This window comes from Gobio gobio (assembly GCF_949357685.1).
Source record: "Gobio gobio genome assembly, chromosome: 9".
Taxonomy (NCBI): domain Eukaryota; kingdom Metazoa; phylum Chordata; class Actinopteri; order Cypriniformes; family Gobionidae; genus Gobio; species Gobio gobio.
In genome coordinates this window covers 26,017,440-26,089,528 of record NC_137115.1, presented here as the reverse complement: position 1 = coordinate 26,089,528, position 72,089 = coordinate 26,017,440, and the positions used below count along the sequence as shown (strand labels likewise).

At 43.4% G+C, this 72,089-nt stretch overlaps 1 protein-coding gene and 1 long non-coding RNA gene across 2 annotated transcripts; one reads left to right on the top strand and one right to left on the bottom strand.

Moving 5' to 3' along the window:
• Positions 1-23,525: 23,525 nt before the first annotated feature.
• Positions 23,526-24,606, top strand: LOC307131365. The gene is made up of 4 exons (XR_013817160.1): positions 23,526-23,592; positions 24,093-24,195; positions 24,368-24,417; positions 24,532-24,606. It is a non-coding gene; the product is annotated as an uncharacterized lncRNA (long non-coding RNA).
• A 21,815-nt stretch (positions 24,607-46,421) lies between these two features.
• Positions 46,422-53,866, bottom strand: LOC307131353 (extracellular calcium-sensing receptor-like; the record flags this gene model as incomplete). Its single annotated transcript, XM_079824952.1, has 6 exons — positions 46,422-47,335; positions 47,450-47,570; positions 52,132-52,359; positions 52,461-53,216; positions 53,298-53,586; positions 53,658-53,866. 6 exons carry the CDS (start codon positions 53,864-53,866, stop codon positions 46,422-46,424), a joined length of 2,517 nt encoding a protein of 838 aa, XP_079681078.1.
• Between the last annotated feature and the right edge of the window lie 18,223 nt (positions 53,867-72,089).

Genomic DNA, 72,089 nt, shown 5'->3' with positions numbered 1-72,089 from the left:
CGTAACATCACTAGTATTTTGTACCATAGAAACTGTAGATAAACAATACAGACAATTCCACAAGTTTATTTTAATCAAACTACACACTACGTCACCAGAACTCTACAACAAAACTACTAACGTAATATACTGTGTAAACCAAATGGTCGAGCAAACTCTCACACTCAGTGATTGCATTTTACAGGTAACGTTAGCTAAAGACAACAGCAGTGCTTTTTCAATCTGGTCGTTCAAGCTAACTAAAAATAATAATAATGTTATACTTACAGCCATGGGTAATGATACACTTGGTCCTGTCTGTCCTCTGAATATTGTTGGGATGGCCATATCCTTTAAGAAGCCGTACCGTGGTCCGGGTAACACTGTCCATGTTTTCCAAATACTCATCTGGTCCAAAATGCTTTGAGCAAACACGCACTTTCGTGATTGAATCTACTGGTGTTTTGATATCTATGTTTAGAGCAGCCAACCATTGATTCTTTCATTCCTTGTTTTTCGTTGGTACAAACTTAATGCCAGTCACATTGGAAGTTACCTAGTTGGGGACTACTTTCAGACACTGCATAATATCTTTGCACCGCTGCACTCGTGGTATGGCAGCACAGTTCCTTTATTATTATGCAGGAATGAGAGAATAGTTCCTAGCCATATCAGTCTAAAAAATTCCAACTTTTCTTTTTCTGTTGGTCTTAGTAAACAAATGTAACTACAGAAGAGTCAAGTTTTAAATAGGAAAAATATTGAAAGTCTTTGATCATTTTTGAACACGATGCTAATCCGATGCAATGATGTATGCTAAGCTATGCTAAAAGTGCTACCGCCAGATACAGAGATCAGCTGAATGGATTCAAAAACGGTAAAACTCAACTGTTTAACTCTAATGGACTGGATCCACTTTATATTAGGTGGCCTTAACTACTATGTGTTAGAGTTGAAGGATGATGGGAGACCAGGGAGAGGTGCAATTCACAGTCTTTAATAAACTTAGACAATCGTCCTTAATGGCAAAACAAAGTACAAACTGAGGGCAACAATCAGTGCCAGAAATGAAACTGCCGAATGGCAGGGAGAGGATAATGGAAGATCCCACAAGGACAATGGCCAGGATCCCCGAGACTCCTACGACCGGTCAGGGAAGTCCTTTGCGGCAGTGAGGGAGAACAGCCACAAGCAACAGCCGGTAAGAGAAGGCTGGTACTCTGCAAACCGGCAAAGCTGGATAATATGTAGTAGCGAAGCAGTCAGCTTACAAACAGTATACAGTCTGCAGATAGGACAGGACAAGACAGTGCGTAACACAAACGTGTCTCAGATGTAGAGAATGAATAATCCGACAACAAGACAAGAAAGTAAAGGGAATAAGAAGCTGAGGAAATCAAGGGAAAAGAGGGAACAGGTGGGGGAATCGGAGCGGGAAGGGGAAACAGCTGTAAGAGATAATAAGCAGTGAGGAGGATGAGTGAGCGTAATGTGTGAGTGAGTGCGTGAGTGACCACAAGAGGGAGACAGAGAGAAAGGGAAGAGAAGCCCAGGATCATAACACTATGTACTAACATTTTAATTAATCATTTGATACAATGCACTTATTGTGTGACTACATGTTTTTACATTGCACTTACGTTAAAAAAAATACCTGCATATAATTACGTCTGTAATTAATTTCTGTAGTTACATTTGTACACTGCATGAAAAGTGGGATTTTCGACCCCGTAAACGCCTGTAGACTCCCGGAAATCTCCCTAATTTTCGTCAGTTTTCGACAATTTAGAGGCAGCGAACGTCGCATTCGTCTGTGCCACAAATTTTCGTAAACGAACCATGACGTAGGTGGAGAGCCCCCCACGGAGAGACCGCGGAGGTGCGACACCTCGAATTAGCATATGAATAGCAGCGAAACCAGAGAGTCAACGGCCAGACTTGAATTTACTCACTCAGTATTGGCTGAAGCCACTACTTTTAAACAAGAAAAATCCCTCGTGATTGGTTGGCAGATCACTGCAAACCAATCATTATTGGTCACCCTGGCTCATTATAAATGTAAAGACCTATAATGCCCTATAATAATAATAATAAATATATAATTTATGTTGTAATAATTTTGTTTTATATTAATGTTATTGTGCTATGAACTACACTATTCATACCATCAAGGAATATATGGGAAAATTTGCCCGGACCGTGCCGTTTATTCAAAGAAAGAGCTTCATTTATAAACACACAGCTGTTTATTCAAAGAAAGAGCTTTATTGTCAAACACACAACTATGTACAGTGCAGCAGTAATGTCTCTTATGTTGTCCTCCAAAAACGTCAAAAAGAAGCGCCCAACACATTCGGGAAACACAGGCGTATATGGTGAGTTGCCCTGTATTTCGGTATCGCCTCTAATCTGGATTGCAAAGTGGCACAGAGTTCTGAGAGCTCCAGGCTGCGAGAGGGCGGTGGCCGCACAATCCATCCAGACACCCCGTCAACAATGCCGTCTTCCTCATCAGATAGGAGTTCAATGGTCGCAGACTTCCAAATGTCCATCTCATCCTCAGCCAGCACACTCTCGCTTCCAGCAACTGTAATACAATCCATATAGACAATAAGCAACCTGAAAAATACTAACATTGACAAAAAACGGATCTAATATAATAAATCTTACCCTTTTTCTTCTTGATCGACTCCGAGCTAAACTTCGCAGTTTCCGCCTGCGATGTAAGTTCAGGTTGTTTGTATCTGAATCTCCGGCGTATCGATTCATAATACGTCTTACAGGCAGCTGGAAAACAATTACATGAGACTGGTATTAATAAAAACAGTCACGGTAAAATTAAACAAGGAATGAGAAAAACATTATAAGTTATACTTACAGACAATTTCGTCGTGATCAGCGGTTAAATCTGGACTCACGGAAATCGCTCCAAGCAGATAAGAGGTCACGGCTTCGTTATGAGGCGAGGATAGTCTGTGTAAACAAAATGTGCAGTTTTAAGCTCGGATCTATTAACGCATTGTCACATGTCTGTCCTGTCTTGTGAAGCACATGTGGTGTGTTGTTGTTTTGGGCTGTGCTCGTGTCTTTGTCTGATCCCTCCCCCTTGTTATCTGATTAGTGTTTGATTTCTTCCACCTGTTCCCTCCTGATTTCTTCCCCTTTATATAGTTCCCATGTGCTCATAGTCTTTGTGGTTACGTTGTAATGTCTACGTCTCCCTTCCCTGTGTTCCGCTCCCTGACTTAGTTTGGTATGTTGTTTGGTTTATTTATGTTTTCCCCCTTGTGGGTTTTTGTTTTGTGTTTCTGTTATTTTGTTAAATAAAACCTTTATCTGCACTTGAGTCCTCGCACCTCAGTTTTCTTTCAGCGTAACGTGACACGCATCCATTTCCTTATACAGCTGAATAAAGGCATATTCTTTAAATCGTAACGTTTAGGGGTGTAACGATTCGTTTTAACAACGATTCGATTCGTATCACGATTTGAGGTTGTCGATACGATTCAAGGACGATTTTGGTTCATTTAGAACGATACGATCCGAAACGATTCAGTGACTTGAAATCGATTCAGTAACTTTTTAGCCAAAAATTGTGTGACTGAAATAAATATCTGGATACTGGTCAGTGCAGGTGAAGTTTCCTAGATTCCTGTTGTTTCTTGTAAGGGAATCCGGTATCAATTAATTATGGATATAAACAAACAAGTAAACAACAATTAATGGCAAATGCATTCAAATTTTATTTGAATAAAGTGCAACCAACAGTTTAGGTTGAATTAACAGGAAGTTAACCTTTTCTGCTCTCATTTTCAATATTCAATACATTTTCAATAAAAGCACAGTAAGTGCAACCAACATTTCAACAGTAGGTTAACCTGCTACTTCTGCTTTTGTTATCCAACATATTAATGTTACAATATTAATATCAAAAATAAAGAGCAACTAACTTCTCTTCAGGTTTAATTAATAGTAGGTGTACCTGTTACTTTTGCTGTTGTTTTTCAACATTAAAATAATACAAATACAATATTAATATCAAAAATAAAGTGCAACCAACATTTCTTCAGGTTGAATAAACTGGCGAAACCTGCTACTACTCTCAGTTTAATAAACAAACAATATTTAACAAAAGATAAAATGTAACCAACTACTCTTCAATGACTCTACATATTTCTTTTTCAAAAATATCAACATGATCTGACCGCAGAACACTTCTCTGTGCGTTCACTATGTTGCCAGCAGTACTACAAACTCGCTCTGCTGGCACACTGGTCCCAGGAATGCACAGGTAACATTTAGCAAGGGTTGAAAGTACAGGTAACGTTAGCTCTTTCTCCTGGTGGCTTGATAATTTCTCGCTGGTTGGCTTCTCCTCTGCCATCCGCCATGCTATGTTTTGTTTTCTTAGCGCTGCTGCTGGTGCGTGCGTTGCGATGATGTCACAGATAGGCAGACTGAATCGAGTAACGTTTAACGCCGTTATCATTAAAAGTGCTAAGAAAAAACATCCGTATAAAGTCTGTTGTGCTTAAATCCAATGCGTTATTTCCTATGATCGATACAATCGATTGATTACCTTTTAAAACGATGTTAGATCGATATATGTCGTCCGGAAGGCCAACTTGCCGAGCACAGATCGATGTAGTTAGATCGTAGGAAAATAAATCGATACATCGATGTAGTAGATGAATCGTTACACCCCTAGTAACGTTACATTACCCATGCTCTGGTTCATAGCGCCTGCAGTTTGCCTCAGAGTTGTGAAGACGCCAGAAAGCTGAAAAATAGTCGAAAAAGTTGGCCGCGTCCATGCAGAGGAGTTGAAGGGGAGCTGAAGGCGAGTCGGCGTCCTGTCATTGTTGATCACGAAAAAGTAAAGCAGCAAAAACACAGGAAATTTATAAAAAAAAAAAGAGTCCAAAACACGTCTGTTTAAAGCTCGTCTTCAAGTTTTGTACGCGTCATGGCCATGACCTCGCATGTGATTGGACGAGGGCGAGAAGCTCGTCGGGCTCCTCCAATCACATGCAAGGTCATTGTCATAAGGAGGTTTTCCAGAATTAATGAAAAAACTCTGTATTAATACATTTTCCTGGACAGAATGGAAAATGTATTTAGTACCACATGCATGTACAGACTACAGTTCTCGCTCACAAATTTGATGGGATTAGGATTGATTGTCTTGATATAGTCAGTTCTCTTACGAGAGGTTCTCTCGTATTGCGTAAGTTCCTTACGCTACGGGAAAGTATTCTTTCTTCGAGATTTCTGAAAAACCCAAAATTATCCTTAATTTTGTAACATTGTCAACGCAGTGCGGCAGCCTGGCAGACCATAGCAGGCTATTCCAGCGTGCTATTGGCTGCTCTGCTGGCAACTGCAGCAGCCTATCGGTGAGCCCGCGTGACGTGGCGACCAATGAGGGCGCTTCGCGCCCACCTGGCTTCATTTGCCTACAGGTGGGGCGTGGCCACGTGTATATAAGCAGGGCTCACGGGCTGCATATTCGATTTTCTTTTCTTCAGCGAAGCCCTTCGCATCGCTGGATCTGGAACCCGCCGCCGTGAACGCGCAGACAAGCAAGCAGAGGACAGCACCTGAGGAAGCCGGCAGCATCGCGCCACCTTCAGCCTTCCGTGCCTGCTCTGCTATCCGGCAGCCCCATATCCTTTTACGCTCAAAGTGTTGTCGCCGCTGCGTCACACTTTTCACAAAAAGAGCCGAGCGTTGATACAAATGTCTCGTTCCACCTGCGGCTCGTGTCACGCGCAGCTCAGCTCCGGGGACCGCCATGTGATCTGCGCTCTCTGCCTGGGCCGTGATCACGCCGCCGCCGCACTCCTCGCTGGCGGATGCCAAGAGTGCGAAGAACTGACGATGTCGACCCTGCGGGCTCGACTCGTCCTGTTCGAAGATGATATACCTCCAGTCCCTGCCACGCCGCGCAGAAAGAAGCGCCGCTCGCAGCGGACTCCGGAGTTCGCCGAGAGAAGCTCGCCGGAACCTTTCCCGCCCGCTTCACTCTCGCCTTCCCCGCCCCCACCCCAGGCCGCCATTTCTGTTGCCGCCTCCGGGGATGAGGCGGATGCGGCCGCGGAATGCGCCGACAGCTGCTCCATCATGGCTTCCGACAGCGAGGACTGGTCTTCCGCGACCTCTTCAGTCCGGGGCTCCGGACGCTCTCGATCGGGTGAAGACGCCGAACTTTTGCGCCTTCTCACCCGGGCTGTCGAGCAGCTAGGCCTCGAATGGGCCCCGCCCAAGGTGGCAGCGCCAAACCGACTTGACGGATGCTTCCTAAACAGTCGCCGCCGTGCGCCCACCTCCAGGACTGCACCCTTTCTGCCAGAGCTTCACGAGGAGCTCGCAAAGTCCTGGAACGCGCCATTCTCCGCGAGGGTCTCGTCTCAGGCTTCTTCGACGCTCTCACAAGTTGACGGCGCGGCTGAGAAAGGCTACAACGCTATCCCTCCGGTAGAAGAGGCGGTCGCAGCGCACCTTTGGCCGCCTTCTGGTTGGCGCTCAAAGGCTGCCCTCCCGTCTAAGGCCTGCAGAGTGACGTCATCGCTGATCGGCCGCGCTTTCGCTGCCTCCGGTCAAGCTGCGTCCGCTCTGCACTCTATGGCCGTGCTGCAAATCCTCCAAGCTAATCTCCTCCGCGACCTGGACGAGAAATGCTGTGACGCTGAGTTAATCACGGATTTGCGAAGCGCGACGGATCTCTCCCTTCGCGCTACCAAGACCGCAGCACAGGCCCTCGGACGCTCTATGGCCTCCCTCACGGTAGCTGAGCGCCACCTCTGGCTCACGCTCGCGGACATGCGAGAAACAGAGCGCGCGGCCTTCCTAAACGCCCCGCTCTCTCCGTCTGGGCTTTTCGGACCAGCGGTAAAGGGGATCGTCGACCGTTTCTCCGAAGTGCAGAAAACGACGCAGGCCATGAACCTTTTCCTGCCTCGACGCCCCGGCGCTAGCAATAGCTCCGCTGCTCGCCGTCCTCGTGACCAGCCAGCAACGAGCTCTGCGCAGCGCCCAGCGCGGCCCCCTTCGTCTCAGAGAAGACCAAGCGGCCGCCCCAGATCGCGCTCTTCCAGCCGTGGTAAGCCGCCTCCACCTCGGGGCCCCCGGCCTAGGATCACGCTGAAGCCAGAGCCTCCAAAGTCCTCCTAGCAAGAGGCGAGAAACGACGGTTAAGTCCCGCCGCGGCTGGACCACCGTCAAACACCCCTAGTAACGTTACATTACCCATGCTCTGGTTCATAGCGCCTGCAGTTTGCCTCAGAGTTGTGAAGACGCCAGAAAGCTGAAAAATAGTCGAAAAAGTTGGCCGCGTCCATGCAGAGGAGTTGAAGGGGAGCTGAAGGCGAGTCGGCGTCCTGTCATTGTTGATCACGAAAAAGTAAAGCAGCAAAAACACAGGAAATTTATAAAAAAAAAAGAGTCCAAAACACGTCTGTTTAAAGCTCGTCTTCAAGTTTTGTACGCGTCATGGCCATGACCTCGCATGTGATTGGACGAGGGCGAGAAGCTCGTCGGGCTCCTCCAATCACATGCAAGGTCATTGTTATAAGGAGGTTTTCCAGAATTAATGAAAAAACTCTGTATTAATACATTTTCCTGGACAGAATGGAAAATGTATTTAGTACCACATGCATGTACAGACTACAGTTCTCGCTCACAAATTTGATGGGATTAGGATTGATTGTCTTGATATAGTCAGTTCTCTTACGAGAGGTTCTCTCGTATTGCGTAAGTTCCTTACGCTACGGGAAAGTATTCTTTCTTCGAGATTTCTGAAAAACCCAAAATTATCCTTAATTTTGTAACATTGTCAACGCAGTGCGGCAGCCTGGCAGACCATAGCAGGCTATTCCAGCGTGCTATTGGCTGCTCTGCTGGCAACTGCAGCAGCCTATCGGTGAGCCCGCGTGACGTGGCGACCAATGAGGGCGCTTCGCGCCCACCTGGCTTCATTTGCCTACAGGTGGGGCGTGGCCACGTGTATATAAGCAGGGCTCACGGGCTGCATATTCGATTTTCTTTTCTTCAGCGAAGCCCTTCGCATCGCTGGATCTGGAACCCGCCGCCGTGAACGCGCAGACAAGCAAGCAGAGGACAGCGCCTGAGGAAGCCGGCAGCATCGCGCCACCTTCAGCCTTCCGTGCCTGCTCTGCTATCCGGCAGCCCCATATCCTTTTACGCTCAAAGTGTTGTCGCCGCTGCGTCACACTTTTCACAAAAAGAGCCGAGCGTTGATACAAATGTCTCGTTCCACCTGCGGCTCGTGTCACGCGCAGCTCAGCTCCGGGGACCGCCATGTGATCTGCGCTCTCTGCCTGGGCCTCGAATGGGCCCCGCCCAAGGTGGCAGCGCCGAACCGACTTGACGGATGCTTCCTAAACAGTCGCCGCCGTGCGCCCACCTCCAGGACTGCACCCTTTCTGCCAGAGCTTCACGAGGAGCTCGCAAAGTCCTGGAACGCGCCATTCTCCGCGAGGGTCTCGTCTCAGGCTTCTTCGACGCTCTCACAAGTTGACGGCGCGGCTGAGAAAGGCTACAACGCTATCCCTCCGGTGGAAGAGGCGGTCGCAGCGCACCTTTGCCCGCCTTCTGGTTGGCGCTCAAAGGCTGCCCTCCCGTCTAAGGCCTGCAGAGTGACGTCATCGCTGATCGGCCGCGCTTTCGCTGCCTCCGGTCAAGCTGCGTCCGCTCTGCACTCTATGGCCGTGCTGCAAATCCTCCAAGCTAATCTCCTCCGCGACCTGGACGAGAAATGCTGTGACGCTGAGTTAATCACGGATTTGCGAAGCGCGACGGATCTCTCCCTTCGCGCTACCAAGACCGCAGCACAGGCCCTCGGACGCTCTATGGCCTCCCTCACGGTAGCTGAGCGCCACCTCTGGCTCACGCTCCCGGACATGCGAGAAACAGAGCGCGCGGCCTTCCTAAACGCCCCGCTCTCTCCGTCTGGGCTTTTCGGACCAGCGGTCAAGGGGATCGTCGACCGTTTCTCCGAAGTGCAGAAAACGACGCAGGCCATGAACCTTTTCCTGCCTCGACGCCCCGGCGCTAGCAATAGCTCCGCTGCTCGCCGTCCTCGTGACCAGCCAGCAACGAGCTCTGCGCAGCGCCCAGCGCGGCCCCCTTCGTCTCAGAGAAGACCGAGCGGCCGCCCCAGATCGCGCTCTTCCAGCCGTGGTAAGCCGCCTCCACCTCGGGGCCCCCGGCCTAGGATCACGCTGAAGCCCGAGCCTCCAAAGTCCTCCTAGCAAGAGGCGAGAAACGACGGTTAAGTCCCGCCGCGGCCGGACCACCGTCAAAACTCTTTTTCCCGTCAGCCCCCACCACTGTGGCTGCTGCAGATGGATTTCACGCAGCCAACGAGCCGGCAAAAATGCCTTCTCGCCTGTCAATAACCGCCGTTTTTACGGCGAACCAGAGAAATCACAAAAGTTGCATTATTTCTGGTCGCACGGCTCGCGCCGTATGTGTTTCAAATGCAGTAAATGTGCCCACTTTTCTGTGTTCACCCCTGCACACAAGCACTATAAACCCTGTGTCCCCCACTCACATAAAGCGGCCACCGGCCGCTCGAGTGCTAGAGTTAGGTCACGTGTCCGCTTGTTTGCGTCCACGACTAACCACCACACGCGCTGTCACACAGCCACTCTTAACCGGTCATGTTCCACGCGTAAGAGTTGTGCCCGCTCAAACGCGCTCACACATTTTCGCGAACATTATGCCTCAGGCGCCACGCGCCGCGCCACACACCATTTGTTTTCCGCCCAGGGTGGCCGGAGCGATGAGTGTAGGGCCGCACACAAGCCACTCCCCGCTCGAAGCGGCAGAGATGCAGTGTGTAGGGCGGCCAGCCATCGCGAGCGATCGGCTGGCCCACAGCACAGAGAGCGCGCGCACTGCGCCCGCCCCTCCTATACAGGCCGTCAAACCCGCGAAGCGCGGCGTTTCGAGCCCGGAGGCCGTTCTATCCCGTGTGGCGCACGCGAGAGCGTGGGAAGCCATTCCGGGTGTATCAGAATGGGTGCTGAAAACAGTGAAGCACGGGTACACTCTGCAGTTTGCTCGCCGCCCTCCGCGCTTCTGTGCGCGTACAGAGACGAGAGTGAGCGAGGAAGTAGCACATCTACTTCGAGCAGAAATAGCCACGCTGCTGTGCAAAGGGGCTATAGAACCGGTTCCCCACTCTATGAGCGAGTCAGGTTTTTACAGCCGGTATTTTCTCGTGCCAAAAAGGGATGGGTCGCTCAGACCGATTCTGGATCTGAGGCGTCTGAACAAAGCTCTTATGAAAAGATCGTTCAAGATGCTCACGACCAAGCAGATCCTCGCGCATATTCGCCCGAGAGACTGGCTAATCTCCCTAGATTTGAAAGATGCATATTTTCAAATCAAGATAACGCCGCGTCACAGGCCATTCTTACGATTCGCCTTCGACGGCCAGGCTTATCAATACACCGTCCTTCCGTTCGGCCTGTCACTAGCACCCCGTACATTTACGAAGTGCATGGACGCGGCCCTCGCTCCTCTGAGAAATCGAGGGATGCGAGTTTTGAACTATCTGGACGATTGGCTCATCCTGGCGCAGTCGGAGGCCGAGCTCCTCGCCCACCGGGCAATGCTGCTCAGCCATCTGGACAGCCTAGGGCTCACGGTCAATTGGACCAAGAGCTCATTAGTGCCCACGCAATCAACCTCATTTCTGGGTTTGAATCTGGACACTGTGGCAATGTCAGCCCGCCTGTCACCCCATCTCGTGCGCCAAGTTCGGCGCATGGCTGCGTACTTTCGGCCGGGCAAAATCGCACCTCTCAAGCTGTTTCAGAGGATGCTGGGACGTATGGCCTCAGCTGCAGCTGCGCTCCAGCTGGGCTTAATGCGCATGCGCCCGCTGCAATGCTGGTTAAACGCCCGAGTGCCTCACAGGGCCTGGGCGTCCGGTGGCTTCAGGATCAGAGTGACTCAGGGCTGCGTGTCAGCCCTAGAGCCCTGGTTAGTAGCCGACTGGTACCAGAGGGGAGTGACGATGGGAGCCATCTCACACCGCAAGGTCATCTCGACGGACGCCTCCACCACGGGTTGGGGCGCCGTTTTCGAGGGCAGATCAGCCTCGGGCCTTTGGTCGAGCGAGGAAAAACTCCTACACATAAACTGTTTGGAGATGATAGCGGTAGAGAACGCGCTCAAGCAGTTTCTCCCGCTTATACGAGGACACCATGTGTTAGTCCGGTCGGACAACACCACAGTGGTGTCCTACGTGAACCGGCAGGGCAGTGTCAGGTCCAGAGGTCTGGGCAAACTGACAGAACGCCTGCTCGTGTGGGCACACAGCTCGCTGCGCTCGTTGAGAGCTGCGCACGTGCCGGGCCACCTCAATGTGGGTCCGGACAAGCTGTCCAGGGGCCTCATTCTCCCAGGAGAATGGTCCCTGCACCCCCAGACAGTCCAGCTGGTATGGCGCCTGTTCGGCAGAGTGGAGCTCGACCTCTTTGCAACAAAAGAGAACGCCCGCTGCCCGACGTTTCTATCCAAAAGCGAGGATGCGCTGCCCCAAACTTGGCCCAGCCTCCCGCTGTATGCTTTCCCGCCGATCTCCCTATTGCCTCAGGTCATAGCGAAAATCAGGGAAACGCGCCGTCCGGTGCTCCTTATAGCACCGCGCTGGGAGAACCAGATTTGGTACCCAGAGCTGGTGAAGCTGTCGCACTCACCCCCCTGGCCAGTTCCGCTGAGAGCAGACCTTCTCTCTCAAGCAGGAGGGTCAGTTTGGCATCCCCATCCAGAGCGATGGTCTCTGCATGTATGGGTGACCAACGGATACCCGTTGACCTGCCCGAAGGGGTTATGAACACGATTTCACACTCTAGAGCCCCCTCGACGAGGCGGTTATATAGTTCTAAGTGGTCGGTGTTCACTGAGTGGTGTGTTTCCAAGGGATTGGACCCACAGCAATGTGGAGTCCAGCGGGTGCTCTCCTTCCTCCAAGAGCTTTTGGAATTGGGCAGGTCCCCTTCCACGCTCAAAGTGTATGTGGCGGCTATAGCAGCGTTCGCTCAGACGACGCTAGGTAGCACGCTAGGAAGGAACGAGCTCATCGTCCGTTTCCTCAGGGGAGCCAGACGGATGAATCCCCCGCGGCCCCAGTCGGTTCCTATATGGGATCTGGCCTTGGTCCTAGAGGCCCTGAAGGCTCATCCCTTTGAACCGCTCGAGACTGTGGAACCAAGGTTCCTTTCGCTAAAAACCGCGTTTCTGATAGCTCTGGCTTCAGTGAAACGCGTGGGGGATCTACACGCGCTCTCAGTGAGCCCGACGTGTATGGAGTTCGGTCCTAATGACTCTAAGGTCATTCTCAGACCGAGGCATGGTTATGTCCCCAAAGCGATCGGCACTCCCTTCAGGGCGCAGATTATCTCCCTCTCGGCTCTGCCAGCATCCGATGAGGGGGACGGTGGCAATTTCCTCTGCCCTGTCAGGGCATTGAGGGTTTATGTCACACGCTCCGCCGCCTTCAGGCGTTCTGAGCAGCTATTTGTTTCGTTTGGTGGGCGCACTAAAGGTCTCGCCTCCTCGAAACAGACCCTGTCCAGGTGGATAGTGGACGCGATTGCAACTGCATACGCTTCCAAACACCTGCAGTGCCCACTAGGTGTCAGAGCACACTCCACCAGAGGCATGGCCTCTTCGTGGGCTTGGGCCAGAGGGATTTCCATCCACGATATCTGTATGGCGGCAGGCTGGGCCTCCCCGTCTACGTTCGTGAGATTTTACAATCTGGAAGTTCCTGCCTTACAGGCGAAAGTGTTATCAGTTCAATAGGGCCGTTGGTTCTGCCCAGTGATTCTGCGCAGACATAGCTCACATACTGGTAGTAAGTTCGGTACTAGGCTCATGTGAATTTGAAGGAGACCGGCGGTGCCGTTCCCTCATTTACGAGACGAGCTGTTGTGAGTTTGAAGGTGACCGGCGGTGCCGTTACCTCACTCATATAACAAGATATTGTGAATTTGAAGGCGACCGGCGTTGCCGCTCCCTCATTCATGAGACAAGGTGTGGTGAATTTGAAGGAGACCGGCAGGTGCCGTTCCCTCATTCATGGGACAGGGTGTTGTAACCACCCGTCGTAAACCACCCGTCAGTTCGAATGAAGTGTCTGTATATGTGGTGGCCCGTTTTCCTTACCGGCCACCCTGCCCGAGCAGTGTTATGGTCCCCGGTCCCCTGGGATACATATGCTGTATGCGAGGCGCGCACGGCGTTGACAATATGTTCCCGTAGGAAGGAACTTACGCAATACGAGAGAACCTCTCGTAAGAGAACGATACTCGGTTACTTAACGTAACCTCGGTTCTCTCTAGAAGAGGGAACGAGTATTGCGTTCCTTGCCGTGCGCCCCGCGGGCTTTTACGCTTCAGAACTACGAAAACCGAATATGCAGCCCGTGAGCCCTGCTTATATACACGTGGCCACGCCCCACCTGTAGGCAAATGAAGCCAGGTGGGCGCGAAGCGCCCTCATTGGTCGCCACGTCACGCGGGCTCACCGATAGGCTGCTGCAGTTGCCAGCAGAGCAGCCAATAGCACGCTGGAATAGCCTGCTATGGTCTGCCAGGCTGCCGCACTGCGTTGACAATGTTACAAAATTAAGGATAATTTTGGGTTTTTCAGAAATCTCGAAGAAAGAATACTTTCCCGTAGCGTAAGGAACTTACGCAATACTCGTTCCCTCTTCTAGAGAGAACCGAGGTTACGTTAAGTAACCGAGTATCGTTTATGACAGTTTACAAAGAAGGGAGTCTAACAACAAACTGATTTTAAGAAATGTATTAAATTAACAAGAAAATGAAACAAAAGAATGTTAAGAGGTGTATAAAATAAAAAAATGTTGATGTATTTTGGCTGTGTGTGTGTGTGTGTCTGCCTGCACTGTGTGTGTGTGTGTGTGTGTGTGTGTGTGTGTGTGCGTGTGTGTGTGTGTGTGTGTGTGTGTGTGTGTGTGTGTGTGTGTGTGTGTGTGTGAGAGTGCGTGTGTGTGTGTGTGTGTGTGTGTGTGTGTGTGTGTGTGTGTGTCTGTGTGTGTGTCTGTGTGTGTGCGTTGGTGCAACCGGATTATGAGGACTAAAAACATGGATACATACCGACTCTATGAGGACATACCGTAACTACTAGGACAGCACTAATGTCCTCATAAGTCGAGCAGTGTAGAAAGGCTTATCAAGCCGCGCCTAACCACCTCCTGCTTTTTCTCAATATGTCCTTATTAATCCGTTGTACCCGTTTTTCAGTGTGTGCCAGTGTATGCTCAGAGTGTATAATCTCTCCCTATGTGAAAATCGGTGGTACTGCAGTCTCATACACATTTCATACACCCAGACCAGCCCAAGCGCGTGATTCATTGGTGGAACGCTGGAATCCCCGTCAGTGATTGGCTACATTTGACATCCGTCAAAGTCAGCACGTGTCAGTGATTGGCTGCATTTGACATCCGTCAAAGTCAACACACCGATGCCCTAAAGACGTGTGTGTGGTGTGACGTTAGTCATAATTACAATTAATTAGAAGGATTCGAGCGAAGTTGAGAGTTACGGGAGATTTTAACTTTATCACGTTGAAGGTAAGTGTGTTAATTTATATATTCTACCTTTATGGCGTTTAGTGTCATGAGTCAGACAATTTCTAACTAGTCATATCACCTTTAATCATGGCAGCTAATCGGGCTAATATTCGCCCATTAGCAGCTAAAATGGCGTCTCTAAACAACTTGCACATGCTATTAAAGTTTATTTAGGAACAAACGAAATTCTCTTGTTGTTCATAGACATATAAGTATTAGTTGATGAAACGTAATCGTATAACGCCATGGATGCTTGAGATCAATTTACATTTTAATGTGGCACAAATAAAATAAATTGAATCTGTGTTGTCATGACTGGTAAAGAGTTAACGTTACAGTTTAATACAGTATGATACAGAAATATTATATATATATATATATATATATATATATATATATATATATATATATATATATATATATATATATATATATATTTATTTATTTCATTTTAGGGCTGATATTAACATATTTTATGATTTCATTAGTTTTAATTCGCATGCTTTACATTTATTATTTGAATGTATCAGGTATTGTACATGGAACGTTTTCTAAATCTTACTGTCTATACTTTTTAGAGTTTAGCTTCGTTTGATCTGGGGTGCCACATTAAAGAGAGCTAAAATGGTATTAAAATAGACTGAATTTGGAATCTGAGACTGTTTCTTATCAAAAGTAACAAACTTCAAAAATCTCACTTATCAACTATTTATGTGTAAAATGTTGTATTTATTAATATAGACTTAACTACAGTCTGACAATTATGTACTGTATATAAAGCATTTATAAAAATTAAAAGATAAAATGTTGTCTGGAATGTTTTCAGTCAACATGGTAAGAAAGAAGAGAATAAAGCCTGAGCAGGATGCAAGAGAACACATATTGTCAGGCAAAGACAAAGCCTTCATTGAGGGACGACATATCAACGCATTTAAAGGTAAGTTGTGCACAAGGCACTTTGACTATGTTCAGACTGCAGGCAAATTAAATCAGAAAGTAAGTGAGACACTCCTCGCTACAGCACGATGACGTAGCTGGATCAGATCCAATACGTACTGGATGGTGGTTCGTTATGGCGAGTGCGAGTCTAGTTATAATGACTCGCACACAATTATAACTACACATTATAACTACACAGGTTAGAACATCATCTATATACAATATTGACCATATGGTCAATATTGTATATAGATGATGTTCTAACCTGTGTAGTAGTAGTACTGATAAATAGTAATACATAATTGTTGATGAATAAGTCATCGTGATGCTGAAGTTATCCTAGTTTCTCTACATGCAAAACAGTTAAAATTGTAACATATTCTGGTCATACTTGCTGTTGAGTGGAAGCAAGAATGATCAAGTAGCCTAATTGTCTGTAATTTTAATCCTCAAGGTACAACCAGTACACATTCAAGGGAAAATGCAAAACGTGTGTCCTGATTTCGTGAGCATGTTATTAGGGGTTCAAGCACGAAGTGCTGAAACCCTATTGTAATTGTAAGGGTTTTTATTATTATTATTCTCCGCTAAAACGCATCGTGCAGCCCAAACCGTAAAGGCTGGAGCATTGAAACTTTGTCAGATGGTAGCCCAAAAATCGAGGAGAGGTTATCAAATTATGAGCCAAATTGGCCTATAGGTGGCGCTATAGCAATCAATTGCGCGAAACTGCTCATAACTCCTAAACCGTAAGTCATAGACTCAAGTGTCTTATATCATTGGAAAGCTGAATACCTGACGTAAATAATGTATATCTCCGATTTCATTTCCGGTAGGCAAATTTTTCCGTCATTTTGAATTTTGTTGAAAAACTACTTTTGCGAACTAGTCCCTGGATTTTAACCCGATCGGAACCAAACCAGTGCAGAAATGTTCTCTGGAGTCTGAATATCAATAATTATCGAAAAAAAGTTGAAATTTCGATTCACGGTTGCTAAGGTGCGGAAAACGAATGTTGTGGGAGGAGCCTATTTTACTAAAATGGCTATAACTCAAGAACAAAATGAGATATCTTTACCAAACTTGGTACACATGTGTATGGGCTGAGTCTTTGGTCACGATAAAACAATCGCGACGATTGAACACTTGGTGGCGCTATAACACAAAAAAAACATGAAAATGGCTATAACCACCCGACCGCTAGTCCAATTGACTTGAAAATTGGTATGCAGTGTCTTGGTCCAAGGTACCATATATGTCTATGAGGACATTGGCGTATCTCAAAAAACATGGCCGCTATCGGCTAATGAAGTTTGAGCACCTCTAAGACAAGGTTAACGGAGGCCGATCGGAATGAAACTCGGTGGGCATGTTTGACTCATGGCCCTAGAGGTCTGTAAGAATTTTGAAAGAAATCGGCCTCTAGTTGGCGCTAACGAGTTTTATGGCCCTGTAATCACGTGGTGTTGCACACATAAACCAAATATACATATCATATGATAGGTCTCCTCATGCTGAATAACTTTGCCTCTAGAAGCATTGCTGTCAATCAAAGCGTTCATTAAATATTTGCAATTATGTTTAAAACCTACTTTTGCGAACTAGTCCCTGGATTTTTGCCTGATCGGAACCAAACCAGTCTAGGACAATTCTCTGGACTCTCTAGATTAATAATTATTGAAAAAAAATTGAACTTTTGCATTTGGATGGCTATAACAGGGTCATTTAGAAGAGGGGCGTAGCAAAATACACTATACAGCTTATAAATCCTAAAGGAAAACTCAAAACTTCACGAAAATTGTTATGTATATGTGACATAACATGCTGAAGAAGCATGCAAAGTTTTATGGAGATCGGACCATAGGTTGCGCTATAACTGTTAAAAAGCTTTGAAAACCATGTATTCCCTATGGTGAATTGCCTGTATTGGCTGTAAATGGTATTTTCTATCTCTGTAATCAGGTGGGGTAAAAAACATCCACATAATGTGCAGAAATTATGATAGATCTCTTCATACTGAACAACTTTGCCTCAAGAACCAATACTGTCAATCAAATTGTTATTTATTTATTCACAATTATGTTAAAAACGTATTACCTAAAATTGCCACCAGATGGCAGCAGAAGACCACTCATTGGTTCATTCTGCTTACTAAGCATATTTAAACTTTATAAAATCATTATAATAAATGTTGCAAATGACATTTTGTCAATGTTTATCAATTAATTTGTTCATTTGATTAATGTTTTTACAATAATTATTAAATTACAATTAAAATAATGCCTGAAAATATGTTTTAAAGGGGAAAACCTGGAATAAGCTATTTGTTACCCATCATTTATTTCAAATATCTATATCTCCAACAAAATGTGCATGTGAGTTAAGCACGTCTGAAGACATTAACTTGGAAAATGTGCCAATTAAATGAAAAACAGACATTTAAAATGAAAATGAGCCAATGAGTGGTTCTCTGCTGCCACCTGCTGGGCTTAAATGGTCATTTTGTCATTCTATTTACTTATCATGTTCTATAATTCCTATTTAGACATTATAAAGTCACTATTACAATATTTACAATTACATTTTGTCAAATTAATTTATTTCAAATATATTATGGCGTATTACCTAAAATTGCCACCAGATGGCAGCAGAAGACCACTCATTGGCTTATCCTCTAAACTAATATTGTTCAATCATATTTAAACTGTGATCGTGCAGACCAAAGCGTAAATGCTAGAGACTTGAAACTTTATCAGATGGTAGTACAAAAATCGAGGCTAATGTTGTCAGAGTATGAACTTGATTGGCCAATAGGTGGCGCTACAGCAATCAAAAGGGCGAAATGGCTCATAACTCCTAAACCGTATGTCGTAGACTCAAGTGTCTTATATCATTGGAAAGGTGAGTCCATGACGAATAAAACGTATATCTCCGATTTCATTTCCGCCATGATAGATTTTCCGCCATTTTGCATTTTGTCAAACAACTACTTTTGCAAACTAGTCCTAGGTTTTTTGCCGGATCGGAACCAAACCAGTGTCAAAATGTTCTCTGGAGTCAGATTATCAATAATTATCAAAAAAAGTCGAAATTTATATTCACGGTTGTTAAGGAGCGTAAAAATAATCGTTCAGGGGGGAGCCTATTTACTAAAAGGGCTATAACTCAGGAACAAAATGAGATATCTTCACCAAACTTGGTACACATGTGTATAGGCTGAGTCTTTGGTCACGATAAAAAAATCGCGACGATTTAACACTTGGTGGCACAATAACGTGAAAAAACATCAAAATGGCTTTAACCACCTGACCGCTGGTCCGATTGACTTGAAAATTGGTATGCAGTGTCTTGGTCCAAGGTACCAAGTATGTCTATGAGGACATTGGCGTATCTTAAAAAACATGGCTGCCACAGCCAATTAAATTTGAGCACCTATTAGACAAGTCTCATGGCCCTAGAGGTCTGTAAGAATTTTGAAAGAAATCGGCCACTAGTTGGCGCTAACGAGTTTTACGGCTCTGTAATCACGTGGTGTTGCACACATCCACGAAATATGCATATCATTTGATAGATCTCCTCATACCAAACAACTTTTTCTCTAGAACTGTTGCTGTCAATTAATATGTTCATTAAATATTCCTGAGTATGTTCAAAACCTACTTTTGCGAACTAGTCCCTGGTTTTTTGCCCGATTGGAACCAAACTAGTCTAGGATAATTCTCTGGACTCTCTAGATCAATAATTATTGAAAAAAAGTTGAACTTTTGCATTTGAATGGCTATTACAGGGTCATTTAGAAAAGAGGTGTGGCAACATACACTCAAAAGCCTATAAATTCTAAGGGAAAACTCAAAACTTCACGAAAATTGTTTTTGCATATGTAAGATAACATCTTTAACAAGCATGCAAAGTTTTATGGAAATCGGACCATAGGTGACGCTATAACTGTTAAAAGCCTTTTAAAACCACGTATTTCCTATTGTAAATTGCCTGTATTGACTGTAAATGGTATTTTCCATCTATTATTTCAGTGTTTAAAATCTTGCTAAATAAAAATTAATGTCTTTTGATGTTTGTGTGCTTAAAGGCCTTAAAGGCTTGAACCCCGCTAAATGCTGCTTGCAGCTTTAATTAATAATTGTTTTTGCGCGAGCGGTTTGAGTATTTATCCAGTTCACAAATCTCTCAACTGCGCCGTGTGCATGTGACGTCATCAAAATGTGAACGAAACCACCACGCATGCACGTCCAGTACGTGTTGGATCTGATCCAGTAGTCATCGTGCTTCAGGCTGCAGCGACGACTTCTTGAAGTAAGTGGGCATTCACATATAAGACACTGAGAGGTACACCGTATTGCTGGCAGTCTGAACGTGATCTTTCACATTCAAGCATTTTCATATTTTCATAAATGTTGAAGAGATAACTTTAAACAATTATTTTTTTTAAATTTCAAAATAAACACTTAAAATGATGTAGAGAATAGTGAAACCAAATTCAACTAGTATATCAGTGAAAACTGATGCTTAAATTATTTTCACTTACTGCACCTCATATTACATTACACAGTTTTACAGGATCGAACAATTTATAAGGATAAGTTGGTCCGCTGTGTAACAAATAGCTGCACTTGGGTTCATTCATGTTGTTTTATTAGTATTATATTTTGCCTTTTTAGGGAGAGGTGTGTTTGCACTTGAGCACATTGAACCATCCACCTTTGTTGTTGAATACCGTGGGATTCTCTCTCAAAGTAAACATGTTAAAGATGTTCAAGGCAACTACTTGTTTGACTTCACATGGAATGGAACACGTTACTGGTAAGCTGGCTGTTTTTTTTGTTTTTTGTTTATATATTTTTGGTTCGCATTCAGAGCAAAGTAGTTCTAATAAAAACAACAGTTATGATTATTATTATAACAATACGAGATTTGCTAGGGTTCTTTTAACATTAAGAACTTATTAGTTAGTGATAATCAATAACATGGTTATTGTTCAACAGGGGGGCATTAGCCTAAGGGTTAGTTTTTTTGTTTTGTTTTTTACCTTAAGTGGATCATCTCACCTTTTTAACTCTTAGAAATGTAAGTTAAAGCAGCACTAGGTAACTTTTTAACCTTCATAATATATTTTCAAAACTCTTGTGATGATACATCGACTTACAATAGGTTGAATGACACGTCTGCCATAGCCTGACGGGGTCTGTATCGTTTTTAATCGTACTTTTAAACTTCGGGTTTCGGGTAGTAACCCGAGAACAAAAAGAACTACAAAATTAGACTGCTTTACGGCATATACGTCACTTCCACCACCATCCCCACTTCCTTAAATTCGGACGTGCGTGAAAAAATCGCTCGCAAATCATTTGTTTGCCGAATGTTATAGTCATGGCCGAAGCAGCACAGAAAAATAAGAAAGCAAAGGTTTTGTCTGAGGAAAGCAAAAAGAGAAAACGAGAAAGTGATGGGATTAAAGGCAGGACGAGGATCAACATTGGGCAGCGTTTGCTCGTTGACGTGAGCTGGAGGAGGAGGGGCTACATTCTTGCAAGTAAATACGTAATAAATACAAAATCATATTTTAGGATACCTAACATGTCTGTGATATTGGTTTATTTGTCTTTCCTCAAGCTTTAATGCAAATCGATTTTTCGAATTTGCAGATTCATCTATGGTAGCTTGATATTATAATATTGACGATATATGGTTATTACCTACCACTCAAACATTGAATTGAAGTATCATATAGATTCCGTAAAACGGGAACCAATAGACTAGGCTACTATAATGACGCTGGCTTGTAAACGTGAGCATCGCGATCATTTGGCGTTTGAAAAAAATAAAACCCATGAAATTGTATTCATATGACATGCTGAAACATATGCCACTGTACCTGGGATGAAGACATTTCACACGCGACGCAAGTAGAACACCTGCATGTGAACTCCTGCAGAGTTCAGGGCTATCATAGTTGTCATGTCAACAAATGCACGTGCGATGCATCCCCTGATGTAGAGTGACCGTTTACGACAGTAGTAGAGGACAATACTGTTTCACAACTGTAGGGGGAGCCCGAGAGCAAAAGTTACCTAGTGCGGCTTTAATTGTCACAATGTGTATTTGAATATAAGTTAAATAGGCCAAGTTTAGCCTAACCCCAAAAATATATAATGTTCATGTAGAACCTTATGTTTCAGTATGTGTCTATGTTTTAAATTTCTTACTGCTCTATTTTTCTCACAGCATTGATGCAACAAAAGAGGACGGTTCTCTTGGACAACTGATGAATGATGATCACAGAAATCCAAATTGTAAAGTCAAGACAATCATTGTTGACGGAAGACCACACCTGTGCCTGTTTAGTATAAAACATATCTTTCCAGATGAGGAGGTCACATACAACTATGGGGATTCCTCTTGGCCTTGGCGTTTAAGGGTGAGTCTCTTAAATACTTTATCACTGAAAGTCAACATGTATTACATGTTTTTTTTTTTTTTTTTATGGTGCAGATTATTAAAAAACATCCTTGCCAATGTGTTGTACCTGTCTTTCTTATAATTATAGGAAATGTGTGACCAGGGCCGTTTGAAGAAATTTGGGGGCCCCAAGCAAAATGGACATGGAGGCCCCCCCAATACAAGCACGCACGCACGCAAAGCTTACATGAACCGCAGCATAGCCATACAGTTTAAGTTCACCCACACTTTATATAAATAAAAAGGTTTACACTGCAAATACTGTTGTTGCATATACTGTGCATAAAATTTGAAAACATTTGCAAAAAACACCACTGTATCATTAAAAAAAAATTTGTAAACCTTTAAGTAACCATTTTTTAAACATCTATAAACATTACATTTACATATATAGACGGACCAGATATTCCTAACACTTTGGGAATACTTAAGGGTTACTAGTTGGTTTGTAAACTGTCTATAAACATTATCTGGATGGTTATTATAAAGTTGCAACAGATATAATACCTTGTTAAATAGTTAATAAACAGTACCAGTAAAACATGTGGGCAGTACCAGTAAAACATGTGGGCAGTACCAGTAAAACATGTAAACAGTACCTGTAAAACATTTGGGCAGTACCAGTAAAACATGTAAACAGTACCTGTAAAACATGTGGGTTGTCCTGATACTGTACTTCAAAATGTAACAGTGTAAAAATTGCCACAGAATAAAGTAATTGTTCAAGATCCATTGGTAACTTATAAAAATAATGTCATATTTGCAAACTGTCACTACCGTATATCCCGACACTAGCACATTAAGATAAGCTATGAAAAAAAGCATGTTCCTCTGCCTCTTTCTGGTTAAATAATGTTTATAATAATTGTTAATATATGCTATATTAACTATTCCAGGTTATTTATGCATAGCATAAATAATAGTTAGTATAGCATGCTATGCCACTTTCATCAAAACCTATTACAAAGCTATAGTAATCTCATGTAATTCCGTCTGTTCGAAAAATAGTTGCACTAACTGTTCGTTACAAGCAGCATTTGCCGTCAGGCAGGTAAGTTAGCTAACATAAACATATTTTTGCTAGCCTACCTGCTGCAAACTTACACCATTTTTGTACAAGACAAGTAGAGCTATTTTATCCAGTGTAATTTATCACATACCACTATCTTGTTTTTTCTTATCCTCCTCTTCCTTTCTCTTTTTTCTTTTCTGGCTTCCTGAAGCATAAAATTCCGCTTCAAATCCGAAGAGATTTTGTATTTTGCCGGCTGCAGAGATCGCGTGGTTGGCTGGCTGCTGTCAGCGACTACTGAGAGGGGCCCCTTAAGGGGGATCCCGATAGCAGTGTCATTGCACTTTACTGCATTGACTATCAATAGGGCGCTCAGACAGTTTGTCGTTTCATTTTATTCTTAACCTGTCGTTGTCTTGGGGCCCCAGGCCAGCTCGGGGCCCCAAGCAATTGCTTGGTTTGCCTGCCTTGTCGCGACGGGCCTGTGTGTGACAGGACCTCGGTGGCTGTAACTGAATGCAGTGTGAATCCTTCCTCATCCGGGAAAGAGAAAGTAAGTGAGCACATGTTCCTTAATTGTTTACTTCTCTTTGACACAGGCAATATTAAGTGTAGGATGGTTGGGCATCATACTAGTCTGGTTTAAGTGGACTGTTGTCTTGAAGATGTTGTTGTGACATCTCAAATTCAAGTAAAATATACCTCGCTCTCCATTCATTTTCATCACTTGTGTGTTGGGGGATGGGCATGACACTGACCTGAAATATAAGGACCGTTCTCCACTACAAGGACCGTCATGTTTGGGTTAGGGTTAACAATTTTTTGAGGAAAAGATGTTGATTTGTGTATGTGTCAGCTTCTTTATTGTGGATAAGTTGTAGACTTAATATGCACACTTTTACACACTGGATATGCTTTCAATGCAGCAATAATTGCATTAACTTTCAGTCAAAGACAATTCAACCGTTAAGGCCCATTCACACCACACTTTGGAATGAAATTTGTGCTATTTTCAATATATGAAGTTGATTTAATAAATCCATTTTGTTATAGTGCCACCATGAAGTTCACAGTGCTGTTATCTCCAGTTTGGATTCTTGTGAAGATTGCAGTGGACCTGTGACAAGTCGAAAATGGCTTGGCCTTACATGCAAATGTATGTATGTTTGTGTGTTCATTTTTGTATCGAAAACAAAATGGGCTGTCCTGTAATTTCCTGGTATTTTTATTTTAAAAAATTGTGCTGTTTTATTCAAATCATTATTGTAATGCAGTAATCTGATATAACCTAAAAGCATGCTTATTTTTATACTTTAATTTTCTTTCAGTATGTTCAAAATCATGGCACAAAACCTGCTTCCTGAAGAATATGACACTGGTATGTTAATTTATTGTACATCACCTTCTTTAACATTTTCAAGTTTGTTACATCAAAACTGCTGCACTATAAGCAGGGTACACTATTTTTGTTGTTATCTTTTTTTTTTATTAGCCAGATGTTGAATTTTCCAATTCTGAAGAATCCTGCTCTGATGAGGAGTATTCTCCTTGCGCTGATAAAAACACTGAAGAATCCTGCTCTGATGAAGAGTATTCTCCTTGCGCTGATAAAAACACTGAAGAATCCTCCTCTGATGTTTTCATCCCGGACTCTAGACAAAATAGCGATAGTGATGATAGTCTTTCTGTCGATATATGCAATCCACCAAATTATAAGTCCACACCAGCTGTTTCAGAGTCTTCTATGAGAGCAAAGAGTGTGCCACCACAACCCATTCGCTGTTCATCCACTGAGCAAGAAATGGTTAGTGACAGATCCAGTTCTGCTCAAGACCTCATATGTGATGAGCATGATACTACTACAAACAATACTGAGATGCTTCAGAGTTTTAAGAAAACACAAGCAGTGTCTTCTTATGAACTGTCAGAGACTGACAATGTGCCAAGCCCCAAAAACACTATTTCCACCCACAAAAACTACTGTTATGTCTGCAAGAAAACTCAGTCTAAAATTGCCCGCCACTTTAAAAAGCATCAAGACAGTGAGACAGAAATTGCTGCTGCATTCTTGCTCCCTAAACACTCCAAGGACAGAAAAAGGTTACTTGAGAAATTACGAAACAGAGGCAACTATGAACATAATAAAGAGGTTATGGAAAGTAAAAGTGGACCACTGAAAGTTAGAAGGCGGCCAGGAAGATCAGAAATTGAGCTGAGTTCTAAAACATATGCGCACTGCGTATACTGTAAAGACCTGTTTGTTCGCAAGGAGCTGTGGCGCCATACACGGAGATGCCCTTCAAAGATGTTTTCAGAGTCTGTAACAACTGGTAAGGCCAAAGTTTTAGTTTTGGCTGATATTGCAGAGTCAACTTTCTCCCAGGCAATATCTTCAGAGGTCTGGAAGATTTTGGGAAACATGAAGAGTGATGACATTTCATCTGTGGTTCGAAATGATTTCCTCATACTGCAGTTGAGTCAGTGTCTTTACAACAAGCATGGAAGTGATCCAACCAAATCCGAATACATCAGACAGAAGGTTCGGGAAATGGGCAGACTCTTGCTAAGCTTGAGAAAAAAATATTCCATATTTAGTTTTGAAGATGCTGTGAAGCCAAACAATTTTTACAAAGTCATTGATGCAGTGAAAGATGTTGCTGGCTATGATGAAATGAGCCACTCCTATAAGACACCAAGTCTTGCATTGAAGTTAGGACACTCACTCAACAAGATCGGTGACATCATTCTCTGCAGGGCCATTGCAGCAGAGGATGATTGTTTGACAAAAGCAGCAGAGCGATTCAAACAACTGTGCTCCAGTGAATGGGCAGAACATGTCTCCCATGCTGCTCTTGCTACTTTGAGCAAATCAAAGTTCAATAAACCATCAACTATACCATTCACACATGATGTGCAGCTTCTCCACCAGCATCTAGAGAAAAAATCCTCTGATGCTTTTGAAAGCCTAAAAAATCACGAGTCTCCACAAACATATGCAGAACTTGCCAAAGTGACACTTGCACAAGTAATAGTCTTTAATAGACGTCGTGCAGGAGAGGTTTCAAAAATGACACTTGAGTGTTTCAGGAAAAGAGACCAGACTGAGCTCCATGATTATATCGCCGTCGGTCTCTCTCCATTTGAGCAAAAAATGTCCAGGCATTTCAGCAGAGTGGAAATAATGGGCAAGAAAGGGAGAAACGTTGCAATTTTGTTAAACCCTGAACTTGTCAGAGCATTAAAACTTCTTGTGGACAAGAGAGGTGCATGTGAAGTAGACAGGAACAACCCCTTCCTATTTGGAAGACCCAAGTGCTCACCCACCAGCTTCTTCAGAGGACAGGACTGTATCAGGCTTTTTGCAAGTCACTGTGGTGCACAGCACCCAGAATATCTCCGGTCTACACAGCTCCGTAAGCAGGTGGTAACAATGTCCCAGATACTTAATCTTAAGGATAATGAGCTTGATCAACTAGCCAACTTTCTGGGCCATGACATTCGGGTCCATAGAGACTATTATCGGTTGCCAGATGCAACTATAGAAATTGCAAAAATTTCCAAGCTGCTCTTGGCTATGGAGAAAGGAACTCTCGTCAATTTCCAAGGAAAGTCTCTTGATGAAATTGAGATAGAAGGTATGTGCATTATTTTGTATGATGATGATATTAATAATAATAATAATAATAATAATGTTACAGTACAGTAACAGAACAATTTTAAATCAGATGTAGATAATGACTTAAAAGCTAATTATGTAACTCAAAAAATGTTTTTTGAGGTGAATGCAGTAGATAAAGAAAATTTAGGAATTAATGTTATGGCAGTAATGGCAGTAATGGCAGTAATGTTTGTGTGTTTGGGGGGTGTTTATCAAATATGTTTTTCTATAGATGAAATTGATCTGGAATTAGACGAGGAAGAAATAAGCGATGATGATGAAGAGTCTGAGCCTGTCCATGGAGTAAGAGGTATGTAATGAGTTTAATTCCAGTGAGCATTGGTATAGTGTATTTACTACATCAGGTTTCTGATTATCATAAACAAAGTATTTAGGTTGTCAAGTTTAAGTATGGTTTCATTTTCTAAATGCAGGGATGGAGTTGACCCAGGATGAGACAGAAAGTTCCAACGGTATGTTTTAATTTAAATATATTTACCAAAGCTTAAAAAAAAAAGAAATCCAACCTAACAAATGTTCATGTGTTTCTTGTGCAACATTATTGTTTCGAGGTCGGCTTGATTAGAAACCATTCTGGTAAAAATGTATTTGAAAATAACATGATGTTTTGTAACAGCCAGATTTACTGATTGAGATATTTATTTGCGATGGGATAATTACTTTATAATTTTATTGGAGTCTTAAACCCATGCAGAAACGTTACTCTGAGCCGTAACAAATATTATGCGATGGCCTGATGCAGCATAGGAGATGCAGATAACTTGACCCTTAAGAAACTTTAATTAATGCTGTCTTGAAACGTTAACAAATCTGTTATCAAAAAATCAAATCAAATGAATTTGTAATTACAAAATCAATCTTTTTAAATTGAGATTTATACATCATCTGAAAGCTGTAAATACACTTTCCATTGATGTATGGTTTGTTAGGATATGACACTATTTGGCAGAGATACAACCATTTGAAATTCTGTAATCTGAGGGTGCAAAAATAATCGAAATACTGAGAAAATCGCCTTTAAAGTTGTCCATTTCTTTTGGCGATTATGCTGCATCCACTTAAAAAAAATGTTTATATGTTTTATATAATGTTTATGATATGTTTACGGTAGGAAATTTAAAAAAAAATATCTTCATGGAACATGATCTTAAAGGTCCCGTTTTTCGTGTTTTTTTGAAGCTTTGTGTTTACAGTGTGCAATATAACATGTGTTCATGTTTCGCGTGTAAAAAAACACAGTATTTTTCACACAATTTACTTCTCTGTATACTGCTGTTTTCGCTGTCCTCAAAACGGCTTGACAGATTTCCCTGTTCTATGAAGTCCCTCCTTCAGAAACACGTAACGAGTTCTAATTGTGCCAGCGGTTCCCGTGTTGTGATTCGACAGCAGCTTAGTGCACGCAGAGCGCACGTTACCGGAAAGGTCACGCCTCTTACCATAACGGAGATGCATGCGCTCAATGATCTCTAAGTACAGCGGCCCTGGGAAAGCCAAACAAAGGTGATTTGACTCCGGGATGAAAATAACAGCGTCTCGACGACATGGCGACAAACAAACTATACAAACGCAACCGAACGCAACACTTCCTCTTCTCCACGCGAGAGCAACAAGACCACGCCCCCTTTTTCGCGTACTCTTGTGGGCGGAGGTTAGTCGACAAACTGCTCTACTGACGTCATTAAAGCAGGATGTACAGAGTTGTAGTCCCAACCAGCCGTTCGCTGTAGGCTTTGAAAGGGAACTTCTGTTAAATAAAATATCTCGCTTGGCATTGAACTTTGAGCTTTATAATTTTACAGGTATTATATATGCTCTAACAGCAACATTACACACTAACTAAAGTTTGAAAAATGGGATCACGAAGAACAGGACCTTTAATATCCTAATGATTTTGGAATAAAAGAAAAATTGATCATTTTGACTGGTACAATGTTTTGTTGCCACAAATACATAAAAACATACTTGTGAGATGCATCACTGGTTTTGTGGTCCAGGGTCACACATTTATTTGAAATTTTAGATGGTCAGAAACTGTTTGCCATGTAGAGAAGAGAAATAGTGTGTTGCTTTCTTTCCCTTAGAGAAAAAAATGGGCCTGGATGAGGCTGACAGCTCCACAGGTATGTGTGTGCACATATTTGGAAATTTACAGTGGGGAGAACAAGTATTTGATACACTGTAAGTAGGAAAACCTGCAAAACTGGCAAAGCATGTTGAAGTCTGTAATTTTTGTCATTGGTACTCTTCCACTGTGAGAGACGGAATCTTAAACAAAAATCCAGAAAATCACATTGTATGATTTTTAAATAATTAATTTTCATTTTATTGCATGACATACGTTTTTGATCACCTACCAACCAGTAAGAATTACGGCTCTCACAGACCTGTTTTTTTTTTTAAGAAGCCCTCCTGTTCTCCACTCATTAACTGCACCTGTTTGAACTCGTTACCTGTATAAAAGACACCTGTCCACACACTCAATCAAACAGACTCCAACCTCTCCACAATGGCCAAGACCACATTCCGTCTCTCACAGTGGAAGAGTACCTATGATAAAAATTACAGACTTCAACATGCTTTGCCAATTTTGCAGGTTTTCCTACTTGCAGTGTATCAAATACTTGTTCTCCCCACTGTATTTGATAAAAAGGATACATGATTATTTTGGGTTCATGTTTTTTTTTTTTGCTTTCACAGTAATTCAGTGTAAATGTGGTCCTTTTTGTTTTACTCAGGACCAGAGACTAGCTTGCCCTGTGTGCTTATCTACTGATATTTCAGACGGTCCGAAACAGTTTGGATTGTAGGGCTGTAATACATTTTATTTGTTGCTTTTTCCCCTTTAGGAAAAAGAAAAATGAATCCGGATGAAACTGAGAACTCCAGAGGTATTTAAACATTTCTGTATATAAAATTATTCCAAGTATATACATATTGGTATACATGTATATGTATTTGTATGTATATGTTTGTTTGTTTTGCAGAGACCAAATCGAGAAAAATTGTGAAAAGGCCATGGAGCCCAAATGAAGTGAATGCTGTCTTTAAACATTTCAAAGTCCATATTTCAAAGGGACACCTCGCAACAAAGGCAGAGTGTGAGCAGTGCAAGACTGCAGAGGACCCTGTTCTGAGAGAAAGAACAGCCCAAAATATAAGGGATTTCGTGAGGAACCGAGGTTTGATGCAGAAAAAGAAATGTTCTTAGTTCTTCGAGAGATCATTGTCGCCTTCCATTAATGTCAGTGGCTTCTCTAAAGTTCTCCTAAAGTGTTGTTGGTCCAGAAGAGGCTGAGTTAAAGGTATAGTTCACCTAAAAACAAAAATGTGATGTTTTTCTGCTTACCCCTAAGGTATCCAAGATGTAGGTGTTTGTTGCTTCAGTAGAACACAAATGAAGATTTTTAACTCCAACCGTTGCCGTCTGTCACTCATATAATGCTTGCCAATGGGGTCGAATTCTATTAGAGTAAAAAAAACATGGACAGACAACTTCAAATTAATCCCTGCGGCTCGTGACGACACATTGATGTCTTAAGACACGAAACAATCGGTTTCTGAGAGAAACCAAACAGTATTTATGCAATTAATTTCACCTCATATCAGACGAATACTTCAGCTCTCCAGACTGCTACCACATCCCGTGAGTGAGGTCAAATAGCAGCCGGGTCATAGATATGTATACGTAGATCCTCATTTGAGCGATCCACACAGATATATACATAGATTCCTCATTAGTGCCTATGACCCGGGTGCTATTAACCTTTAACACTATATTTAGTGTTCAACACATCCTTTGTTAAAACACTGTTTTAAAATATATGTACAAATACATGCATTTATTGGAAGGGTTAGGGTTAGGGCCTTCCATTAATGTCAGTGGCTTCTCTAAAGTTCTCCTAAAGTGCTGTTGGGCCAGAAGAGGCTGAGTTAACACTATATTTAGTGTTCAAGACATCCTTTGTTAAAACACTGTTTTAAAAGATATGTACAAATACATGCATTTATCGGAAGGCAATATAATTTGTTGCTGTGTCTGTTTGTTTGATCACTGCATTTTCTTCAACCAGGTTCATTTAACTTTCATTTTGCTCCAAATGTGTTTGCTGATATAGCAACAGCATATTGTAGCACTATTTCCTTAAGTGTGCGTTTTACTCTTACAGGTTTAGTGGCGTGTGAGTGAGGTCCAATTAAACCTAGAATGTCCTCATAATCAAGGGTTCGTTAGGTGGTTCAGTGTGTGTGTGTGTGTGTGTGTGTGTGTGTGAGGTCCAGTTAAACCCAGAATGTCCTCATAATCAAGGGTTAGTTAGGTGGTTCAGTGTGTGTGTGTGTGTGTGTGTGTGTGTGTGAGAGGTCCAGTTAAACCCAGAATGTCCTCATAATCAAGGGTTAGTTAGGTGGTTCAGTGTGTGTGTGTGTGTGTGTGTGTGTGTGTGTGTGTGTGTGTGTGTGTGTGTGAGGTCCAGTTAAACCCAGAATGTCCTCATAATCAAGGGTTAGTTAGGTGGTTCAGTGTGTGTGTGTGTGTGTGTGTGTGAGGTCCAGTTAAACCCAGAATGTCCTCATAATCAAGGGTTAGTTAGGTGGTTCAGTGTGTGTGTGTGTGTGTGTGAGGTCCAGTTAAACCCAGAATGTCCTCATAATCAAGGGTTAGTTAGGTGGTTCAGTGTGTGTATGTTTCATATGGTTAATGTCCAGTTAAACCTAAATGGTCAGCAATGTTAATTTAGATACAAATACCAAGTCTTGAACAATAATCTCTTTTCACAATAACAAGGAAACACCATCAAACGAAACACCATTTTGCTTTATTCGAAACTATATGATGTTTTATAAACAAAGTTCGGGAGGAGTACGTTCAGATAATTGACACAGGTGGAGAGCACTCAGCTAATCAACAGTAAGAGGTATATATACACGCAGCAGTCTTACCTCCATTCATTGAAAGTTTTCTAGCACGGACGGCAGTTCGCCCCGCCCGCCCACGCTGTCTACACGGCTCGAAGCAACTCTACAATACTTCAATACTTTTTCCTTACAAATTTATAAGCTATCTAAAAACCCCTTTCGGCCGCTTCCATAAGCATTCACGAGCCAACCGCAAGAGCAGTGCTCGGACAATGTAAAGGAGTGCACACAGCACAGACTTGCAACAGGGAGACCTACAACAGTTCCTGTCTTAAGATAAAGTATTACAACTCTTTTACTTTTTCTTGCGATCTTTCCGCCTCTGTGTACTACAGTTCAGACAGATACTTTTCACACAGGAAAAGTGCGTTCATCATGTACGCGCACGCGGTCGCCGTGGTGATGAACGATCAATTTACTTGCAGCTGGTAAAGCGAGCGAACGTATTGTGAGGCTAAATCACTAAAATGCTGTCAATGCAACAGGGCATATTACGCCAAACAATCAGCTACCAGTTGGACTCAGCTGATAATCACCGCCTTGATTCAATACTTCTCAACTTGACTCTCACATAAGCTCGGTCACACAGGGCTCAACACAGTGCGACCATACTCGCTTTTGTGACTATAAATAGACGTGTGCGAACTGAACAATGTATTTGGGAGCACCCGCTTTCTTAAATGTAACATCAATACCTTTATAGTAGGGCAGGCTATCGTATAACAAGCATATCAATGATTGTTATAGCCTACCATCTTATTATGAAACAGAAGAAATTCAAAGGCTATGATTTCACTGAATTAACGTGAGCGATCACGTTTCAAAACCTGAATGTGGCACCATTGTGCGTTCTACTGGATTGAACAATGCTCGAGTTCAGAGCATTTCACAATCAATGAATAGCATACATTTATGCAAAGCGAATTTGTATCAACGACAACATATTACGATAAATCACTGTAAAGAAAACGGTGTATACAGTTGTAAGGCTGTATTTTTTCTGTGGCTGCGCCACGCCTCTGGAATAGCCTCCCTCGGCGTATCAGATCTTGTGACTTGTTAGGACGGTTTAAATCTGTGTTGAAAACACATCTCTTCTCTCATGCTTAAAACTGCCCATAAGGACTGGGAGTTTGAGATGTGTGTTTGTGTTTTGTGTGTTGATGTAGGGGTGTTTTGTCAATGCTTTATTAGTACCGTTGAGAGCGTAAAGCACTTTGGTCAACTCATGTCGTTTTTAAACGTGCTATAGATATAAAGGTTGTTGTTGTTTTATCTCATATGAATTTGAATGAGCATCCCGCAATAATAAGGCATAAACATTTCAAAATAAGAGTCCTTTCGGTTACACAATGCGTTTCTCCATTTGTCCGTCTAACTTTTTCTCCTTTTTCTCCCACAGGAGCTCAGTTTTCTCTGGCTAATTCTCCACTGCCACAGCAGTGCTGTTCCCTCGGCTCCTACTGGAGCTCAGTTTCTCTGGCTATTTTTCTCCACTGCCACAGCAGTGCTGTTTCCTCGGCTCCCACAGGAGCTTTGTTTCTCTAGCTAATTTTCTCCCACTACAGCAGTGCTGTTCCCTCGGCTCCCACAGGAGCTTTGTTTCTCTAGCTAATTTTCTCCCACTACAGCAGTGCTGTTCCCTCTGCTCCCACAGGAGCTTTGTTTCTCTAGCTAATTTTCTCCCACTACAGCAGTGCTGTTCCCTCTGCTCCCACAGGAGCTGAGTTTCTCCGGCTAATTTTCTCCTACTACAGCAGTGCTGTTCCCTCTGCTCCCACAGGAGTTCAGTTTCCCTGGCTAATTTTCTCCACTGCCACAGCAGTGCTGTTCCCTTGGCTCCCACAGGAGCTTCGTTTCTCTAGCTAATTTTCTCCCACTACAGCAGTGCTGTTCCCTCGGCTCCCACAGGAGCTGAGTTTCTCCGGCTAATTTTCTCCTACTACAGCAGTGCTGTTCCCGGCTCCCACAGGAGTCCAGTTTCTCCGGCTAATTTTCTCCTACTACAGCAGTGCTGTTCCCTCGGCTCCTACAGGAGTCCAGTTTCTCCGGCTAATTTTCTCCTACTACAGCAGTGCTGTTCCCTCTGCTCCCACAGGAGTTCAGTTTCTCTGGCAAATTTTCTCCTACTACAGCAGTGCTGTTCCCTCTGCTCCCACAGGAGTTCAGTTTCTCCGGCTAATTTTCTCCTACTACAGCAGTGCTGTTCCCTCTGCTCCCACAGGAGTTCAGTTTCTCTGGCTAATTTTCTCCACTGCCACAGCAGTGCTGTTCCCTCTGCTCCCACAGGAGCTTCGTTTCTCTGGCTAATTTTCTCCTACTACAGCAGTGCTGTTCACTCTGCTCCCAAAGGAGCTCAGTTTCTTTAGCTAATTTTCTCCACTGCATCAGCAGTGCCATTTTCTCTGCTCTCACAGGAGCTCAGTTTCTCCGGCTAATTTTCTCCACTACTACAGCAGTGATGTTCCCTCTGCTTTCCCAGGAGTTCAGTTTCTCTGTCTAATTTTCTCCACTGCCAAAGCAGTGATGTTCTTTCCCAGAAACCTCAATCCTACATTACGGCCTGGAGCTGTTTAAAGCATTTCACTTCTATTATAAACATACCGTTCCATGATTTTTCTCTCCTTTCAATCACCTCATTTATTTTCTACCTTAATACATCAAAGGTTACTTGAGCTACATCCAGTTTTCCACAATTGATGTACGGCGATTCCTCCCCCGAAATAAACAATTCACCAAACCCTCTCTGATCAAAGGGATTCAAAGATCCCAGCCCACCCGTCCCGACACCAGACAACCTATAACGCTGGTATCCTCAAAGAAACACCTCAAATCCGTTCTCCAACTATCAGGGGCTCAGCAAAGAACTTTTCAAGCCACTCCTTCCGTATTGGGGTAACAACCTCAGCAGCTCAAAAAGGCCTCTCCCAACAGCAGATCCAAGCTCTCGGGAGATGGTCTTCTGACGCTTTCCAAAGCTATATCAGGACCAATCGATTCCACATCAAAAAAGCCCACCAAACCCTTATTGACTAGTACACAGTGAGAATATCCCGATCAAACACTCATCTTTTCCTTCTTATGTTCTCAGGCTCCAGTAAGAAATGGAAAGTTTCCATGGACGCAGCACAGGGGGAAGTTCCTCACAGCTTGAAAGAGTGGAACATTTCCACGCCATATGAAAGAGTGGAAGTTCCACGCAGTACGTAAGAGAGGAAGTTCCTCGCAGTATGAAAGAGAGGAAGTTCCTCGCAGTATGAAAGAGAGGAAGTTCCTCGCAGTATGAAAGAGAGGAAGTTCCTCGCAGTATGAAAGAGAGGAAGTTCCTCGCAGTATGAAAGAGAGGAAGTTCCTCGCAGTATGAAAGAGTGGAAAGTTTCCACGCAGTATGAAAGAGTGGAAAGTTTCCACGCAGTATGAAAGAGAGGAAGTTCCTCGCAGTATGAAAGAGAGGAAGTTCCTCGCAGTATGAAAGAGTGGAAAGTTTCCACGCAGTATGAAAGAGAGGAAGTTCCTCGCAGTATGAAAGAGTGGAAAGTTTCCACGCAGTATGAAAGAGAGGAAGTTCCTCGTAGTATGAAAGAGTGGAAAGTTTCCACGCAGTATGAAAGAGAGGAAGTTCCTCGTAGTATGAAAGAGTGGAAAGTTTCCACGTAGTATGAAAGAGTGGAAAGTTTCCACGCAGTACGAAAGAGTGGAAAGTTTCCACGTAGTACGAAAGAGTGGAAAGTTTCCACGTAGTACGAAAGAGTGGAAAGTTTCCACGTAGTACGAAAGAGTGGAAAGTTTCCACGCAGTACGAAAGAGAGGAAGTTCCTCGCAGTATGAAAGAGAGGAAGTTCCTCGCAGTATGAAAGAGTGGAAAGTTTCCACGCAGTATGAAAGAGAGGAAGTTCCTCGTAGTATGAAAGAGTGGAAAGTTTCCACGTAGTATGAAAGAGTGGAAAGTTTCCACGCAGTACGAAAGAGTGGAAAGTTTCCACGTAGTACGAAAGAGTGGAAAGTTTCCACGTAGTACGAAAGAGTGGAAAGTTTCCACGTAGTACGAAAGAGCGAAAAGTTTCCACGCAGTACGAAAGAGAGGAAGTTCCTCGCAGTATGAAAGAGAGGAAGTTCCTCGCAGTATGAAAGAGTGGAAAGTTTCCACGCAGTACGAAAGAGAGGAAGTTCCTCGCAGTATGAAAGAGTGGAAAGTTTCCAACACAGTACGAAAGAGTGGAAAGTTTCCAACACAGTACGAAAGAGTGGAAAGTTTCCAACACAGTACGAAAGAGTGGAAAGTTTCCAACACAGTACGAAAGAGTGGAAAGTTTCCACGCAGAACGAAAGAGTGGAAAGTTTCCACGCAGAACGAAAGAGTGGAAAGTTTCCACGCAGAACGAAAGAGTGGAAAGTTTCCACGCAGAACGAAAGAGTGGAAAGTTTCCACGCAGAACGAAAGAGTGGAAAGTTTCCACGCAGAACGAAAGAGTGGAAAGCTTCCACGCAGAACGAAAGAGTGGAAAGCTTCCACGCAGCAAGGAAATGTTTAATGTTTTAATACTGTTGTCTCTCCCATGTTTCTCTTTTTACATTTTTTCTATTGCAGGCAATCCCCCGGCATGATGTGCCGCAGCAGCCCTCAAGGGCCTACCGGTCAAGCAATCAAGCCCCTTCACGAATGCCAGCCCGCCAAGCTCGGCTCTTCTTGGGGGGTATTTAGCAGGCGGCTGTCCTATGCTTAGCATTTTTGGGGGGTACTTTGGGTTCGGGCCAAAATTCCGAGCTCAAAGCCCTCCCCCCGGACAGCACGCCAAATACGCATTTAAACTACTCTCCATAAATTATATGTAAGTGTGAACTCGTGAAATGATGTTTTATAAACAAAGTTCGGGAGGAGTACGTTCAGATAATTGACACAGGTGGAGAGCACTCAGCTAATCAACAGTAAGAGGTATATATACACGCAGCAGTCTTACCTCCATTCATTGAAAGTTTTCTAGCATCCCTCCACCACCCCTTCTCCACACTTTTATTTTATCAGCCACTTACATATACGGGGGGTACTTTGGGTTCGGGCCAAAATTCCGAGCTCGAAGCCCTCCCCCCGCACAGCACGCCAAATACGCATTTAAACTACTCTCCATAAATTATATGTAAGTGTGAACTCGTGAATTTTAGACAAAACTACTTAATCTAATTAATAAATTAGGATGGCAACATTTCAAGGTTCAATAATGAAAATGCTTATATAATTTACAATAAAACCATAATCTCGAACTGTTCAATTATATATCTAATCTACATTTTTTTTTTAAGTGAAGTTTTAGTAACTAATTTCGAGAGGAGCACGTCCAGATAATTAAACCTATCTAAACAATGGAGCACGCCAGATAATGTAACCTAATCAAACCCAAGTGGAGCACCCTCAGATAATTAAACCTAATTAAACACATGTGGAGCATATCAAGCCAATCGATTTAATCAACGATAAGAGGTGTGTGTATATATACAGCATATTTACCTTCTTTCGTTGACCGTTTTTATTTTTAGCATCCCTCCACCACCCCATCTCCTCACTTTGATTTAATAAACTCATTAGACGTCAACACAATCCATAATAAAATACAGTCTAGTTCTAGACTATCTTCATCATGGGGGGATACTCTGGGTTCGGGCCAAATTCCGAGCCCGGAGCCCTCCCCCGGACAGCACGCCAAATACGCATAATCTTTACTCCATTTAATTTGATGTACGTGTGAACTCGTGAAATGCATGCATGAATGTGTGCTCTTACCGATATTTGTGTATTCTTACAAATGCATTTTTGTCAGTGATGGTTAACTTTCTGAAGTCTCTCTTAGGTTTGAGCCAGGTCAAACAATTGCTGATAGTTTCTTGTTTTGTTTTTCTATATGCTGGTATTGAAACAAACTTGCGTGATGTGGTACTCTCATGGGTAAAGTTTAATATGTGTGTGTGTGTGTGTGTGTGAGTGATGTCTAGATAAACCAGGGTGGTCCTCATAATTAAGGGATTGTTGTGTGTGTGTGTGTGTGTGTGTGTGTGTGTGTATGCGAGTGATGTCCAGATAAACCAGGATGGTCCTCATAATTAAGGGTTTGTTGTGTGTGTGTGTGTGTGTGTGTGTGTGTGTGTGTGTGTGTGTATGCGAGTGATGTCCCGATAAAACAGGGTGGTCCTCATAATTAAGGGTTTGTTGTGTGTGTGTGTGTGTGTATGCAATTGATGTCCCGATAAACCAGGATGGTCCTCATAATTAAGGGTTTGTTGTGTGTGTGTGTGTGTATGCGAGTGATGTCCAGATAAACCAGGATGGTCCTCATAATTAAGGGATTGTTGTGTGTGTGTGTGTATGCGAGTGATGTCCCGATAAACCAGGATGGTCCTCATAATTAAGGGATTGTTGTGTGTGTGTGTGTGTGTATGCGAGTGATGTCCAGATAAACCAGGATGGTCCTCATAATTAAGGGTTTGTTGTGTGTGTGTGTGTGTGTATGCGAGTGATGTCCAGATAAACCAGGATGGTCCTCATAATTAAGGGATTGTTGTGTGTGTGTGTGTGTATGCGAGTGATGTCCAGATAAACCAGGATGGTCCTCATAATTAAGGGTTTGTTGTGTGTGTGTGTGTATGCGAGTGATGTCCAGATAAACCAGGATGGTCCTCATAATTAAGGGATTGTTGTGTGTGTGTGTGTGTATGCGAGTGATGTCCAGATAAACCAGGATGGTCCTCATAATTAAGGGTTTGTTGTGTGTGTGTGTGTGTGTGTATGCGAGTGATGTCCAGATAAACCAGGATGGTCCTCATAATTAAGGGTTTGTTGTGTGTGTGTGTGTGTATGCGAGTGATGTCCAGATAAACCAGGATGGTCCTCATAATTCATAATTAAGTCAGGAAACGCCCACTCCCACCCTGTCCTTACAGTGCTTTAGTTTGTCAGGTATTCATATTTCCTGACTGTTTCATTAGAATTGAATTCTGAGCAGTCAGATTTTTACCTCATGCTATAAGGAGCAGTTTAATATTTCTTAATAATCTCTATGACAAAAGGAAAGGTGGGTCCCCATAAATCAGGATGGAACTTTTTAGCGGGAAAAGTCCTTATAAACCACCCGTACCAGTATGCGTGTGTGCGCATGTGTGTGTGTGAGAGAGTTAGAGAATCACAAGAGTTCGGAAATCAGTCCACAGAGGGGCTTAATTTATCCCTATATTCTTCAACCTCATTGAGGTTTCAGACCACCAGCTCCAGAAAAACCTATTATATTTTTTTTCACTTTATTTAAGTTAATGGGTGTGGCAAAAGTGCTTCAATTACATATAGGCATAACACCGTAACTTTTTATTTTGTGTGTATTTTCTTTTACATAACATTGGTTATTGCTAATGACATACAGAGTAATTCATCTACTCTGTTAGCCCGGACAAGTTGAATCTACTTAAAAAATTGGAGCAAACTGGTTGCCCTAAAAATGTAGTAATGTGAACTAAAACGACTACATTTAACTTAAAATGTTTTAGTTAAAAAAATTCAGAACCTAGATAAAACTCCCCCTGCTGCTACTCTGATTTGCATTTGTGTAGCTGTTCATTTACATGTTAAAGCCTCCCCTAGAATTAAGGGGAGAGGGGGTCATGGGGGGACAACTGCCAAGCAAGGCCCACGTCAATTTCCGACAATTTACGGCAGTTCGGCTAGATCAGGTTAATAAGTATATTCATCACATTGCGCTCTCTTATGAGCGCTATATTCAATATAAGCTGGCTATCTAAAAAAAATAATGCCTGTAAGAATAAAATGTAATGCTTTTTAATGCCATTTAAGGCCTTAATTTTCGCAAAATCCATTTAATGACTTTTAATGCTTTTTAATGCCCCGCGGATACCCTGTCACCCACTGCTGAACTTGGCCCTGGCGTTTCCCCAGGGATGGAGGCAATTAGGACAGGGGGGTTGTTTGAAGGCCTCTGTCCTAACACCTCATCCATGAGGACAAACCATGGCCAAGTTGCAGCAGTGGGTTTTCCACTAACTCCTTGGCCTGCCCAGGACACTTGTAATCCTAAGGCAGAACAAATAAACCATACCTGTTGTTAACAACAACAACAACATAATTCATTTCAAAGTTTTCTGTTGCTTACTTTGTATTTTATTTTTAGGTTCTCCAATTTTTCTTTGGCCTGCAAAGTAAGCAACAGAAAACTTTGAAATTAAATCTATTTTAGGACAATTCTGGAGAAAATGGGCCTGCTGGGGAAGTCCTAAAATAAGAGAAAATGAAAACAGGTATGAAAAATATTAAAACAAGGATGCAATGTTAACATTACAAATATGACTCAGCAGGACATGCATACAAAATTGTGCATCATTCGTTTAGTGTTTTTTAAGCTATGTAATATTCAAAGTACAAAAATGACAAAACAGCTCCTTTTTCTTTTTTTTCTGCAAAAACGTAAAAACTTGATTTCGCCTTGATTTTTTCACCCAAAAATGAAATTTCTTCCATTAATGACTCACCCTAATGTTGTTCCACACCCGTAAGACCTCCGTTCATCCTCTGAACACAGTTAAAGATATTTTAGATTTAGTCCGAGGGCTTTCAGTCCTTTGAATGTAAGTGTAAGCACACAAAATGTATTGTCAACGCTTCAAAAGAGTCTTAACTAACCAAATGATGTCACATATGGAGTACTTTGATGATGTTTTCATTACCTTTCTGGACGTGGACAGCAAAGTGTGCATACACTTACATTCAAAGGACTGAAAGCCCTCGGACTAAATCTAAAATATCTTAAACTGTGTTCCGAGGATGAACGGAGGTCTTACGGGTGTGGAACAACATTGGGGTGAGTCATTAATGGAAGAAATTTCATTTTTGGGTGAACTAGCCCTTTAACTGAAAGCAACTTGACCTGATATATCTTAAAATATGCCAGTGTCATTGTTTTGTCTCAAGATTCACACCAGTAATGTTTTTTTTTTTTCTAAGGCACATTTAAAAACTACTTACATTGCCCTATTTGAACTAAGCCCTAACCGTGGCTTAATCTAAGACCTGTCTGTATAACCGGGCCAACGATTACAATATAAGGACAATATCTGGCAGTTTTGCATTTCCATAGTTGCAATCATCTGAAGTCTTCGTGAGTGAGGCTGGATCCAAACTGGAGCTGGCGTAATCTCTAGTAACCTTGCTGTGCATCCTGAGATAGAAACAGGGAAGTAACAGGAGAAAGATTAGCATAGCTGTTCATATTATTTCAGGCACTTTTTACTATTTAATCTCATATAACTGTAGCACAGTTTTTTTTTTTGTTGTCGTCAAACAGACCCCAAACCTATAAATGGTAGTGTACACTACTGTTCAAAAGTTTGGGTTCAATAAGATTTTCTTTTAAAAAAAAATCATATTTTTATTCAGCAAGGATGCATTAAATTGATCAAAACAAAGTGACAGTAAAGACGTTTGTAAAAGACATAGACATTTATAATCTTTACAAAAGTTTATATCTCAAATAAATGCTGTTCTTTTGAACTTTCTATTCATCAAAGAATCCTGAAAAATAAAATGTATCACGGCTTCTACAAAATATGAAGCTGTTTTCAACACTGATAATACTCATAATAATGTGTGTTGATCATCAGATCCTCATATGAGAATGATTTGTGAAGGATCATGTGACACTGAAGACTGGAGGAATGATGATAAATTCAGCTTTGATCACAGGAATAAATTACACTTTACTATATATTCACATAGAGAACAGCTTATCTTCATTGTAACAATATTACTGTTTTAATGTATTTTTAATCAAATAAATGCAGCATTGGTAAGCACAAAAGAGACATCCCCCACACTTTTGAACATTAGTGTATGTTAGAGATTGTACTTACTAGTCGTATGAGTATTGGAGATTTTCTTTGACAGGAGATCCGCTCCAACTCTGCTGTGCAACAGAACATCAGCATGGAAGAATCTAGGAACATAAGCACCAAGCCAACAATATTTAGTATATAAATGACAGTTTATTAGAAGGAAAGAAGCTAAAGAAGAGAAAAGCAAAAAAGGGAAAGAAGAATATACAGAAAATAGTTTATTAAGAGTTTATGTTTGAGGTTTACTTGTTAATTATTACACATACAGTGTCACTTACGTTTGGATGGCAAAGCCTTCTTTAGATTTATAAATTTGGAAAAGAAAATAATGTAAAATCATGGTGATATTACTTGAAATATACTGTAAAATAAATGCATATTAAGTTATTCAATTAACTTCCTCAGTTCACCTGTTTCCTATTCCTCTGTCAGGAGCTTCCTTCAGGAATGTTGGGATCTTCAACTTTGTTGTAGAGGGGATATTTTGTCCCTCCTGAAATCACAGAACATTTTTTTACAATTTTTGTTTACCAATTTGCAGCTAATGTTCACGCTCCATGCATTTGACATCACCGATTAACGTTACAGTTTATACTTTTAGGTTTTTGACACATACCGTTGACAAATTGCCAGCAAAACCTTTACAAAACGATCAAACCCTCTCATTTTCACATAAAGATTTGATTAAAAGCTCAAACTTTCATAAACAAGAGCTCAATCGATAGTTAGCCGAGATGCTAACGGTCTTTTTCCGAAGACACTAAACCATTTCTTTAAAGTAAATATTCAACAGAAGTGTGTCAATTACACGTAAGAAGGTGTCAGGAACAGTGTGTATTATTTGTGTGATTTTAGAGACTAAACTCACCTGAAAGTAGTGAAAACAACAGCGACAGAAGGAGTTGTGCTGCTTGTCAGTTGAGTCGTATCCCCGTTTCCATGGCAACTCTCCCGCTCCAGTGATTCGAATGTGTGCACGCGCAATAAAGTCACAGTCACGCATCATTTACATAAATAAATTGGAATTAAAACATTACATACATACAAACCTCATTAATATTAAATCATGAATTTAAAATTAATTAGGTGCAAAAGCCACCCCTGCACTTGATAGGGAGAAAAAGTGGCACTTTTATATTAGTTTTAAATTATATTAGTTTAACATTTTGTATTATTTTGTTTAGGAACACTCAACCTAATTATTTCATTTTAAAGTGTGATTGCATGCAGACAGTATTTTTCTATACAAATGCTTTGCTTGGTTATATGACTAGCAATATTAAGCCAGTCTCACTATTTTTTATTAAGTGCTTTCAGATTCTTTTTAACTGTAAAAATAAATTAAATAAATATACATATAAAATAAATGTAATTTTATAAAATAAAAGGTGTCACAACAGACAGTGACCGACAATCGGCTTGCCACCATAAAAAAATATTTAAAACAATCTCATAACATGGTTTAATGCAGTCGTAATTTTTACAGCTGACTTTGTGCCGCCCAAAAAACACTGGTGGACCGCCAGGTCATTGTTAGCTGGGCATTTACGTACCGATCTTTCGCTTTCCATGTTTTCATTTAGTAATTGTAATACTGGCATCCAAACCCCAGCGAGGGCGGACCTGGGAGTTCTGGAAGCCATGGAGGCGCAGGCCGTTCAGGGGACCACGGAGGTGCCGGAAGCTCAGGGGGCCACGGAGGCTCAGGGAGTTCAGGGGGGCACGGAGGCTCAGGGAGTTCAGGGGGGCACGGAGGCTCAGGGAGTTCAGGGGGCCACGGAGGCTCAGGGAGTTCATTAGACACAGTCCACTCTGGACTGGTCAGGGGCTGGAGCCGTCTCTGGACGCTGGTCAGGGGCTGGAGCCGTCTCTGGACGCTGGTCAGGGGCTGGAGCCGTCTCTGGACGCTGGTCAGGGGCTGGAGCCGTCTCTGGACGCTGGTCAGGGGCTGGAGCCGTCTCTGGACGCTGGTCAGGGGCTGGAGCCGTCTCTGGACGCTGGTCAGGGGCTGGAGCCGTCTCTGGACGCTGGTCAGGGGCTGGAGCCGTCTCTGGACGCTGGTCAGGGGCTGGAGCCGTCTCTGGACGCTGGTCAGGGGCTGGAGCCGTCTCTGGACGCTGGTCAGGGGCTGGAGCCGTCTCTGGACGCTGGTCAGGGGCTGGAGCCGTCTCTGGACGCTGGTCAGGGGCTGGAGCCGTCTCTGGACGCTGGTCAGGGGCTGGAGCCGTCTCTGGACGCTGGTCAGGGGCTGGAGCCGTCTCTGGACGCTGGTCAGGGGCTGGAGCCGTCTCTGGACGCTGGTCAGGGGCTGGAGCCGTCTCTGGACGCTGGTCAGGGGCTGGAGCCGTCTCTGGACGCTGGTCAGGGGCTGGAGCCGTCTCTGGACGCTGGTCAGGGGCTGGAGCCGTCTCTGGACGCTGGTCAGGGGCTGGAGCCGTCTCTGGACGCTGGTCAGGGGCTGGAGCCGTCTCTGGACGCTGGTCAGGGGCTGGAGCCGTCTCTGGACGCTGGTCAGGGGCTGGAGCCGTCTCTGGACGCTGGTCAGGGGCTGGAGCCGTCTCTGGACGCTGGTCAGGGGCTGGAGCCGTCTCTGGACGCTGGTCAGGGGCTGGAGCCGTCTCTGGACGCTGGTCAGGGGCTGGAGCCGTCTCTGGACGCTGGTCAGGGGCTGGAGCCGTCTCTGGACGCTGGTCAGGGGCTGGAGCCGTCTCTGGACGCTGGTCAGGGGCTGGAGCCGTCTCTGGACGCTGGTCAGGGGCTGGAGCCGTCTCTGGACGCTGGTCAGGGGCTGGAGCCGTCTCTGGACGCTGGTCAGGGGCTGGAGCCGTCTCTGGACGCTGGTCAGGGGCTGGAGCCGTCTCTGGACGCTGGTCAGGGGCTGGAGCCGTCTCTGGACGCTGGTCAGGGGCTGGAGCCGTCTCTGGACGCTGGTCAGGGGCTGGAGCCGTCTCTGGACGCTGGTCAGGGGCTGGAGCCGTCTCTGGACGCTGGTCAGGGGCTGGAGCCGTCTCTGGACGCTGGTCAGGGGCTGGAGCCGTCTCTGGACGCTGGTCAGGGGCTGGAGCCGTCTCTGGACGCTGGTCAGGGGCTGGAGCCGTCTCTGGACGCTGGTCAGGGGCTGGAGCCGTCTCTGGACGCTGGTCAGGGGCTGGAGCCGTCTCTGGACGCTGGTCAGGGGCTGGAGCCGTCTCTGGACGCTGGTCAGGGGCTGGAGCCGTCTCTGGACGCTGGTCAGGGGCTGGAGCCGTCTCTGGACGCTGGTCAGGGGCTGGAGCCGTCTCTGGACGCTGGTCAGGGGCTGGAGCCGTCTCTGGACGCTGGTCAGGGGCTGGAGCCTGGACGGTGGCTATGACGGGACGAGACTCTGGACTGGCGGTCATCAGAACAGAACATGCTGGCAATTGTGCCGGGCCAAGCTCTGTGATTACCGGAGCTTGATGCATGGTGCCTCCACACAAAACTTTTAGGAGAAGTGTCCTCAACTTCCCCAAAAGTGAAGGAGGACCCAGTTAGCTGGAGAGCATAGTCCAGGAACTTACTCAGTGATCCTCGAGGACCATCACGATAAGCTTTGACTGTAGCGGGTTGTTAAGTCCATAGCAAAAGAAATCAATGAGGGCAAAGTCTGGGAGGTCAGTGAAATTAGCAATACTTAAGAAGTCCTGGATGTGGTCCTCGAGTGAGCAAGTTCCCTGACGAAGGCGGACAAGACGTACTGCTGGATCCATGGTATGGTCAGTCCTTCTGTAACGCTGGGTTGCAGCAGATGAGAAACCAGGATCCAAGTGCAGTTCTACATTTATTAAATAAACTCAAGTACAAAATCATAGGGGACAAAAACAAGGTACAGGAACAGAACAGCCAACATAACGCAAAGATAAGAACTGACCAAGAACAAGACTGAACACAGGGTTTAAATACACAGGCAAACAGATCATGGAAACGAGACACAGCTGACAAGACTAATAAGACACACCTGAACTGAAACTCAAATCAACATGAAAACTACAAAATAAAGCACAGGAAACACTTCAACTTAAAAGTCCAAGGACAGACAGGGAGCACATGTGACAGGAGCGACAGGCTTAGGCTTTGGCTTTATAAAAGAGAAGAGAGAAAGAGCCAGAGCAAAGAAGCCCCGGTGAAAGGAAGAGCCAGAGAGCAGGCCCCAAGAAGAGAGAGAGAGACAGATAATCAAGAGACAGAACAACTGTTACAATCTTCTTTTATCCTTTTCTTGACCATTTGACTAAGCCTAAACGTGAGACATTTAAACTGACCAATCAAATAATTACAACTTCCCCCACTGTAAAGGTGACACACATTTTGGCCTACAGGCCTTTCAACATCTCTTTGTCTTTAGGAATTCCAAATGGCCCTTGTGGGGGTTGAAACATTAAAGCAAATGTTTTTGTTCATTTTAAAATATCTTTGATTATTTTCAATCCTACACTTTCAATTTTAAATTTTTTTGACAGCAAAAACAAATTTCAGAATTTTGCAGGCAACATATTACTTTGTCCAAGCCTAAATATGTAATGACCTTACACAAGCAGAGATGTTAATGTTTGCAGTTTATTAATTTTTGGCTTTGGTCACAAATATCATCAATATGTAACTTTACATACCTTGTTGAACTAACAGATATAGGCTAGATTTGTCAACATTGCAACAGTGTATGCGGTTTATATGGTATAACCTTAACCATACATTTAATGCGTTATGTATGTATGGTACTAATGTCACTTAATATAACTTACATGGCTGTATAATTTTTCTGTGGTTAAAATAGTCATTGTGTAAATATTTTTGTGAATTAAATAAAATCAGTTATACCTTTTCCTTTGTCTTTGAACAAATAATTAAAAATATTGCAATGTTAATATAGATGTTATTCAATTTTTTCAGTAGAACTTAGATGTAGTTTTACCCATCATATGTTGCTTTGTATTTTGTTCAGGCTTAAACAGGATTATATAACATTTAGGTGCAAATATGCATAGTAATAAGCCAAAGCTTGAAGCTAAAATGGCAAATATCTCCACAGCTACAGTAAATTTTCCAGGAGAACTGACATAAGCTGGAATAAATGTGATCCAAACAGCACAGAAGATGAGCATACTGAATGTGATGAATTTGGCTTCATTAAAGTTATCAGGCAACTTACGTGCCAGAAAAGCCAAAATGAAACACAAAAAAGCTAGGAGGCCAATGTAACCCAGCACAGCCCAGAAACCTATAGTAGAACCCAGACTGCATTCAATAATGATCTTTTCCTTATAATATTTCATATTTTTGTAGGGAAATGGGGGAGATATTGTTAACCAAAGCACACAGATAAGAACCTGTATAAGTGTAAAGGCAAGAACACTGAGTCGTTGTTGTGAAGGCCCAAACCATTTCATGACATTACTTCCTGGGAGTGTAGCCTTGAAGGCCATTAACACCACTATTGTTTTCCCAAGAACACAGGATATACAGAGGACAAAAGTGATCCCAAATGCTGTGTGACGCAACATACAGGACCACTCAGTGGGCCGACCAATGAAAGTAAGTGAACAGAGGAAACACAGAGTCAAAGAGAAGAGCAGCAGGAAGCTAAGCTCTGAGTTATTGGCTTTTACTATGGGGGTGTCCTTCTTGTTGTAAAACAGGATGGCCACCATCGCAGTTAATCCTACTCCAAACAGTGAGAAAAAAACTAGCACTACACCCATAACTTCTGCAAATGACAGAAACTCTACAGCCTTTAACACACATTTATTTTTCTCAACATTAGACCAGTATTCCCCTGGACATTGCTTGCAGTTAATTGAATCTGGAGAAGAAGTTGTAATCACTGGTTAGAGACAAATGGAAACAATTTAATTGATGAACAGTGAAGAGCAACTAAACTATTCTCTTTGGATCTATGAGATGGGCTGAAGATTACCTGTCTCATTGCTGATTGCTCCTTCTGCACATGGAATACAGTCATAACAGCAAACAGGTCTTCCTTTTTGCACAGCCTTTCTGGTGCCTGGAGGACAGCTCTCACTGCACACAGACCTTGGCTTCTATATGTAAAACATTACACATACAGATATTGTTACTGACTCTGAATAATTAAGATAGATTTACCAATACTATTGATTAATAATGCTGATATTGCCACAATATAATAATTTTCACGCCAGAATCTGTTTTCAAAGTGGTTTTACAGGCATTACAGCTGTTTGGATGCTAAGTGGTGCTATGTGGTATTTTTCTTTGAGCAATCGCCCACACAGTAACACAAATCAGTTTCAAATCACCCAGCCTTGGCACTGCTCTGTCCAGTACGTGCTCTCCGTGCTTACGTAGACAGGAAGCAGTGTTTCAGGACCTCAGACCAGCTCTTTGTCTGTTATGTTGGGAAGCTGAAGGGAAAGGCTCTCTCAAAGCAAAGGTTGTCTCACTGGAAAGTGGACGCCATTGTTTTGGCTTACCAGACGCTGGAGCGTCCATGCCCCCTTGGGGTTAGGGCTCACTCCACCCGGAGTGTAGCCTCCTCTTGGGCTTTAGCGAAGAGCTGCAGGCTTGGCGACACCTAACACATTCGCAAGATTCTACAATCTCCGAGTGGAGCCTGTGTCCGACTATGTACTCGCCTCTACTAGTGGCCGGTATTGGGCTACGCTCAGGTGTCTTTGCTTGCTCGCCATTCCACTCCATGGACTGGATACGTGCAATATTTTCCTCAGGTGAGCTTTCCGGAAGCCCTGAGCTCCTCCAGCACTGTCGACGCTGACACCAGTAAGTCTGCCCTCTCGAGCCCAGACCCTCGTGTCAGCCCCTCTGGGCGACCCCCACACGTGTATTTCCACCGTAAGCCTCCTTGAGCAGGTGTCTTTCCCTTGGCAAGCCCTTGCCATCCTGGGGTTAAAAACCCACCTTCGGCTGGTACCCCAGAGCTCTCCATATGCAGCCCTTAGCGGGTCATATGTGTATTCTTAAGTCCTCCCTACGGGTAGTCGTCTTGGTGCATTTTCCACCTAGAATATGCTTCCCAGTGTACCTTGGTATTCCTGTGATAAGTGGGAGTCCTTCGTCCATGCTAGTCCTACGACAGGGTACTCGCACTTACGCCGGGCACTGAAAGACAGCCGAGTAGCGTGATTACAATGGGACCCCCATTCGTCAGTCACTGACGTCACTCGGAGTGACTTAACGAAAGGGAACGTCTCGGTTACGTATGTAACCCTCGTTCCCTGAGGAGCGAACGGAGACGTAACGTCCCTCTGCCACATCCGCTGTACCGCTGGAACGGCCAGGAGTTCAGTCTTGGCTCCTCAGCAGGTAAACATAATGCGATATTGTCTCCGTACTTCTTTATATACCCACGTGGTGGGGTGGAGTTACGTATGCAAATTCTGCATGCCCATGGCATTGCCATTGGTCGTTTTCTAAGATCTCGAATATGATAGGCTTCTAGGCGAAACCCCCCATTCGTTAGTCACTGACATTACGTCTCCATTCCGTCCTCAGGGAACGAGGGTTATATACATAACCGAGACGTTTCTGATCATTGACATGTCCAAGACTGTAATAAAAGGTAAAAAACAATCCAGTCCACAATTACATTTTATATTGAAAATAAGTCATTTTGTTTATAATATAATTGTCAGGGTTTGGGGGTGATAAAAGGAGTGAGGACTCAATCGCAGGAGAAATTGGCTTTTTATTCAAAATAAATTAATACGAAAATTAACAGAAACAACCCCGAGTTGGAAAACAAGACCTGACTTGGACTTGACTCATGGAGCAGGGAAACACGAAGCACATACGACAGGTAACAAACAATGACGATCCAGCACAGGACTGCAAACACAAGGAGAATAAATAGGGAGCAAACAAAAGAGGGTAACGAGGGAAAACAGGTTTGGCAAATTAACCAATAGAGCAGGGATGGGCAACTCCAGTCCTCGAGGGCCACTGTCCTGCAGAGTTTAGCTCGAACCCTAATCAAACACACCTGAACCAGCTAATCAATGTCTTCAGGATTACTAGAAGGCTACAGGCAGGTGAGTTTTATCAGGGTTGGAGCTAAACTTTGCAGGACAGTGGCCCTCGAGGACTGGAGTTGCCCATCCCTGCAATAGAGGGTATGCACTTGACGTCACCGTCAGCTGGAGTAACTGCAGTTATGCCCCACTGAGTGGCAAAAAGACTGAGAGGCAGCATTGGTTCAGCATGAATACTGCAAAAAACACACAAAACCAGGCACGGCACAAGAGGGGGGGTCTTGGCCATGGACCCCAGCGAGCGAGCGAACCCCGACACGAAACTGACCAGCGGACTCCAGCGGATAAGGAGTATCAATAGAGGGCCAGGGCGGTGCTGGAGGGACAGTCCAGGTGGGCTCCAGTGGTTCAGGATTCTCGGCTGAGGTACAGGGTAGATCAGGATCCCTGGCAGGAGGCCAGCGTGGGTCAGGCGGCTCTGGATGCTTGACTGGGACCCTCACTGGACTCGGGACAGGAGACGGAGCCCTCACTGTACTCGGGGCAAGAGGCAGAGCCCTCACTGGACTCGAGGCAGGAGGCGGAGCCCTCACTGCACTCGGGGCAGAAGGCGGAGCCATCTCTGGACTAAGGGCAGGAGGCGGAGCCATATCTGGACCTGGGGCAGGAGGCAGGGCCATCTCTGGATGCTGGTCAGGGGGCGGAGCCATCACTGGACTCTGGTTAGGGGCGGAGCCATCACTGGACTCTGGTCAGGGGCTGGAGCCATCACTGGACTCTGGTCAGGGGCTAGAGCTGCGGGGCAAGATACCTGGGCAGCTCTGGGACGACAATTTCCAAAACAGCAGGTGCCCCAGCCTTCCCATCTCCCAAAAACAAAAGCACATAGCCAGTGAAAACAAATCACAAGACATGTGCTTACACCAAAAAAACATGAACACTGAACTATGAGAAAAACTCATAAGCTGCGTGTTCAGACAAAACATGACAACATAAGAGCGCCTGGCCAATGAAAACAAACCAAGCACTCAAAAACACACGAGACAAGAGCGCATGGAGTGTGAGAGGAATCAACCCGTGCGCAAACAATAAAGACAGAACAGGTCTGCAAATGTCCGAACCCCGACACAAAACCGAAATTTAACTAGATATGAGTGCCAGGATCCGAACACCACGCTCCCAACATGAAACGACATGCAGAGCCTAGTCAGGCCTTTCTTTGTAGGCATAAATTCAGCAGCCTACACATGAAATGTTAGTTTATCTATTTGATATTACTTTATTTACTTAGCATCTGCCCCCACAACTACCCCCTAGCCTACATCTTTCAAACACTGAAATTTAGCTGAAGTATAAAACTATAAAAAATCTGTGTGGCAAAGCTGCACGATGCACTGGACAGCGTTTGCACTAATGTTGAGTTTTAGACAGTGTGCTGAGTTTATTTAATTAATATTGAGTATTAATGGATGTCACACAAAATGGTGTTTTATTTTCTCTGCCAACTAAATTTCAAAAGCAAATTAACCGTTGTGTGACTGTGTAAACTTATTTTAATTTTTTATTTAAAAATGGCATCTCGAGTTGGCATCTCCTTCATCAAATCATGATGTCAAATTTACCTTTCAATAAAGTCCATCACTGAAACAACAGCACCCATTTGAAGAACAAATAGCATGTATTATATACATGTATATGACATATCAAATGCCAGTGATAACCTACATTTTTATACATTCTCTTTGAAATTAAAACCCCTCAAATAAATAGGCCTAATAAAGAATAGCACATTTATCAATACTGGTTTGCGCTTTACTACAAGCGCAGCTTTGCCAAACAGATTTTGATAGTTGGTCAGTTAAATAAAACAGGCGGTGTGCCAAAGTTGTAAAGCCATTAGTTAGTCTGGTTGTTTGATGAGAAAGAAATTAAATGTGGTTGCAATAAATGCATTAAGAACCAGAACAGCAGTAGCAGCAGAGGACTATTATTCTGTTGCGCGGAACTGATGAATAACTGATGATGGCACAGTTTGATGTCTGGTTGTACAATCAGTGGAAAGAGGCGTTTCATGTAGAGATCGAATATTCAAGTAGATTTTTTGCTTTCTACCCCCGAACGTAAAAATTAAAAATCAAGCCACATACTTGTTTTTGGTCCCACTTTATATTAGGTGGCCTTAACTACTATGTCCTTGCATCAGAAAATAAGTACAATGCACTTATTGTGTTCATATTGTATTGCAAAACACTTTTGCTGATATTGAAGTGGGATACGGGTAAAGTTAGGTGGTATGGGTAAGTTTAAGGGTAGGGTTAGGTGTAAGGGAAGTGTCAACAGTGTAATTATAAATGTAAATAAATTATAGATGTACATAGTAGTTAAGGTAACCTAATATAAAGTGGGTCCTTTTTTATGAAAAAAAAAAAAAAAAGTGGCATTTTGTCATGTTCTCAAACAAATGAACGGAAGATAACCTGATTGTTGTGGAACCATTTTCAAACCTAAACTAATTTGGTATTCCTTATACCTATCATAAAGGTCCATACACATATTTACTTTTTTAGTTTTTGATATGACGTTCTCTAAATTTAAAATAATCCTTTAGCAGAAACAGTGTATTGCCATTTACCTTCAGCTGTCCTCCAGTCCAAATTATCTCTTTAGTATAGAGCTCTAAGCGCTGGTCAGGGGGCAGTGAGGCATCATAGTATCCCACAGGTTTAAATTGGAATGATCCATTTGAGTCCTGCTGCCAGTTCACAACTTCATATTGAGCTACTGCACCACCAGTGCTGTCAAACCATACACGATCACCCATTTTTATAGTGAAATTGACCTTTTTCAGAGCCTCAACCACCTAGTGAAAAAAAGTCTGTTTTGATATTATCACTTTGGCATTTAACATATTCAACAAAAATATTGTTCCCTCTTTTCTCCCTCATGTCTTTTATCTTTTACCTCCTGTGGTTGTATCGTCAGGTTTTTCTCACAGCCTTCTTGTTCTTTGCACTCAAGTAGCCTGTGTAGTGAATGAGCTACAGCATAAACTGCTTTGTAGACGTTGCTTGCATATCTTTGTTCAGGCACATCTTCAGTGTAGTTTTTTAGTGCAAGTACATCCTCATATCTGCTGCAACTTAATGCATATCGAGAAAAATTCTCCTCACTCTGTAGGCATGGAAAAGCTGTGTCCCAGAATGCTTTTCTAACATAATCTACAAACCCTTCAATATTGATTTTTCTCACTGCAAATCCCAGTGACCCTCCTAGGGAAGGAAAACTATTTGGAGTGATATAATTCTTTGTAGTTATCCATGATTCTACACCGATCATTTGGAAGCCTGTAATGTTCTGAATGCTTAACTGATCAATAAGTAAGCCCATCTCAACAAATGAAACAAAGGCAACAATCACTTTTGATGTGCCTCTTTCTATAGTGTCTACCACTTTTTTGAGTTTTTCTGGCTCTGTTCGGTAGAATTTCACAGAATACTCTACACAAATTCCCTCCTCCTGGGCTATTTTCAGAAATATGGCCATTCCATTGTTTCCATAGTCATTGTCACTGTTCACAGCTCCCACCCAAGACCAGCCAAAGTGCTTGACAATGTATACAAGTGCTCTGCTCTGGTGATAATCACTAGCAATAGTCCTGAAGAAAGAGGGGTAATCTTTTCTATTACTGAGACATTCACATGTGGCTGAGGGACTTATCTGAAAAAGAAATTGCTGGAGACAATGATACAGTCATCAGTATGATGATTATGTCAAACATGAAGTGTTATCGCTCCTTACCACTGGAATTTTAAAAGGTCCTGTTGTTCTGGACATAATCACAGTGGGAGAAGACTCTGATTCACCTATGATAGCATGTAAAGGAGACTGTTCATTGCATCTGTGTCCAGCTCCAAACTCCTGACCATTCATTAGTCCCATAGTTGCACTCATGGTAGACAGTCTTGAACCACAGGTATCATAGATTCGATAACCAATAGAAATATTTGGGAGCAAACTTTCACTTCTGTTAATCTCCTCAATTGCGAAAATCATGATTTGTGCCAAACGATAATCTCTCAGATTCACACTGTGAAAAAAACATTTAATCAGTTAGCTAAATATAAACTAAGTTAACAAACAGTTTCAAATGTAACAAACCTTGAGCATGACAGAAGTTGAGGTTTTTGTGTAAACTCAAAAGAAGGTAATGTTTCAGTTCTGTGGATTGCAAAAATTCCTCCAATAGTTACATCTCCATCTTTAGAAAGCAGCGGGAATTTAGGGTCTCCCATTATTTGACAAGGAGTGTTTTCTGCCTCTGCATAAAGTTGATGGAAAAGCAGGAGTGTATAAAGAAAGAGAAGCATTCCAGTGAGTGTGCACTGCAATGAATGCCAAATGCAAATGATCTGATACAGCATTTGCACTCTTATAGACATACTTAGTATGGTTGACTGATTGAGAATGTAGCCAATGACCCAATAGGACAAGTTAATCCGGTCAAGTAGGGGTAATAAACCAGAGTTTGGTTTTATCATGCTGGCTTAAACTAGTAAATTGTGAGATTAGGTAGTATCTAGTAAAGTATTTGAAAATCCTACTCAAAATACATCTAACATGTTCTTAGCCTTATCTTTTGTCTAGTTTCTAAATATATGCTCAGTTGGTTTCTTGTTTTTGAAAAGCATATTTTGGCATTTGTAATAATGTATTCTACTGTTTAAACACTAGTTTCTGTATGCATTCATTTATGTCTATATTTGATGGTTAAAGCATTAAAGCCCCTTAGTTTTTTATTTTATTTTATTCAAGTCAAAATGACCTGTCAGGGCTGGGTTAAGGGATGAGCCAAGGTGGAGGACCAGACAAGGTAGGAAGCAACTGGCGAGCATGGCATCAGATGACGGACTGGCACAGGACTGAAAACACAAGGAGAATAAATAGTGAGAGCAAACAAAGCAGAGGCCTGTTGCACAATGCTATTTGAACAAACTCTGACTTTCAGAGTAGGTTTAGAGTTGACACATCCAGATAGATCCAACCTGGTTTAGTAGTCCCACAAAGCTCTGTATAAATGTTCTCTGTCAACTCAGAGTTTGATCCAGAGTTTGTGATTAAAGGGTTAGTTCACCCAAAATTGAAAATTAGCCCATGATTTACTCACCCTCAAGTCATCCTAGGTGTATATGACATTCTTCTTTCTGACGAATAAAATCAGAGTTCTATTTAAAAAAGTCCTGGCTTTTCCAAGCTTTTTAATAGCAGTGAATTGTTGTTCGTTTTTGAAGTCCATAAAAGTGCTTCTATCCACCATATAACTGCTCCACAGAGCTCCAGGGGGTTGATAAAGGCCTTCTGAAACGAAGCGATGCGTTTGTGTAAGAAAAATATCCATATTTAAAACTTTATAAAGTAAATTATCTAGCTTCCACCAGATCGCCTTCCGTATTCAACTTACAGAAAATGTGTAGTGCCTCTCGCAGTTTAAAATGCTTATGCTATGTCTGACAACATAGCACACCAGTTTTTTCCGATCTGGCAGAAGCTAGATATTTTACTTTATGAAGTTTTAAATATGGCTATTTTATTTTAGAGCTAAAATTGTTTTAGAGCACATTGGATTCAACCCATGTTATTTTCTTCATCCGTTTGAAGTTATATTACATATTAACCCTTTTGTTGTGTTTGGGTCATTTTGACCTGGAGAGGATTTTCTTTTTCATGAAAATGTTAGTTAATGTTATCACATTGGACTAAAACTTACTGACTTTGCTCACACAGGGTATATGTCACAATCTGGTTGGAAATAAAGATGAGCAAAGGATCTAAATGCAACAGTTTAACATTTATTTTATAAAAAAAGACCCATGAACTCATGAACAAAACCCACCCAAACAAACAGAACACAGAAAATCCCTTACATAATCCCCCCTCAAGAAAGGGGTAGGCCTCACGCCTAATTAAATAGCACCACAAAACACGAGAGTTCAGAGGAGGGTGGGAGGGAACGTAGGTGGAGGACGCAGAGCTGGGACACATTACAGGCAGGGCCAGGACGAAGACAAAGGCAGAAGAATCCAGGGCGGAGACTAAGGCGGGAGGAGCCAGGGTGGAAAATCTAGCAGAAGGGCCAGGATGCAGGCGCAGGAGCCATGGGGGAGCCTCAGCAGGCAGAACCAGGGTGACGAGTGACTGAGACGAAGCAACTGGTGGTAGAGCCACAGGATTGCAGGGATTGGGTGATGATGAAGGTCCTGGAGGGGAGGGCAGAGCCACAGTGACAAGCAAACGAGGAAAAGCCAGGGTGCCGGAGGACTGAGTTTGAGGCAGAGCGACGATAACCAGGGTGAAGCCAGAGGGAAGGTGGAGCCAAACAGCAAAATGGGTGGAGGGGCAAGGCGCAGGTGAAGGACCGGAAGTCCATGGCGCAGGCAAGTGACAACTTACCAAGGTTGAGCCGGACGTATGAGGAAGCCCAGTGGAGCCAAAGTGACAACGGTCCCAGGTGTAGCTGAGAGAGGGAGGAGCCACGGTGGAGCCATCTGCTCGACAGGCCTAGGAGAAGTGGCGGACATGGAGGTCCTAGGTCCTGTGCTGGCGAACACTCTAACCGAGGCAAACTAAAGATGACCAGAGAGGGCAACAAAGGGCTGAGGTAAGGCAGTGCAGGCAGGACTGGCAGACTGGTCAGTACAGGTGGGTGTGGACAGACAGGCTTAACAGGTTCACACAGGACAGGCCTAACATTCAGGAACGGATCTCTAGTCTGACAGAAGAGATGAGAGTGGGAGGCAGGGCTGGAATTCAAATTCAAAAATTTCAGTAATGATAACAGAGACTCGGTGCAGGGAACATAAATGGGCAGGATGCGCTCACTTTTAAAGTCTCTTAGCATCTTGTCAGCCGCTGTCGAGGAGGCACAGGTGATGTTGCCAGGTCATGCACCTAGTCAGACATTTCTTTGGGCTCACCTTAACATAAACAGAACATAGAAAATCCCTTACAGTATAACTACTTTCCAAAATGTTTGTACTGTTTAGGGATTTTCCCCGCCTTGTTATATTTAGGGTGTTCCCGGTCAAAAATGGCTGGCCTACAAAAAATAGCTTATAAATCGCTCGTTATCCTATCCTGTTTTCTTTCAATTAGGACAGGTTTTCTTTTTGTTACTGATTGATCATATGCCTCATTGAAAACATGAAAAAAAAAAACATGAAAAAAAAAAAAAGCAGTATAAGGCCCCGATCACACAGAACGCGTTTTTGCAGCGAGAGGCGCCTCTTTTGAATAGATTTATGTTGGCAGATAGCGATATGATCGCTGCTTATGCGCCCCGACAGCAGCACAAATAAATAAATACTATTGAGCAAAGATACTAATAAAATAAACCATGCTTTTCAGGTTTTTCAGGTACGTCTAACATTAGTTTTCAGGTACAGAAATTGATCAAATGTAAAATAACATTGCATATTTGACTGTATAAATTAAAGATTAATCCTATTAAACTTACAAAAGCTATTCAATCAAGAGCAGTGAGTGATGTCCTTGCCTTTTGTTGTTTGACATTAAACAGACTTTAAACCTAATGCACGTTTTGCCTCGTCTTTCTCGACTGTATAAAGTTTACTTAAGGCATATACAGACTATGTCTGCAAGAATACTCATCAAGATGGACATGTTGACATACTTTTTGTGTGAGTTTGTCCGTTCAAGAGCAAGACTTGAAAGAAAACTCTTGAAAGAAAATTCTCACAGCGCGCGCGACTTCTCATTCGCGTCTTCTGGCACTACACCCGAGTGATGCCGGCGAAAATGACTGGTCATATTCGAACATACGGCAGCACTCGCATGCATTGAACAAAGTTTACAGAGAGATAATTATTTGAAAAATTTGAAAAAAAAAAATTATTATTTGAACTTGACTTTTACACGGCACCCCTGCTCTCGTCAGACGGCACCCCGGTTGGGAAACGCTGCCATAGAGGGTTAAGAATAGGGATTTGAGGCATGGACTCCACTCTTTGAACAAACAAAAAAATATTATTAACATTATTCGTTATTATCTCCACTTCAGAGTACCACCTTTCTAGGCGTCGTTTGGGATTCAAAGACCATGAGGGCTCATTTAGTGCCCGCTCGGGTAAATTTGATCCTCGAAGCCATAAGCAAAGTGAAGCTAGGCCATTCACTGTAAAACAGTTTCAGAGACTTCTGTGTTTGATGGCAGCAGCGTCCAACGTGATACCTTTTGGCCTTCTGTACATGAGACCCTTGCAGTGGTGGCTGAAAACCAAGGGGTTCTCCCCGAGGGGAAACCCGTTTCGCATGATCAAGGTCACGCAGCGATGCCTTCGTGCCTTGGTTATGTGGAAGGATCCTTGGTTCCTGTCCCAAGGTCCGGTGTCGGGTGCTCCTTGTCACCGCTTAATGCTAACGATGGATGCTTCCCTCACCGGCTGGGGGGCGATCACGAGTGGTCGCTCGTCCCAGGGTCTGTGGAGTGTTCTTGGCACTCAGACCTCACCTCCCAGACCTCAGGGGACATCATGTGTTGGTCCGCACAGACTACACGACGGTGGTCTCCTACATAAATAGCCATGGGGGTTTGCGCTCGCGCCAATTATGGAAAATGGCACATCGAGTTATGATGTGGGCCCAAGGGAAGTTATTGTCAGTCCGAACAATCTACATCCCAGGGCGTATGAACAAGGGGGCAGACTTCCTGTCGAGGCTCCTCTGAAATCGCTTTGGGCGAGCTCAAGTGGATCTGTTTGCGTCTCGAGAGATGACTCACTGTCCACTGTTTTATTCCCTCACACATCCAGCCCCTCTGGGATTGGATGCCATGGTGCAGACGTGGCAGAGGCTGCATCTGTACGGCATCTGTTCGCGTGCTACCAGGAGTTTTGGAGAGAGTACGCCGGAACGGTAGCCTTCTGCTGTTAAATTGAGTTTGGAGTTAAAGTGTAATATTAATCTTTTATTTTGTGTTATGTAGCTTGATGCTAACTGTAGCTCTAAAGCACCTGTCCCGCCAGGAGCTATATTTTATTTCCCATGAGGTACCAAAAGCATGCTTTTTTGTTTGTCTGTTTGCTAAAAAGACTTCAGATAGTAGGTTTTAATATAAAGTGGGATGAATGTGGGGTTGATGGCCAATCCAGAATGCCTGAATAGGCTATAATGCTTGAATACAAACAAAATAATTACTATAAAAGAATAATGAGGATTAAGTCATTCATGACAGACGTGTGAAAGGTTAATTGAGTGAAAACAATAGAGTATGAATTAAGCAGTTGAAAGACTAGTTATTAGACTGCAAGTATGTGTTTTACAGGCCAATAACATAATGATAGTATCTTATCTTAGCATTCGCTAAAAACTCACATGACATGTCATACAATTTAAAACATACAAATTAATCTTCCAGATGATTCGTTCAAACATAATTCCACACAAAACCCAACTCAACATTCCAGGGCCCAGTTTATGGCCGGGCCCCTCTCTGCCCATAACAGTGGACAAAGGTTTGCTACATTTTGATTGGATCTTGGTGCACTAACACAAACAAACTGTCCAACGCCATCAGATAAAGATGCTAGGACAACAGCCAGACACCTCTTAGAGGCCAAGAAGACCACCTGTGGTACCAAGCCCAGGAAGGACAGGACTTCTCATTGGTCCACATGCAGTTTCTGCTCTTCACGCATATAGAGAATAATCACTAATGTCCTAGTCTGTGACTGCCATAAAAATTCCTCAGGACCTTGGCACTAGTGGGTGACACAAAGAAAAACTCACAGAAACCATGTTACACATAAACTGCATCAAATCATTGATCATTGGACTTGCATTCAAATAGCCTTCGACGGCATAGTTTTATCATGTCTATAACCAATACCATTATGCATATATATATATATCTCACAATTCTTGTAGTTATGGAACTATTGAACGAGTGATTGAAAGTGTACCTTTCTTGGTATCTTTTTGTGTGTTTGTTTATAATATAGAAGATGGCTTCAATGAAATCTTTGTAGAATGTATCATGTTCTTATAATATGAAATCAGGTCTGAATTTACTCTGTGCTTAGAGCAGGAAAATAAGGACCACAGATAACAAGTAATTTATGGGGGGAGGTGGAGACACAGTCACCCCTGAACCAAGATGATCCCTAATTGGCTAGAACCCATCCAGGGGGATGGGCAAATATTTGAGTTTTAATCTCAGAACACAAACAAAGAATCAGTACTGTTCGCAGTGCAGCTCCTAGCAGTTCCAGAATCCGCCCAAGGACGATCAGACGATCGTGGCAGACCAAGATCAGAGAAAATGGGTCAAGCCATCTGAATACTCTCCTCTCACTTTCCTTTCTTTTACTTAAGTTTATTTTCTTTCCATTGAGTCTCGTGTTCTAAGTTAAGTTTAGCCGCAAAGTTCTCGACGAGTTCTCGCTTCAACTTCAAACAACGCCCATGAGACTTCCCATCCAGCCGCCAACATGCCACGTGATTGGCTTCCCAAGACATCAATCAAAAGACAAGGCAAGACCTTCAGCGAATAAAAGAACCGGGAAAACCCCTCTCCAGCCAGGAGCGAAAAGGGAATTCCCATTCAGAAGACAGGAGACACAAACACAAGTAACCTCCAGATTCTAACTGAGCTGGTGCAATCGATATCAAATTTAATAACCCCACCTAAGAAATGATAGGAGGGTTCAATTAATGATCGATGGTTCATTCAGGTCATGTGTCATAAATGCATATATTGCTAGCAACTTGGGATTTCATAATTTCTCTCTCTTAAAACTCATTCTTTCCTCACTTTCTTTCCTTCTGCAACGAGTGTGAATGTGTTAGTGCGTGTGTTTGTGTTAGATATTAGTGTGGCAGAGGCTGCGTGGTTTTGCGAGGTCTGTAGCGGGAGAGAGAGAGCGGAACCGGGCGGTGAGTAAGTAGGTCAAGTGCAGATCATGAACACCTGTGTCTGATTGCAGTAAATGGCGTGGAGAGACCGCATATAAGCCGCTGCGGGGAGAGAGTCGAGAGAGAGAGAGAGAGACCTGGACTGGGACTGTGCGAGTGTGTCTGAGGAGAAGAAAGCAATATCTGAGAGAAAAGTTTTGAGTCAACCGTTATGGAGTGTTTAAGATCACGCCCACGTGCGTGTTTTGTGTTATTCCAGTTCTGAGTAAAAAGACACAGTCCCAGTCACGCCGACCCCGTCTTCTTCCTTCCTACACCCACCCACACGAACCAACATTACAATTAGTTTTACTTTTTGTTAGAGTAATCAATAAAGTTTTGTTTGTAATTAAATATAAGTGGTCTTGTGTTATGTGCTTACGAATTTAATGTCTTAAACTGCCGATCTAAGTTACCTGGCTGTTAAATAGTGTTTCACTATTGTTCGGATATTAATATCCGCTGCAGAATTGATTGTTACGGCCCGCTCAAATGAACGCTGGACGAATCATTTGCTCGGCCATAAAATAGACTCTTTCAAAATTCCCTATGAATTAATTAATTCATTAATTTGAGCTAAATAGACCTGTTTCCCTTTAACAGAGTCCCCTTTAAGTTCTTAAAAAATTCATAATTTTAGAAATTTCATCCTCAGATTTGAAATGAAGCATGACCACACTTGTGGATTCACTTTAGTTGTGGTTATAAGTTGTTATACTTCATTCACATAATATTTTTATGCATTTAAAAATATGTATTCCTGGATGTATTCCTCCATGGCCTTCTCCTCCGGGATGGATAGTGGGTATATCTTACCCCTTGGTACTGGTTCACCCGGAAGCAGGTCGATGGCACAGTCCCATGGCCGGTGTGGATGCAGCTTGGAAGCCTGTTGCGGGCAGAAGACATCGCTGAAGGGGGCGTAACACTTGGGGACATCGACAGAGCGTTGTTCCACTGGACTTTCGATGGATGAGGCACAGAGAGTCAGATCAGGCAGAGATGAGGATGGAAGAGGAAGTTCAGTTAGACATTGAGAGAAGCAAGTGTCGCCCCACTTCAGGATTTCGCCCGTTTTCCAGGAGATGGTAGGGTTGTGCTGCTCCAACCAGGGGCACCCCAGAACCACGTCAGCAGTCGAATCCTCCAGAACCAGCATGTGAGCCTCTTCACGGTGTAAAAGCCCTACTTGGAGAGTGACTGGTCCAGCCACGGTACGGACGTGCTTGCGACTGAGGGGTCTTCCGGTTATTGAGCTGATCCTGTAGGTGGTCGGAGACGGAGTGGTCTTGAGGCGTAACTGGCAGCAGATGGCACCGGAGAGGAAGTTGCCGGCTGACCCCGAGTCGAGGAGTGCGACCACTGAAAGGGAGACATTAGTGGCAGTAAGGGTGACGACAGTGGTGAGTGGTTTCATTTTATGATCAGCAGGAATAATGGCACTCACCATGGGTCGCGGAGGTCGTGTGGGGCATGCAGCTATGACATGCCCAGGCTCACCACAATACAGGCAGAGACGTAGGGTCAGCCGACGGCGGCGTTCTTCCGGGGTTAGTCGGGAGTTCTCTAACTCCATGGGTTCGTGGGCTGGTTCTGGGGTGCTGATGGGTTCGGATCGGCGGAATGGCACGTTGAAGGGATACTGGTCCTGGTGCTCTTGGATGCACGCCTGCATGCGAGTGGCGCAGCGAATGGAATGCTGGATGAACTTCTCAAGGCCGATGGAGTCCTCGCATGCAGCGAGATGCAGCCGTACCCGAGGTTCCAATCCTTGCCGAAATGTTGTTATCAGCGCCTGTTCATTCCATCCGCTGACTGCTGCAAGCGTTCTGAATTGCAAAGCATAATCGTAAATAGACATGGATCCCTGTTTTAAATTATAAAGTTTCTCACCAGCTGAAGAATCTGTGATTGGCTTTCCAAACACTTCCCGGAAGTGGGAAATAAACGCTGCGTATGATTGCGTTACCGCACCCTGTTGTGACCAGATGGAATCGGCCCACATTAATGCTTTGCCGCTGAGCTGAGAGATAATGAAGGCGATCTTGGAAATGTCGCTCGGGTACAAGTGCGGCTGCATCTCCAGGACCAGTGTGCATTGCAGCAGGAAGCCGTTGCAATTCTCCGCCGATCCTGAGTAGGGCACCGGTTTGGCCATGGGACTAGCATACGGAGGTAATGAAGGAGGGTTGTTGACAGATGGGTTGGTGTTCGCTGGTGCAGGTGAATGAACAGTAACTGGAGTGGGTTGTGGAGGAAATGTACGCCGAAGCGCATCTACCAATTCCTGGAAGGGATCCGGTTGGCTCATACTGGGTCTTCTGTTTTGGTCCGGTCTTCTGTTACAAGTAGACATGAGGCAGACACAGATGTAAACAGGTATGGTTAGATTATTAGACCACAGTAGAGCAGGTGATGTGGAGCAGGTGAGTGAACCGGTTGTTGGTACATAAGATGGTGATACGAGAGAGAGAGTTACTGTCTTTTGTTTTGAAGATGGAATGACGCTGGAGCCTGGAGGTCACTGGAGACTGGAGATCGCTGGAGACTGGAGATCGCTGGAGTACAGAGGGACGGACAGGAACACACCCACACAGCAGACAAGGAACACGGAAGGAAGGAGACACGCTGGAGACAGGTAGGTATCAGTAGTAGAGTCCTTGAGGTAAGCATAGCCAGAAGTATATGCGAACGAGACCGGACATGGAGTGCTGTGTGCGTGTGCTTCTTATAGTGCTGGTGATGAGTGTCATGATGAGGTGCAGGTGATAGTGATCAGTACTCTGGGGATGGAGTGCGCTGTGATTGGTGGAGGGTGGAACCTGACGTGTCTGTGACAATAGTATGTTTTCAGCTATTATCACCATCTTCTTTAAATCAAAAAAGCTACTACATGTGCTAAAATATTTGAACATGTTTTGCTCTTCTATCAGAACTATGCCACACTGTTGTAATGCAAAACATATTAAGAACTATAAAGTTGTAAAGGCTGGATAAATTAATAACATCATCTTTATACAAGTATTAATTTTGCACAAAAGTAAATTCAAGAGGTTAATTTTTTAGGAATGTGTGTAAGGCATATAGGAAAAGAGTCATTTAGCTATAAAGAATACAGAAATCCTTTCTTCTGATCTTTTGTGAAAGTTTATGTTGATTTTGTAAATAAAAATTTTCCACTAGTCGATGACGCTGTTTACATTTTTGTAACATTTGTACAGTTTGTAAAGACTACTCTCATGAAAACATGAACAAATACAGCATAGAGAGAATAGGTGACAGTCCTTCTACATGACACTGTTTAAGACTAAACAAATTATTTTTATTTGAGGTCACCTTTCTGGGTAGTCTGAAACATCGACATGAAAATTAGTTTTGCTGTTTTCTACCTCTACAACTATTACACTTTAAACTATTGCACTAAAATCTGTGAATTTCACGGCACAGTCACAGTTAGTTATTTTGTGTATTTCTCTAAAAAAACGTTAAGTAAATGTAATACAGTTAAGTAGTAATTTATGTGAAAGGTGAGATGATTCTTGTTTTTGTTTTTTATTTGTTCACACCAATACTTTGACAGCAGTGATTTCGGTGTCTGTCTTATAGATATGATGCAGAAAACAGACGTTGTGTCTCAATATTTTGTTATACCAAAATGTTTTAACATACTGTAAATATGTAGTAATAAATAGTTAGTTCAATAGTTCTGTTGCATTTGCTAGCTGAGATCATTTACAGTTATATGTGAAAGAAAATCAGTCACATCAGAGTTAGATTCTAATTTATATTGAACATTTGTTATTATACCGCACGTTTAATAAATAAACTGCAGCTGGTCCAAAACGCAGCAGACTTCCGCTTCCGCCCGCATGGAGTGAGTAGCAGAGAAAGGGAGCTCCTGGAATAAATAAGTGATTATTGCTCAATAGACTAGTCAATCGTGTAAAACTTTGTCATTTTTGTTAAGGAGTCTTTACTTCGTACATTTCGACATGAAACAGAGCTCGTGCAAAAAAGTTACATCGACTATCCAGCGTAATACGAAGACAGAAAGCGGCGGAAAAAAAATGGACGAACATATGCAAGACGATGACTATCCTATTTCACTGAGTGCACTCAGAACGGAACTATGGATAACTTTCAAAATAATCTTTATACAGGAATCATGTGTCCAAAACACCTTTTATTTTTAAATTCAAAAGACCAAGAATGACCTTACTAAGAAAAGACAACATGCATTGAAAAGTATAATTTATAATGAATACAAAAAATACATTTGTGAGCAATTGTGAAAGTTTGTAAATTGGTTTTGTAAGTTATGTTTTTATATCTTACATTGGAAAGTGTGTGTGATGAACACAGACCTTTATGTGCAATTTGTAAGTTTGTTACAAGTTTGTAACATTTTTCTTGTATTCTTCTATTACACTATTACTAGATTTAGTCATCTTGTTCAGATAGCAGATGACATTTTCATGTTTCTTCTTCTGTTTGGCTGTTTCGTTTTTAAGGCTATGTTTTTATATCTTACATTGGAAAGTGTGTGTGATGAACACAGACCTTTATGTGCAATTTGTAAGTTTGTTACAAGTTTGTAACATTTTTCTTGTATTCTTCTATTACACTATTACTAGATTTCGTCATCTTGTTCAGATAGCAGATTACATTTTCATGTTTCTTCTTCTTTTTGGCTGTTTCGTTTTAGGTGAAGACGCCTCTTTGGATGTTGTCAACAAAACATGATCAAATCAGAGTAAGATCATAATTCTCAAATTGGAAAGTGTGTGTGTGAACACAGAACTTTCATTTATGAAAAGTCTTTTTGTCTAAACATTCTCTTTTGACAAACCAACATTTCAAATGATTTTCCTAAGGTGTTTAACATTTGCAGAATCATTTCTTTCATCACCCCCGCTTGACATTAAATATTATAGTATGTTTTCAGCTATTATCACCATCTTCTTTAAATAAAAAAAGCTACTACATGTGCTAAAATATTTGAACATGTTTTGCTCTTCTATCAGAACTATGCCACACTGTTGTAATGCAAAACACATTAAGAACTATAAAGTTGAAAAGGCTGGATAAATTAATAACATCATCTTTATACAAGTATTCATTTTGCACAAAAGTAAATTCAAGAGGTCAATTTATTAGGAATGTGTGTAAGGCATATAGGAAAAGAGTCATTTAGCTATAAAGAATACAGAAATCCTTTCTTCTGATCTTTTGTGAAAGTTTATGTTGATTTTGTAAATAAAAATTTTCCACTAGTCGATGATGCTGTTTACATTTTTGTAACATTTGTACAGTTTGTAAAGACTACTCTCATGAAAACATGAACAAATACAGCATAGAGAGAATAGGTGACAGTCCTTCTACATGAAACTGTTTAAGACTAAACAAATTATTTTTATTTGAGGTCATCTTTCTGGGTAGTCTGAAACATCGACATGAAAATTTGTCTTGCTGTTTTCTACCTCTACAACTATTACACTTTAAACTATTGCACTAAAATCTGTGAATTTCACGGCACAGTCACAGATAGTTATTTTGTGTATTTCTCTAAAAAAACGTTAAGTAAATGTAATACAGTTAAGTAGTAATTTATGTGAAAGGTGAGATGATTCTTGTTTTTTTTTTTATTTGTTCACACCAATACTTTGACAGCAGTGATTTCGGTGTCTGTCTTATAGATATGATGCAGAAAACAGACGTTGTGTCTCAATATTTTGTTATACCAAAATGTTTTAACATACTGTAAATATGTAGTAATAAATAGTTAGTTCAATAGTTCTGTTGCATTTGCTAGCTGAGATCATTTACAGTTATATGTGAAAGAAAATCAGTCACATCAGAGTTAGATTCTAATTTAAATTGAACATTTGTTATTGTACCGCACGTTTAACAGTGTTAGTGTTCTTGGCCCTCATCAAGGTTCACATAGGTCACAAGGTCTTTCTTAGTGGTCATCTGACTCAGCCAAAATATTAGCATGTAACCGTATGGAGACATTTTTTTTGTTTTTATGCGTTCTTTTATTTTGTTTGCATTTCTCCTGAAACACACAGTTTTGAAATTGTGTACCACTTTTTAACATCACCATTCTCTTTGTGTGATTGCATTGGATCCAATTTCCCACATCTTTAAGAGTATGTATGTTACTGTCATAATAATAGTTTATTCAGATTGTTGAAAATTGTTTAAAAGTGTTTGTATATTTTTGAAAAAAGAATAAAAAAAAAAAAAAAAAAACAGTCCAATTATTATCGATGTGTTATACGCAATACATTGCGTTTTAATTTTACTTGAGACAATTTAATATGATGATATCACTAATGGAACATCTTAAAATTTTCTTTGGTAAAAGTTAACTTAAAGGCTGCACAAAACAAAATGCCATCCTATCTACTTTCTAAATGCATGTTATGATTTCCGAGCAATCCACCATGTGCATATGATTTTTGTTTGTTTTTGACCTCGTAATATTTAATCAAAATATCATAACTGGATTCAGTTAAAATTATAAACTTCTCTCTGGTGACATATGTAGGACTTTTACATGTGGCTATTTCTGTTAGATCGCTACTTAACAGTTGTTGTTGTTTTTTTCCAATTTCTAGCAATTGCCTTAATGCCTTTTGTCCAAACTGTTGTCACATCTTCAAAACTCTAAACAATTACCACAACATCCATCTTTTGTGACCATACCATTAACACAATTCATGTTGTATTCCCGCAATATGCAGTCAGTTAATACAATTTTAAAATGCTTACATTTTTCTTTTCATACAAGCTTACCCAATACCAAAATAAATGGATTTGTCTGGTCATATCTACTGGTAAATGTTTATTTATATATGGGTAAACATATATCTATTGGTAAAATGCTTGTTAGCAGTTGTTAAAAAACCCCAAAAATGTTTCATTTTACATTGACAACAATCGTAAACCCAAGGTACCCCCCCCCCCCCCCCCCCTGCACATGGTGGATTGTTCGGAAATCATAACATGCATTTAGAAAGTAGATAGGATAGCATTTTGTTTTGTGCAGCCTTTAAGTTAACTTTTACCAAATAAAATGTTTAGATGTTCCATTAGTGATATCATCATATTAAATTGTCTCAAGTAAAATTAAAACGCAATGTATTGCATATAACATATTGATAATAATTGGACTGTTTTGTTTTTGTTTTTTTTTATTTGTTTTTTCAAAAATATACAAACACTTTTTAACAATTTTCAACAATCTGAATAAACTATTATTATGACAGTAACATACATACTCTTAAAGATGTGGGAAATTGGATCCAATCACTGTAAAAAATAAAAATTAAAAAAATTAAAAACATTTAAAAAATGTTAACATATTGCAAGGAACACGGATAATGTCAAGTAACACAAAAACAGAAGCAAAAACTCAATACATTATCATTGGGAGTAGCCATTTTAAACGTTAGTGTTGTAGAATGCCTTCTGTGTTTTAATTACTGTATCCTAAACCTTTTTTAAATACCAAATTCATGAGGTAGGGCCAGAACATCCAAGAATGGGGCGGCCCAAGAATGTGACAGCTTCAGTAGGCTAGTCATAAAACACCACAGTTGTTGAGATAATTCAGAAAAGCAACCCTTTTCTTTAAACAAAAGTGATAAAGTAATTTGTTGGTAAATCGGTGTGCACTGTATTTTGTTTTATACCATAGATTGTGAGGGTTGCTGACAAAATATTTCCTAGTTCCTTGCTGCTTTTAATAGCCACATACCACCCCACAAATCTATTTCAACGCTATTCAAAAACTAGGATAGTATAATAATATAATGAACATGTCTCAAGTGACGACGATGGTTTAAAACCATAATTTTATTAAAGCAAACAAATTCACAGGAACACTGTTGTATATGAACAAAGAGAAGACAGTAACAGAGTTCCCTAACATTACAGCAGATACGAAACACTGTTGTTGTTTTGCAAAGTGTAAGGAAAACAGACACACACACACACACACACACACACACACACACACACACACACACACACACGCACGCACGCACGCACGCACGCACACACACACACACACACACACACACACACAACATTGCAATCACACAAAGAGAATGGTGATGTTAAAAAGTGGTACACAATTTCAAAACAGTGTTTCAGGAGAAATGCAAACAAAATGAAAGAACGCATAGAAACAAACAAAATGTCTCCATACGGTTACATGCTAATATTTTGGCTGAGTCAGATGACCACTAAGAAAGACCTTGTGACTTATGTGAACCTTGATGCGGGCCAAGAACACTAACACTGTGCTTAACAGACATTAACAAACATTACACTCGTGCTAAAAATAGCGCTTCAACCCGGTCACGTCCTCATGCAGCTTAAGGAGTTAAGCGAGCAAGGCAACCATCTAGTAGAGCATTACAATAATCTAGCTTTGAGGTCATGAACGCATGAACTAACTGTTCAGCATTTTGCATTGAAAGTATGTGCCATAATTTAGATATATTTTTAAGATGGAAGAATGCAGTTTTACAGATGCTAGAAACGGCTTAGAAGCCTATCATCTTCGAGCTTAGAGAAAACGCCCAACGGCGTGCCAATGCCATGGGGCATGCGGAATTTGCATATGTAACTCCGCCTCACCGCGTGAGTATAAAAGGAAGTACGTGGCAATATCGCATTATGTTTCTGCTTTCGGAGCCAAGAGAATCTACCTCTTCACTCCTACAGCCTTCTGAGACTCTGTCAGCTTCTTCGAGACGAGCAGCTTTCCAGTCGGTGTTGGTGTTACGGCGCGTTCCAGTGATCGCATACTTCCTGCCTGCTGATCTGCGCAGTGGTCTGTTTGACAGCTGGTGTGTGTTTCCCTGGGCGCTTCGGCATCGACTGTGAGGCTTCCTCTCATAAAAGAGCTTGCGCGTGGGACGTCCTTTTCAGGATGTCTCGCCCCTGCACTTCTGGGTGCGGTAGATCTCTGCAGCCTTTCGACGGGCACGAGCGCTGTTTGACGTGTTTGGGCTTTCAGCACGCTCAAGCGATGCTCGTGGATGACTCATGTTCTCTCTGCGGGAACATGGCCATCTTGGTGTTACGGTCGAGACTCCGTGAACTCTGTGTGGATGCCGGAGCGAGAGTCCCCTCTGCCACACCCCAATCTGCGGTCTCCACCGGAGGCTGCACTTTGGCTGGTGGCCAGGGTGACCTGAGGGTGACGGTGTGGAATAAAGCTCCGACGCTCATGCCTCGGCCCACACCCCCCTCTCATGCACCTGACCCGGTCCGTGTCCAGGCGTCTACATCGGGGCCGGCTCCTGCCGTCCCAACTGTGGCGTTTGGTGCGGCGGAGGATGAAGAGATGTCTATCGCCGCATCACAAGGTGGGCTGGAGTCATCTGAGGATGATGATTCGGCTGTGCTGCCACCTTTGGGTGCGCCAGCAGTGCCCGAGTCGGACCCAGAATTGACAGCCATGCTGTCTCGGGCCGCCGCAGCGCTTGGGTTGGAGTGGAACCCTCTGCCCCAACCTGAGCGTTCGCGGTTGGATGATTGGTTTTTGGGGGCGGCGCGTTCGGACACCCGTCCAACCGCCCCTCCAATTTCTTTCTTCCCCGAGGTGCATGAAGAGATTGAGCGGTCCTGGAAGAACCCGTTGTCTTCCCGTGACCGTTCGGTGAACTCTTCCTCCTTCACCGCCCTCGATGGAGCCGCGGCTCGTGGGTACACTGGGGTCCCCCCAGTCGAACGCTCTGTTGCGATGCAACTGTGTCCGCAGAGTGCTTCGACCTGGCGTGGTGACCCAAAGCACCCCTCCAAAGCCTGTAGGTTTTCATCATCCCTGGTGGCGAAGACCTATAGAGCTGCGGGGCAGGCCGCCGCTTCTTTGCACGCCATGGCAACTCTTCAGGCTTACCAAGCCAAGTTGCTGTGTGACCTGCACGAGGGTGGGGCTGATCCAGGACTCAGCAATGAGTTGCGTGCCGCCACCGACCTCGCTCTCCGGGCGACAAAGGTGACCGCACGCTCCCTGGGTCAGGTGATGTCCACAAACGTGGTCCAGGAGAGACACCTATGGCTCACCCTGGCCGATATGCGCGACGGCGAGCAAACCCGGTTCCTCGACGTTCCCATATCCCAGGATGGGCTATTCGGCGGGGCGGTCGAGAGCTTCGCCCAACAGTTCTCGGCCGCTCAGAAGCAGACTGAGGCCATAAAACACATACTGCCCCGGCGGTCAGCTGCTGCCGCCACCCCACCCCTCAGCCTCCCTCCCGCGGCTCCCTCAACCTCTGAGCCACCCAAGCAGCAGTCTCCACCCGGGCCGCGCAGAGGTAGCCGCAGGAAGGTGTCCTAGTCCACTCCAGCCCCGCAGCCCGCGAAAAAACGCCAGGCTAAGCGGCGCTCCTGACGCGGACAGCTCAGGGATGGGCAGTTCTTTCCAGGAGACGGCAGCAGGGCCGCACCTTCCCCCGGTGGAGGGCCGGGGGAGAATCTTTTGTTCAGCTGCTGGCCCCCGGGGTCAGCAGCACCCTAATGTGGTTAAAGAAAGAACTGACACCCCCATCCCTGAGCACCCAGAGACCGGTGATGACGGTGCAGCGCAGAGGATCTCTTTTCTCGGTATGGGCATCGACTCGGTCAGCGCGCGCGCGCAGTCTCTGCTGACTTGCCTCCGTCAAATCGAGAGCAAGAGTGCGGTTCCACTGAAACTATTTCAGAGGCTCCTGGGGCATATGGCATCTGCAGCAACGGTGACGCCGCTCGGATTGCTTCATATGAGACCACTTCAGCATTGGCTTCGCGATCGAGTCCCGAGATGGGCATGGCAGTCTGGCACGCTCCTGGTCCAAGTGACTCGGGCCTGCTTACAGACGCTCACCCCGTGATCGAACCTCAGTTTTCTACGGGCCGGTGTGCCCTTAGAACGAGTTTCCAGGCATGTTGTTGTATCGACGGATGCCTCTGCCACGGGCTGGGGTGCCATGTGCAATGGACAAGCAGCCGCGGGCTCCTGGACAGGACCCCAGCGCCTTCTGCATGTCAATTGCCTCGAGTTGCTGACAGTACGGTTCGCCCTGCACCGCTTCCGAGCGTTGCTGAAGGGTCAACATGTGCTTGTCCGGACAGACAACACGGCCGTAGTAGCGTACATCAACCACCAGGGTGGTCTACGCTCCCGCCGTATGTCTCAACTCGCCCGCCATCTCGTTTTATGGACTCAGAAGCGCCTGAGGTCCCTTCATGCTGTCCATATTCCGGGGGTCCTGAACCTCACAGCCGTCGAGCTCTCGCGGTTTCAGCCTCTCCCGGGAGAGTGGAGACTCCATCCCCAGACGGTCCAGCTGATTTGGGAACAGTTCGGGGACGTGCAGGTAGATCTGTTTGCCTCTCACGACTCTCCCCACTGCAGCCTGTTCTATTCCCTGACCGAGGGCACGCTCGGCACGGATGCACTGGCGGACAGCTGGCCACGGGGCCTATGCAAATATGCGTTCCCCCCAGTGAGCCTACTCGCACAACTCTTGTGCAAGATCAGGGAGGACAAGGAGCAGGTCCTTCTGGTCGCCCCATACTGGCACTGCCGGACCTGGTTCCCCGAAATCATACTCCTTGCGACAG